Source organism: Arachis hypogaea, chromosome 11 (assembly GCF_003086295.3).
Source record: "Arachis hypogaea cultivar Tifrunner chromosome 11, arahy.Tifrunner.gnm2.J5K5, whole genome shotgun sequence".
NCBI lineage: Eukaryota > Viridiplantae > Streptophyta > Magnoliopsida > Fabales > Fabaceae > Arachis > Arachis hypogaea.
The window spans coordinates 6,693,601-6,765,689 of record NC_092046.1 but is presented as its reverse complement, the minus strand read 5'-3'; the positions used below and the strand labels follow the sequence as shown (position 1 = coordinate 6,765,689).

The window sequence follows — 72,089 nt, the reverse complement described above, 5'->3', positions numbered from 1 at the left end:
CAAGGACCGAGACAAGATATCGTTCATTCAACCGTAAATTCGTCTTACCTTTGGAAGTTTTGTCAGGTGCTCAAACTAACAAAAAATATGAGACTCTCTGTAAGGACGACTACTTCAGATCAAGATGAGACAGAGCAATTTGGTGAGTGGTTATTGAAAGTTAGTGATGGTCTAATAGGTGACAATATGGATGGTGAATCTGAGATATGTCTTCCAGGAGATATTGTTATTCCTTCTTCGGACCAGACATTTGATGAGTTGGTTCATTTTTCTTATCCAAATATTTTAGAAAATATGTCCTCAAAAGATTTTTTCAAAGCAAGAACTATACTGGCTCCCACACTAGACATCGTTAAAGAGGTCAACAACCATCTGATGGCTATCATTCCTGGAGAGAAAAAATTATATCTTAGTTCGGATTCCATTTGTATGGATAAAGGGAATATGGAGAGTCAGCTAGATCTCTATGGTCCTGAATTACTGAATAGCATAAATTACTCTGATTTGCCTCCACATAAATTAATACTCAAGATTGGTATTCCGGTGATGTTACTGAGGAATATTGACTAATCCAGTGGTCTTTGTAATGGTACAAGGCTACAAGTTAGGAAGTTTGGAAATCATGTTATAGAATGTGAAGTCTTAACGGGTAACAATGTTGGTCATATTGCTTTGATTCCAAGAATGAATATGGTACCAACAAATGAAACCGTCCCAGTTAGATTCTAACGAAGACAGTTTCTTATAATAGTATCGTTTGTCATGACAATTAACAAGTTTTAGGGACAAACTTTATCTCATGTTGGATTGTGCTTGCCCAAACCAGTTTTTACACATGACCAACTATATGTGGCACTTTCAAGAGTTAAGAGTAAGAGAGATTTAAAAGTTTTACTTATGAATCATGTAGGAATATCTGCAAATTCAACCATCAATATTGTTTATAGAGAAGTCTTTGAAAAAATAGTATTCTAATATAAATATTTTAATTTTATTTTAAATTCTGTATCAGTGTATAATTATTTTACCTTAAAAAATATAAAATAATTATTACTTACTTTTTTTAAGTTAAACTTTGATTTTAATAATAATTTTATAAATTTCTTAAAATAATAATTATTTTGTACTTTTGTTTTAAATATCGAAGCATATATTTTTTTTTTACTTTTATAAATTTTTCGTGTTGAGCACGGGGTCATACACTAGTTTTTATAATGTTCTTTGTCATTTTCATTTTGACACTCAAATTTAGCATCTACAATTTAAAGTTAGTTAGTAGAAAATTAAATAAATACAATATGCAAGTCATTCATTATTTATTGCCAATAGAAGTTAACAAAATAAATTTAAAAAGTGAATTACCATAATCTTCAAATGCATGTATCCAATTACGAGCACAAATAAGAGCTTGCACATTCTTATCCAAAATAGAATTTCTATACTTATTTAGGACATGTGCACCAATAGAAAAGGCCGATTTTGAAGCTACCGTAGTTATTGGAATACTAAGCACATCACAAGCCATGGAAGCTAAATTAGAAAAGTGATGGACTTGAGACCTCCAATATTGCAAGACATCTATTTTAGAGTTCATATCAAGAGTTGACTCTTCCAAATAGATATCTAAAGAAGACTTTCTTTGTGAAGCATTAGTTAAAAAATTTATATTTCTCAACTCCTACAATATTCAAAAAAAAAATAATAAAACAATTAAGAAAGTAACATATTGACAGAAATATATAAAAGAAAATTATATTAACATAATGCACAATAGAAATAAAACTTACATCAGACACATCAAATGAAAGTGAATCATCTTCTCTAGAAGTTGGAATTCTTATTTGACCACCAGAAGTATTAGAAGAGGCATTATGTGACAAAGTTTTTGAATATGCTTCAAACAACAAATACAACTTTTTCTTGATGGTGGTCAATTTTTCATTAGTAGTACATGGATCCACTTTATTCAAACAATATTCCAAAATATGAAATTTCATTCGAGGATCGAGAATAGCTCCTAGAGAGAGAATTATAGAATAATCGCTCCAATACTTATCAAATTTGGCTTCCATTTGTTGCACCATTTTTCTTATGACCTCATCCTCACTAATGGAGTATTCTGTCAGCAAACACTCAATCCTCCAAATTTGCATAAAATATAAATTTGAAGTAGGATAAGATTGACCAGACATCAAAATAGTAATTTTATAAAATGGATTCAAAAATTTACAGATTTCTCTTCCTCTTTTCCACTCTTCTTCCAACGGACAATATTTGAAATTGTTATCCTTCAAAGAGAGTTTAACAAAATCACGCTCACATCTCAAAGAACTCTCCAACATCAAGAAAGTAGAATTCTATCTAGTAGGCACATCTAAGTTTACTCTAATGTCAGAAATTTTAAGTGACTTAAGAACATCTCTAAATTAGATAGCTCATGCCTCCGATGCTCTCACATACTTGATACTCTCTATGATATTATGAAAAGTAGAACTAGCAACCTTCAACTCATCTTGAACTATCAAGTTTAAGATATGAGCACAACACCTCACATGGAAAAAGTCCCCATTACACAATAACTCATCACTTAAAAGGAAGTTTCGCTTGAGTAAAGTTTGCATGCTATCATTAGATGAAGCATTGTCTAAGGTTATTGAAAATATTTTCTTCTCTATTCCCCATTCAGATAACAACTCAAGCACTTTATTTGCTAATTGATGTCCCGTATGTGGAGGGGGCATGTGAGAAAATGAGAGTATCTTAGAATTTATTTTCATCGTGAATCAACATAATGGGCAGTCAAAGTCATATAACCCTCTGTTGTGCATGAAGTTCAAAGATCAGTAGTTAAACATATTCTACTCCGAAGTTTCCTTAACTGGCATTTTAACTTTTCTTTTTCAGCAATATAAAATTTGAAAATATCAGCTACAGCAGTGTTTCGAGAAAACATCTTAGCATCAGGATTCAAGTACTTAAAAACATCCCTAATTCTTCTATACTCAATAAATGAGAAAGAAAAATCATGTTCTATGATTGCTATTGCAATTAATTGACAAAAAAAATCATAGGATCAACTTGTCTAGTCCTTAACCTCCCAACTTCATCAAGCATCATTTTTTCCAAATCATGAAATTTGGGGAGTTCACGACACACAGGGATATGTCGTCTCAATGTAGAGGTACCATGAGTACAATTTTCACCTTTGTATTCTTTTCCACACCCTTTACATTTGCACCTTGTTTTTCCATCTTCTTCAACTATTTTTATAAAGCTATCCCAGACATTAGATGTAGTTAACCATTTTCTCTTTTTAAAATTTGACCCATCAATAGCAGTAGGTGGAATACTTACAAGAGGTGTCGCTTGAGTTCTTTCCGGCGAGACTTTGTCGTCAACAAGATCATCAAAGTCATCATCAGAGTCTGAGTCCAAAAAAATTTGTTCTACCTCAGCATTTGGATCAACAATATCTCTTGCATAGTCATTCATAACTCCAAATTAAATCACTAACAAAAAATAAAAATATAGAATCAGATTAATCCTTACTATAACTCAAAATAACCCAGAACAAAACAGAATAAATAAATAATTGATATTAGTATTATAATATTCATCTAAATGTTGAGAACCTAAGATTTATCAGAAAAGAAATAACATGCATATTTTATTATTAAGATAAGAAAGTAATCTTACAATAGTTGACTGAAAATTGATGAGTGTGATGACTAAAGGCTACAAAAACTGAAGAAGAGTAGAAGTTGAGTGAAAACTGCAGAATGGATGAAGTAACGAAAATTAAAGGGCTAACGGTGATGAGAGTCTCGCAAGGCTCTAATGATGGGGATACTCAATGATGACACCGACAAAGAAGTTACTGTCGCCGGAAGAAGGATGGACACACACATAAATAATAAATTTGTGAGACTGTGGTGTTATGCAGAAGAATTAGGGATTTATGCTACTTCATAGTGCTTTCTCTTTTTTCTTTGAACGTTTATTGTGTAGAAGAAATGAAGATTGAAGAATTAGGAATTTAGCATTTAGGGTATATGGGCTAATGGGCATATGGGTTATGACTACTCTAAAGTACTTTTTCTTTTTCCTTTGTACGTTTGAATTTTTAGTGAGTGTTAGAGAGAATTTTTTTTAAATTTTGTACTCTTATATTATATATGGGTTGGATTATCTTTTGGGCTGGATTTTTTTATCTTGCATAATATTGACTATTGGTATTTGGTTAATTGGGCTTATAGTCCATGATTTATTGGCTTAATAATTCTATAAATCTATTATTTTTATATAGGTCGGGTCAGTTTTTTTCGAATGATGCTTGGCCAAAATTTGAAATTTCGATTTAAAAAAAAAATTTATGCAGGCCCCCGTTTAACCCGCAATTTTTTTCGGGTTAATTGGGCTCAGCCCGTTTAGTCCGAAATTTAAATGGGGCTTAATTGGAGGCAAAAGTCCACCCATTTAAACGGACAAACGGGCCATCCCGGTGGATTTGGCCCATTTTGACGGCCCTACTAATTTCTCCATCATTAACACAGTTTAGATCAACTGCGAAGGACGGATATGCCACTAACACTGTTTTGAGTGCAACTGTAGTCATAGATGTAAAAGCAACAATAGGCTTTGAGTTAGAGGCTCCTGGCATTGCTACAGATTGAGCATTTTGATTTTATCCTCCAGAACTAACGGCCACATCTCCACACTTGGCCGATAATTCGTGGGTTCTCACATCGAAAAACTGACAATGACAGTGAAACAAAACTTGCAAATCTTTATCATTCTCTATTACAAAATCGTTCTTCGCAAAATCCGCATAGAAATTGAAATCCTATAAAATAAATTTTCCACACATTTGATGCCTTAAACTTTCAATTTCAGTATTGTAGTACTTTGTAGCTCAATAAAATTCGTGAACTGTTTGATAAAGAAACTTATTGGATCCTTATCACTAAATTTTATTCCCTCTCCCATTTTTCTTAATCGTCCTTCTGTAGTGCACAAGAACTAAAAACAATCATTACTAGCCATTATGAGTGCCACTCTGATCAGAAGCATACATTCTAGTTGTATTTATAGGACATACCTATTACTAAATCAAATTAACTAATTTTGATTTACTATGTGTTATATTTATAACTAATTCTAATCAAGGTAATTCGATTTACCCTGGAGATATGTATCATCTTATAATTCAAACTCACATGATTCAATTTACTTGGGACCAAGCTTTCTCTTGCTCCTCCTATACTAAATTGAATTACCATATTTTGATTTACTTTGTTACATGATAATTCGAATTGGCATGATTCAATTTATGTGTAAATGGCTACATCAAGTTATACTGATTCGATTTATATAAATATGTTTAGGACAGACATGTAACCAGCTTTTTGTTACGTACATTTGTATAATTTTGATCTCCATTCATTTTATTAAGGTAAATTACCCAAAAATAAATATTCATTTTAGTCGAACACGATACGATATCTGGCTCTACCCTTCTAGCGGGTCAAGCTCCTCTATACTAAACACCTGTGATCATCTATCACAATGTGTGACACGCATCTTCGATAGATTTTTCCTATTCTTCTCCACTGTTACAAGGAAATATTGTGAAAATTGTTGGCCAACTGCAAGTTGCGCTTGTGCCTCACAACCCTTTTTGTATCCACAACTACTGTAACCTCTCGTAAGTGGATCGGACAATCACACCAACTGGTAAGTTTTAATTACCCATCAAAACAATGTTAATGCACTTAGAAAGATTGGTGATCATATGACCATATCTACGCCCATCTCGTAATTGACACGCGTATGCTCCACGGACACCCAACTGATCTTTGCTTGCATCGATAATGGTATTTCATATAATCATATTCAATCAATTTGTACTCCGCAGTCCGTTGAATACTATAATTTTTCACCCCTATATGAGCAGCTTCTCTACTCCTGAACCAGTAGCTCACCCGAAACTCAACACTCTCGTCAAGGTTGTAATTGTCACCTAACGCACCAACGAAGTGTATCTTCCTCCATTGCATCAAGATGCAGTGTGTGAAAATGGCTAGGCACACTAGATAGACCAGGCACAACAATTAGTGCAGGTAAGAGAAAATCTCGTCCCAACAGAATATCCGCTACATATTCATCCTCCTCAAAGCTACCGGAAGAACCCTCAGTCTCAGCGATATACTCCTCATCTGACTTAGAGTCCCCCTGCATGTGATCTTTTGGTATTTGTAATGCAACGAATATGCAGTAATCGGTGGCCCTAAGGATGCGGATGTATACGGGCTAGTTCCACCTCCAACAATATCAAAGACCTCTGTGTATAACTCCATGATTTTGTGTGCTATGATTCTCCCATGGGCCTCAAATATCGCACGCATGTGTTCATCACCTACGATCCAGAAAAGCTTGAACTCGAAGCCTTCGTTTGCTAAAGGAGCGAGGAACCTGTACCCAATTCTGGTAACCTCCCTTGAACCTGAACCTCCATGGCTCCATCTTCATTAATATTAAATTCTTCAAATCCTGCAAAGTGTCAAGCCAAAGGGTTCAAAACAAGACTGAATCTAGACGATCAAATATAATTCCTTCGTCATTGTTTCTAATACAACTATTTACATAAACACACACAACGTACTCACTATTAGACATTTGAATATGTCAAGAGAATTGAAGAAAGGATATTGGAGTTACAATGAAATGAACGAGCTCCTTATATAGCTGAAAATTATTATCCTATATATATCATGTCTGCACATATAACAATTTCTTTAAATATGTATCTTGTCTTCAGCAAGGACGGGATTGTTATGAACGTATCTCGTCCCTGTCATAGACGAGATACGTTTAAAAGGATCATATCGTCTTATTTCGTTTGCAGACTAGAAATACTACTAATAATTTTTTATACATTTTGTTTATGACAAGGGGATGAGATACATTCATAACAATTTTATCCTTACTGAGGATGAAATATGTAATAAAGTGTATAATCACATCGTCTTATTTCATCTATAAACTAAAAATACTGTTAATAATTTCTTATATATTTTGTAGGGGTGAGTACGGTCGGTTTGGTTCGGGTTTATAGTAAAATTAGAACCGAACCGATCAAAATGTAATTGGTTCGATTTGGTTCGAATTTGTATTTTTTTGTATATGTATCCGAACCAAATCAAACCGATTAAGAATGGATTGGTTCGATTAGGATAATTGGGTACCCGATGACTTTGAAATTCATAAAAAAAACCAAATTTTTATCTTAAAAATTTAACCAGTACAATAAACATGTAACATCAATAGAAATAATCCAAACATGTTAAACACCAAATACATTAAAAACTAAACTCATTAAAATCCAAACATATTAATAATGAATAATAGAAAAGTCATATATATTTTTTTATTTAATTAATATATGATCGAATTTGCGGGTTAGTTCGGGTTTCGCACCCCCAAAACCGATACCTGAACCAATCACCAACAAAAGCTATCGGTTTGGTTCGAATTGAACCCAATTACTCATTGATTTTAGAACTAATTTAATTAGTTCGATTCGGATTTAGACGGGTAATCGAGTACTCGCTACCCGTGCTCACCCCCTAATATTTTGTTTATGACAGGGGATGAGATACGTTCGTAACAATTTTATCCTTATTGAGGATAAAATATATAATAAAGTGTATAAACATAAATTTATGTGTATTTATAACTGTAAATTAAAATAAAAAAAATAAAAAATAAAAAAAAAGAAAACAACCTAAGAGGGAAGAGTGGAGAGTGGAGAGGGAATAAGGGAAAGGGGGGTCACGCGTGGGGGGAAGGTGTGGCCATTAAAAGCAGGGAGGCAGTGACTACCTACTTTTCGTGTAAGGATTGAACCATTAGGCCCATAGTGTTCCTCTCTCTTCATATTTTTCTTTCTTTTCTTTAATCCATTATGTCACATTGCATTTGCCAATACAAGTTGGAAGAAATGATTAAGTTTTGGACTTGATTCTTTGGTCAGAAAGGGGGAAAAAAGTTTCGGACTTAATTTGTGATTTTTTCTTGAGATATTTTAAATATTGAGATTAATTTTATTAAACTCACAATATAAAAATTTTTATATAATTATTCAATTAAATTTATATATTTAAATAATTTTTAAATAATAATTTAAAATTTTTTTATGATATCGTAATATATAATTAGATATATGTATAAATTTTTTATACTATGATTACATAAAAATTAATTTCTTAAATATTTAGGTAATTATTAAATTTTTAATTAATGAATAATCTTATTTAATTTTTTTTTGGCATTTAGAGATAATTAGTGAATTTTAAGATAACCCTAAATTAGTCTAATTTGGGAAAATAATAATTTATCGGAGATAAGATCTAATAAATACTCCCAAAATCGACTTTTTTTTAAATAAATAAAAAAATTATATTTTTTAATTTGAACAAACGTATTAATGATAATATTGATGTTTTTTCGTAGTACGTTACGATTTTGCATTCACAATAAATTTTTGCAGACTCAAATTGTGAAAATGCTTTCTCTCTATATTTTGCGGTTTGAGCCTATGAAATTGCAGTGAATACAAAATTGTAACAAATTATGCGAAATCGTCAATACCAATATGTTTGTTCAAATCGGAAAAATATGGAATTTTTATTTATTTAAAAAAAAAAACCCAAAGCCTATTTGCTTATAAATCATATACTAGGGGTAACTTTTTCAACGGGAAAAAAGTCACATTATATTAAACTATTGATATACCTTTTTCTATATTGATTCCTTGGACTGTTGTTTGATGTGTGTTATATGACATATGATACTTTTATGATGCATGAGATGTTACTTCCTGTCCACAAAAAGTGGAAAGAGGCTAATATTAAGATTAAGATACATACATATGCGCATCTGAATCTTGTACACTAAAGATTGGGATATCAACTTCTTCTCAATATTCTCAGCATATCCACAACACTTTAAAATGATAAAAAAATTATATGTTTCCACCTTGTTTGATGAATGAGAATAATTTTTAGTCAAAATGTACTTTACATCCTGAAATATAGATCATCATGGGCATTTCACTCTTAAAATTAAAAAATAATAACACAAATTGACTCAAGTAAAATTTTGAAAGTAGTGTAAATTGACCAGATTGTTGTCATCTCTTTCCACTTTTAAATTACTTAAATAACATAAATTTCCTTTAATATTATTTATTTATATTTAAAAAAAATATATTTTAGTTCTGTTTTAATTTATATAATTCTTTCGAGATTCTGTCATAATTTATAAGCAAACTGAAACACTGAATAAACCATTGTGAAAATATCATGAAGAAAGCATCATGATGAAAGGTAAATTCGTGACAAGCAGTAGTAAATTATGAACAAAGGTAAATCCATTACAAGTGGAACAGAATATGAATGAATATTTGTATATAAGTACAGGTTGAAAGTGAGTATAATTAGAGTGGCCAAATACAATATTTAATGATAAAAGTTTTTTAACTCTTGTATATCATAGAGAGAAGATTAAGAAAAACAAAAAGGAGGGTATAAAGTATACCAACAAGGATCTTGTGAATTGTGAGTGTTATTATTCGTGAATCAAGTAGTTTCGTTAATTTTTATTAAATTAGATTATTACATAAATCTGGACTAAATATATATAGAATTAAATGGCTAGAAAAATTATTTTACAAAATCTTAATTTTCGTGGTATCAGCTTCTTTGAAGTATGATTCATTTGTGAATTTTTCAAAAATTGTAATTAGATAATATTAAAAAAATTATTTTATTTAAATAATTTGTCTTAAAAATAATTAAGTGATCATCATTTCAAGATTGATTTGCAATGCTCTATCTAAAACTGGAAGAGTTTATTTTGAGAAAATTTTCTTAAATAAATTAAAAAAATTGATATTTTAAATTAATTTCAAACAACGTTAAATATAAAAATAATTATTTAATTTAAACTCAATATAAATATTTAAACTAAATATGATATCAAAATGTCAATTAAAATTTTAAATGTTATTATTTGAATTTTTAAATTTATATTATTTTGAAAAACAAATAATTAATTAAACTTAAAAAATGAATAATTAAACAAAAATCATCTTTTATGAAAAATATAAATCTATTTTTAAATTGAGAAGTTATGTTTAAATTAAATACAATTTTAAAATTCTAATTTTTTAAATAAAATTTAATTGATTTAAAAAAAAAAGTTAATCAAGGTATTTCCATGAAAATCACACCACAAGTCTAAATTGATTACAAACACCACATTGTGATGACGAGGCTACTGTTGTACGGCTTTTTTATATAAATAAATATATGAAAAATTTTATTTTCAGGAATACGCATGGATTGAAATTTTGTCTGAAATACGCATGGCCAACTCAACGGCGTCGCCCACGAAATAGAGTTGCCCATCAACTCACCTCCGGTGCCCGCGAAATGGTGGGGACAGCTGCAGGGTCCAATTCACCTGCGGCGACATGAAATGGGGGAACAGCCATTTAGTGGCTGCCATCCACGAAATGGGGAAATCAGGGGCGGCGGACACGAATTGGTGCACTTCATGTGTACCGCCCACGAATTGGGACCATAATTTGCCTATATAAACGCTCCTGGATCATCCCCGAAAGAAGCCATTATCTACACTCTCCTCCTACTCTCCAAAATTGCTCTCAACCTCATCACTTTCTTTCTTTCTTAAAAATTTTCGGGTATTAAGATTGGTATGCTATTTGTATGGCTTCGGGGAACGTTTACGTGATTATATACCCTAATGGAAAAATTTCTCATACAGCAGAAGGTATTACATTCGTTTGCGACGATCCACTGTAGATAATGATTCCGCCACAGACATCGTTGCAAGATTTGAAGAATCTGATTCTGATGCATACCGGAATGGTTGGAAAAAAGGAAATCACGAAGCTGACTTACAGGATGCCAATTGCAGTGGCCAACTCGTTTGCGTATCAAAAAATGCAGATAAAATCTGATCAGCATGTGTCGATGATGTTTTCTTATCATCGCAGCATAGGAAGCATCTATTAGTTGGAGCTTTGTCTGAATCTTCAAGATATTGGTGGAAGCTCGTCCAGTTCGAATAATGTGGAGGGTGTCAGAAATCTTGGAGCGGCTGATTTTGTTCCGGCTTGAGATACCAGTAGGGCCCCAAGTCCAAGCTTCAACGCGTTCGTTCCGCGGGAACAAAATGTAGCTATTCGTGAAGCACGCCTCGCCCCTTCTACACATGTTGGGTTCGATAGAGTTCCTGATGCTGCTATTGCAGGTACTTCTGACGAGGATGACATTGAAGATTTTAGTGGTGATGAGGCAGAAGCCGTGCCGGAGACGCAGCCTCTGCATGTTGATGTTGTTCCTCCAACACGGGTCAAACCGGAAGGTGGTGGTGTATCTTCCTCCACACCAGCACACTACCTGTCTTTAAATCTTGGAGCAATGCATTCGAGTAACGCAGAGGACAAACCGAGCAGCTACCCTTTGTCAGGCGAGATGGAGTTCGAGATTGGGTTGAAATTTCTTAACCGGGAAACAGCGATGCTAGTAGTAAAAAACTACAATATCCGTAGGAGTGCAGAATATAAGGTGGTAGAGTCAGACCAAAGTAGGTATGTATGTCGATGCAAGCAGTTCGGGGATCAATGTCGTTGGATGGTATGGGTTGCAAAGACAAGGTCCTCTAGATTTTGGAAAATTCGAAAGTACGAAGGGCCTCACAGTTGCTTGGCAAATTCAATGTCTCAAGACCACGCTCAACTCGATAGCAATGTCATATGTCAGCACATATTCCCCATGGTGCATGCTGATGCGACAATTTGTGTAAAGGTGTTGCAGGGATCGGTAGAGTCAGCGTACGGTTACAAGGTGTCTTACAAGAAGGTTTGGCACGCAAAGCAAAAGGCAATGATCTATGGTGATTGGGACGAATCGTATCACCAGCTGCGTAGATACCTCAATGCTCTGCAAGCGTTCGTCCCAGGTATTACTTGCATTTTATTATCGAACGGTCTTTGCTTTTAATTGTCCGTTTAGTCCTTTAGATGTTTCAATAAGTAAGCATTTTCGCTCCAGGGACAATTGTTGACCTCCAAACGCCACCGTACTATGTCGGGAACACACTAGAGTGTGATAGTGTCATGTTTCACCAGGTTTTCTGGTCATTTTTTTCATGTGTTGAAGCTTTCAGGCACTGTAAACCGATGGTGTCAGTAGACGGAACACACCTGTATGGTAAGTACGCAGGCACCCTTCTGATGGACATAGCACAGGACGGCAATAACAACATTCTACCCGTCGCTTTCGCAATTGTCGAAAGAGAGAACACAGATTCATGGTACTTCTTCCTCACCAATTTGAGGAGGCATGTCGCAACTCGGCCAGGAGTTGTGCTTATATCCGACAGGCATGCGGCCATAAAGGCCGCATTGGAACGTGAGGGGTGTGGTAGGGAACACAATGTGTATTGTGTTCGACATATTGCCTCCAACTTCGCAACCAGTTTCAAGAGTAAGGAAGCCAAAAGATACCTGGTTAATGCTGCATATTCGAAGACACAAGAGCAGTCGCAGTACTACTTGGAGCTAATCAGTAGCGAGGATCCGGTAACATCTCTGCAGATGATGGAGTGGATCCGAGGGTTAGAGCCACCTAAATGGCTGCAGCACCTTGATGAGGGCCGACGATATGGTCACATGACGACGAATCTTTCTGAGTGTATCAACTCCGTCCTCAAGGGCACTAGAAATCTACCAGTCTGTGCAATTGTCAAGTCTATGTACCATCGCCTGAATGAGTTATTCGTCCTCAAGGGTCGGCAAGCACAAGCACAGATTGCAAGCGGTCAGGTGTTCTCACAGTTCTTGCAAAAAGCGATACTAGCGAACCGTGAGGGAATTTCCCAGATGTTAATGACGTCATACGATAGAGCTACTACTATATTCACAGTCGACGAGATAGCTGCTGTAGGGGTGCAGTCACGGTTCCGGGTTAACCTTCAGTACCGTAGATGTGATTGTGGTTACTTCCAGGCGTTACACTACCCTTGTGCACATGCTCTGGCCGCCTGCGCATATGCGAGATTGGACTGGAAACAGTACGTTGATTTAGTCTACCGTGTTGAGAGCGTGTTTCGGGTCTATGAAATGGAATTCCAGCCATTGCCGGATGAGGAGATGTGGCCCCCTTCAGAAGGACAACGTATCCGTCCCAACCCCCTCCTACGACGTATAATGGAAGGACGTCCGGTGTCTACTAGGATACGGAATGAAATGGACGAGGTTGAGCCAAGACCAGGTAAGAGGTGCGGCCTTTGCAGGCAACCAGGACATACCAGGCGACATTGTCCGCATGCTTTTGCAACCTAAGTTGCAGCCAATTTGCTATAATGTATTTTTATTCCGAGTGTTTCTTTTTCCCTGTACTGGAAAAATCCCAAATGTTTCGTCTTTTTTTTATTTAATGATGCTTGATGATGTTGTGTCTGTTACATTTGCGTTCTCGTTTTGGTATAATGATAATAAAATGTGGGGCTAACATTACTAAAATTATAATCGTGAGTAAAAAGATGACAACAAAGTAAATCCATACTTAAAACAAGTACCGATACAGCACATCAACTTCAAACAAGTAACGAAACAGCACATAAACTTTAAACAACTAACCAAACAGCGAATGTAAACAAGTAAGAATAACTCACAACAATACTAAACGATGAAACCAACAACAGAAGGAAACTAACATAAGACTAATGGTGGTGGTGACCCAATCTGCCGCCTGTGCCACACAAAGGGGCTTGAGTGTCCCTGCGGGGACGACCGGCCGGTCCCTCAACCTCATCCGCTGTAGCATCAGCCTCTGTGTAAGAAAGACGTCGGCCAGGCATCTGCATGGCGTCATATGGTCGAAGTGCAGAACTGGCTGTGTCACCAATGGAAGCGGATCTCCTCCCCGCAACAGCAGGCTGCGTGTATGTGTCGGAGCGAGGCAGGGTGAGTGCAAGATCTATGGGTGTGTGTGGGGATGATTGCTGAGGAATGAAATGATCCAACCCGTCGAATAACGAAGAAAAATTTGTCCACCTAACTCTGTCCATAGAATCAATCAAGTCTTGCGTACCTCCCTGGGATGAACCGCCCACCTCGTAGCTATTCTGATATGGCATAAACTGCTGGATGGAAGAAGGATGGGGGGTCCGCTGGTACAAAAGGTTGCGGGTAGTAGTAGTCCCCGGAGATTGGAGGAGCATGCGGTGGAATATGGTGTCCCATGTCTGGCTCAAAACTGGGTTGGTCTTGTTCTGGCAAATCTTGCTCATCCTCCCAAACGTCAGCATGACCTTCAACTCTGCCTTTGCGGGGACGGCAACGCCGATGGTCTCGGGGAACCGTAGGCAAATTAACCACGGAGACTCTTCCATACTATACCGACGCGTCTGGGGAGACAACGTCACCCCGCGGGTCATGCAATGCATCAGGGGCAGACAAAAACCTCCTTGTTCTCTGAGAGTACCACCTATAGTAATCCTGGCTGGGACGCAATGTATCTGCACGATCAATCTGCAGCCGAAATGCATCCGTGTGTGATGAATGGATTTTTGATGGTATAGAATTTCACAAATGAATTCTCGTTGTAAAGTATAGTTTCTAAACCAAGCAATAATCCTTTCATACAAAAAGTTGTTTGTCACTAGTACAAACCCCTAAAATTTATAAACCGAAGTATTGGACCTCGGGTCGTTCTCCCTAGGAATTACAATAAAGTGTCTTGTTATTGGTTATGAGTTATTTTGGGGTTTTGGATAAGAAGCATGAAAAGTAAATGGCAATGAAAATAAACTATAAAAGGCTCTTGGCAAGGTGTGAAAATTAGAAGTTCTATCCTAGTTATCCTTCTCAATTGTGATGAGAATTGTTCATTGCTACCACTTAGTTAACCTCTAATAATGGAGGAAAGTCAAGTGGATGAATCAACTTGATTCCACTAGTCCTAGCCAACTTCCAAGGAAAGACTAGCTTTAGTGCACTCCAAACCAATTAGCAATCTCTCCAATTATCAATCAACAAAGGAATTAGATAACTCAAGTGTCACTAATTACTCTACCTAGGCCAAGAGGAACAAAATCTACACTAAAACTAAAAGAGACATTTCAACAAACACATAAAGTGCAAGAGGAGTAAACATTATTAAATGCAAGAATTAAAGGAATCTACAACTACAAAAACAAGAGATCACAATAGAAAAGCAAAGAAGACACATTTATTATGAATTACCTCTTATTGAATTGGAAGAATGTAGAAGGAACAATACTAGATCTACAACAAAGTATAAGAACAACATAAAGGAAATTACAACAAAGGAATAGAAGAAGATTGAATGTAGCAACAAAGAATTGAGAGATAGAAGTGGAAGAAAGCAAAGATTAAAACCTAGATCTAAAAACTAAACCTAATTCTAATCCTAATTCTAGAGAGAAGAGAGAGCTTCTCTCTCTAGAAACTAACTCTCAAAACTAAACTAAGCTAAAACTAAACTAATGGTAACTAACTTCTAAAGTATGAAAAGTATGAAAAAGTATGAAAAGTATGAAAAGTATGAAAAGTATCTTCATTCCTCCTTCAATCCTTGGCTTAAATAGCATCAGAAATGAGTTGGATTGGGCCCACAAGGCTTCTAAAATCGCTGGCCACGTGTTGCATTAAGTGAGTCATGTGCCACCAACGGCGCGTCCGCGTACCGTGCGCGTGCGCGCCCCTATGCGCGATGCAACTATGGCAAATCTTATATCGTTTCCAAGCTCCGGATGTTAGCTTTCCAACCCAACTGGAACCGCATCATTTGGACCTCTGTAGCTCAAGTTATGGTCGTTTAAGTGCGAAGAGGTCGGCTTGACAGCTTTCCGGTTCTTCCATTTCTTCATGAGTTCTCCAACTTTTCATGCTTTCTTTCTTCATTCCCTTGATCCAATCTTTGCCTCCTAAGCCTTAAATCACTTAACAAACATATCAAGGCATCTAATAGAATCAAGGTGAATTAAATTTAGCTATTTTGAGTCCTAAAAAGCATGTTTTCACATTCAAGCACAATTAAAGGAGAATATACAAAACCATGCTATTTCTTGAATAAATATGGGTAAAAGGTGATAAAATCCCCAAAAATCAATACAAAACAAACCGTTAAATTGGGGTTTGTCAACCTCCCCACACTTAAACCAAGCATGTCCTCATGCTTAAACCAAGAATGAAGTAAGGGTATGGCATTTATTCAATGGAAACTAACTAAATGCAATCTACCTATATGCAACTATCTAAATGAATGCAAGTGCTTGGTCAAAATAAATCAATTCCCAAGAAACATATATGCACAAGGGCTAAGGACTAGCAAGTCTAATCCACAATTGAATTGAGTTATTAAATATTTTTACAAGCTTGCATGAAGAATGATGATCATAGGTGAAAACATGTAATTGAGCATCAAACCCTCACCGGATGTGTTTGCACTCTATTCGCTCAAGTGTTTAGGGTTGATTCACTCAATTCTCCTCTATTTCATGCTTTCCAAGATTTGTTTTTCTTCTAACAATCAACATTTATTTCATGCATGCATACAAGTATCATGAGGTCTTTTCATTGGTTGTAATGGGGCCAGGGTCAAGGTAGGATGCATATTTGGTCAAGTGAGCTTGAAATTTGAATCTTTGATAAGCTTAAACTTCCCACCTAACCTATGACATCCTATACAATTAAGTTCTAACCTAACTACCCATTTTCTCACTTTTTCACATACTCATGCATTTTCTTTTCATTTCACAGCACTTATGCATTGATCTTATTGAGCTTCACTTTGGGGCATTTTGCCCCCTTTTTATTTCTTTTTTTTTCGTTTTCTTTCTTTTTCCATTTTTTTCTATACTTTTCATATATTTTTTTTTTTCTCATTTTTTCTTTCTTTCAAACTATATACAAGAGTACCAATGCATAAGGTCTATACATTTAATCAATACATGAGCATGACGAATGGATTATTGACGGTTTAGAATTTCGCAAATGAATTCTCGTTGCAAGTATAGTTTCTAAACCAATCACTAATCCTTTCATACAAAAAGTTGTTTGTCACTAGTACAAACCCCTAAAATTTATAAACCGAAGTATTCAAACCTCGGGTCGTTCTCCCTAGGAATTACAATAAAGTGTCTTGTTATTGGTTATGAGTTATTTTGGGGTTTTGGATAAGAAGCATGAAAAGTAAATGGCAATGAAAATGAACTAACAACTATAAAAGGCTCTTGGCGAGGTGTGAGAACTAGAAATCCTATCCTAGTTATCCTTCTCAATTGTGATGAGAATTGTTCATTGCTACCACTTAGTTAACCCTTACTAATTAAAGGAAAGTCAAGTGGATGAATTGACTTGAGCCACAAGTCCTAGCCAACTCCCAAGGAAAGACTAGCTTTAGTGCACTCCAAACCAATTAGCAATCTCTCCAATCACCAATCAACAACGGAATTAGATAACTCAAGTGTCACTAATTACTCTACCTAGGCCAAGAGGAACAAAATCTACACTAAAACTAAAAGAGACATTTCAACAAACACATAAAGTGCAAGAGGAGTAAACATTATTAAATGCAAGAATTAAAGGAATCTACAACTACAAAGGCAAGAGATCAACAATAGAAAAGCAAAGAAGAACAATTATTATGAATTACCTCTTATTGAATTGAAAGAAAATGGAAGGAACAATAGTAGATCTACAACAAAATATAAGAACAACATAAAGGAAATTACAACAAAAGAATAGAAGAAGAATGAATGTAACAACAAAGAATTGAGAGGTAGAAGGAGATGAAAGCATGAATTAAAATCTAGATCTAAGATTATTGAAACCTAATCCTAATTCTAGAGAGAAGTGAGAGCTTCTCTCTCTAAAAACTAACTTTAAAAACTAAACTAAGCTAAAACTAAACTAATGGTAACTAACACATGTTTCCCTCTTCACTCCTTGGGTTAAATAGCATCAGAAATGAGTTGGATTGGGCCCACAAGGCTTTAGAATTCGTTGGCCACGTTTTGCTTTAAGTGAACTAGGTGGCAGCAACGGCGCGTGCGCGTACTTTGCGCGTGCGCGCCACCATACGTGTAGCAACTATGGCAAATCTTATATCGTTTCGAAGCCCCGAATGTTAGCTTTCCAACCCAACTAGAACCGCATCATTTGGACCTCTGTAGCTCAAGTTATGGTCGATTAAGTGCGAAGAGGTCGGCTTGACAGCTTTCCGGTTCTTCCATTTCTTCATGAGTTCTCCAACTTTTCATGCTTTCTTTCTTCATTCCCTTGATCCAATCTTTGCCTCCTAAACCTTAAATCACTTAACAAACATATCAAGGCATCTAATAGAATCAAGGTGAATTAAATTTAGCTATTTTGAGTCCTAAAAAGCATGTTTTCACATTCAAGCACAATTAAAGGAGAATATACAAAACCATGCTATTTCTTGAATAAATATGGGTAAAAGGTGATAAAATCCCCAAAAATCAATACAAAACAAACCGTCAAATTGGGGTTTGTCAACCTCCCCACACTTAAACCAAGCATGTCCTCATGCTTAAACCAAGAATGAAGTAAGGGTATGGCATTTATTCAATGGAAACTAACTAAATGCAATCTACCTATATGCAACTATCTAAATGAATGCAAGTGCTTGGTCAAAATAAATCAATTCCCAAGAAACATATATGCACAAGGGCTAAGGACTAGCAAGTCTAATCCACAATTGAATTGAGTTATTAAATATTTTTACAAGCTTGCATGAAAAATGATGATCATAGGTGAAAACATGTAATTGAGCATCAAACCCTCACCGGATGTGTTTGCACTCTATTCGCTCAAGTGTTTAGGGTTGATTCACTCAATTCTCCTCTATTTCATGCTTTCCAAGATTTGTTTTTCTTCTAACAATCAACATTTATTTCATGCATGCATACAAGTATCATGATGTCTTTTCATTGGTTGTAATGGGGCCAGGGTCAAGGTAGGATGCATATTTGGTCAAGTGAGCTTGAAATTTGAATCTTTGATAAGCTTAAACTTCCCACCTAACCTATGACATCCTATACAATTAAGTTCTAACCTAACTACCCATTTTCTCACTTTTTCACATACTCATGCATTTTCTTTTCATTTCACAGCACTTATGCATTGATCTTATTGAGCTTCACTTTGGGGCATTTTGTCCCCTTTTTATTATTTTTATTATTTTTTTCTTTCTTTTTCTATTTTTTTTTCTTTTCCATATTGTTTTTCTTTTTCACTTTTATTTCTTTTTCTTTTGTTTTTCTTATTTTTTTTCTTTTTATATACAAGAACCTCAATGCATAAGGTTTTACATTTGATTAATGCATGAGTATGTACCCAATTCCCAATATTTCCAATAACATTACAAAACTACCCTTTTATTCACCCAATGTCCCAAGATTTCCACACTTGAATGATACTCACACACACTAGCCTAAGCTAATCAAAGATCCAAATTAAGGACATTTATTGTTTTTCGCTTTAAGGCTAGTAATGTGCTAAATTAAAGAATAAGTGGGTTAAGCGTAGGCTCAAATTTGGCTAACAAAGGAAGATAAAAGGTAAGGCTATTTGGGTAAGTGAGCTAAATGAAATGATGGCCTCAATCATATAAATGCATGAATACACAAAATAATGGACATAAAGAATCAAACAAATCAAAGATTACAATCATAGAAAGAGAATAATGCACACAAGAAGGAAGAAATAAGTGGTTATAAGATGTAACCACATCATTAGGCTCAAGTCTCACAAGCTTGTGTTCTTAGCTCAAAACATGTTCCACAATATATATAATTCAAGCAAGTTCTATGAAAAGTTTTCACTCAAATCAATTGACATGCCCTATAGATAGAAATCTTGAAAAATTCTCATTATCTTGACTAAGCTTATTGTGTATACATATGCAAAAATAAGAAAATGCAAGTAAAAATCCTAAAATCCTAAAATGAAATGCAAAAGTGTTGGGATTAGAAATTTGTCACCCAAAATCGCCGACCGGTCGGACGACCTCCCCACACTTAAAAGTTTGCACCGTCCTCGGTGCACTCAAAGATGAGCAAGGGGGTACGGCGAATCTCCAGATTGCTGCGTGTTCTTAGTCTTGCTTCCATGTTTGCTTGTGGTGTATTTATCATGAAAAAACAAAAATACAACACCATAAGATGAGAAGATATAAAAGTAAGGAAGCATACATTGTTGGAATGAGGTAAATCACTAGAATGAGGTGAGTGAATTAGTGTGACATTAAGAAATATTAGGTGTGTGAATTCTAAATTGCGCAGTTTAGAACACACATTAGTATAAAGAGCTATGTCACAAAAGAAGCATGCACTTCACTTATCCTAGTGTGCTTGAGATGCTTTAAGTAAGCTTGTAAGGTAAGACAAGCATTAGAGGAGCATGAAAGCATTCAAGTCAAACATATGGATGGATATAATCATGAAATACAATGCATTAAGGTAAATGCACAACATCATCCATCAAGAGGTTGCCTAATCGAGGGAAAAGGATCCAAATCACATGGTGGCTAGCTACAACATGCAATTCAAAAGAGTTATAAGCTCGAAGACAATTCTCATCACTTGGTATTTTTCAAAAGGTCAGCATGAAGAACTCAAAACCAAGTAGCAAAATATAACCTCAATCATAGAATCCAACAAAGATTATCTAAAAATATTCATGCTAAAATAGCATTTAGGCAATAACGGATATAGCAATGTATAGTAAACAAAGTCAATACTCCAACACTTATGATGAAAAGAGAGAAAATAAAATGAAAACTAAACTAAAACTAACTAATCAACTAACTAACTAACTAATTTGTTAACTAAAATAAATGGTTGTCAATGGTGTTTGGAAGTGTTGGATGAGGGGTAGGAGGAGGGAAGAAGAAAGGAAAAAGGGAGAAATGGAAGGAGGAGAAGAAAAGAAATGGATGGAAGAAAGGGCATCCACGCGCACGCACGCATGGCGCGCGCGCGTCGTTGGCTTATTTCGAGAGTAGCGCGTACGCGTCATGTGCGCGTACGCGCGAGTTGGTTTGTGCGAAAGGCACAACGTTGGCGCGGCGCAGGCACAACTCTCTGGAAAATGTATGGAGGTTGGAACTTCTCAATCCACGCGTACGCACGCATGGCGCGCGCGCGTGGAGGGTCGGAAATGCTGTAAGTGCGCGTACGCGCCATGTACGCGTACGCGTGGATGGTGCTCTGTTTTTCAAAATTTTTTTCTATGTTTTTTTTTTGCACCAATCCAAGCATTCCAAACCTCCAAACAGCTACCAAAACACCATAAAACCTTATTTAACATACTTAAACTACCGAACATACTCAACTAACTAAACAAAACATGAAATTAAGCTAATTCTACCAATATATACAAAAGAGAAAATGAAAGGATTTTACCATGGTGGGTTGTCTCCCACCTAACACTTTTGTTTATTGTCCTTAAGTTGGACTTATGGGGAGCTCCTCATCAAGGTGGCTTGTGCTTGTATTCATCTTGGAACTCCCACCAATGCTTAGTTCTCCATTGTGCCCCAAGATTCTTCATGGATTGAGCCAAGTCTTGATGGAGTTCTTCACAAGCTTGGGGCTCCCAAAGTTGATCCTCTTCTTGTAATCCGGGATCCCATATTTTGTCTTCACACCCATCTCCAAGTTGATTACCATTAATCCATGTGGGTGGTGAGCAAAGTGAATTCTCAACAAAGTGACTAAACATCCTTCTAGACCCATGTACTCTAGTTATACACCAACCTTTGCTATCAAGCTTTGGACATGTGACCATAATGAACCTAGAATGATGCTTCCAACCACTAACCATCTCCTTTTTACTCTTAAAGCCACTAATTTTTCTAAGTTGACCATCCGTCTCAAGCAAACCATATTCAAGGGGAATAACAAAGCTTAAGTATAAGGAATTTACCCACTTGAATGAGAGAATGGATGGTGGTGGCTTGGGGAGAGGTATCTCCAATGTGCTTGCAAGCTCTACTCCCTTGTTTGCTTCCTTGTCAATCTCCACCTCTTCATAAACTTCTTCATTCTCAATCCTTTGTTCATCAACTTCCTCTAACTCTTCAACATCACTCAAGTCATAAATGGGAGGTTGAGAGAAATCTACCTCCACATCACTTTTAAATTCATTGGGAGAAGGTTCTTCAAATTCAAAGGATTCTTCACCAAGAAGATTGGGTGCATGATCTTCATCACCAAGGGAACTCAATTCTTGCTTCATTCTCTCCAAGTCTTCATATAGAATATGCCTCGGAGGTTGTGCACATTCCTCCTCAACATCAAATTTACTCTTCTTGGAGGGATTTTCTTTAATTTTAGCTTCCCATGGAGGTTCCGCATCTCCTAAGTCTTCAACCACTTCTTCCTTTTCTTTAATAATCATAGGCTCCTCCAATTGTTCTAACACAAAGTAGCATTCCTCCTTTTCCACCGGAGTTTCCAATCTTTCCTTCATGCTATGCTCTTTAATTGGTTCTCCACATGTGACCATGGGAGTGCTTTGAGTGCTCAAGCATTGGGAGGCTAAAATGCTTACTACCTTGGTCAAGGTAGCCATAAATTCTAGTGTCTCCCTTTGCATTTCTCCTTGCCCTTGAAGTATAAGGCTAAGGGTTTCATCCATTGAGAATTGGGGTGGATAAGAGGGTTCATTGTCTTGGAGAAAGAGTTCATTATAGGAAGGTGGTTCTTCTTGGTAAGGTGGTGGTGTGTATTGAGGTGGTTCTTGGGAGTAGTAATCTTGGAATTGTGGTTCCATGTATGGCTCATATGGTTCAAAAGGAGGCTGGTATGGTAGGTAAGGATCATGGTCATATGGAGGTGTTTGTTGAAAATAGGCTTGTGAGTGTGGTTGAGGTTCATGTTGAGGATATGACTCATAGGCATATGGTGGTGGTTCTTGAAAGTCACAAGGAGATTCACCATAGCCATTGGATTGGTATGCATCATAGAATGGCTCTTCTTCATAGTGCATTGGTGGAGGTTGTTGCCATGGGGATTGATCATATGCATATGACTCCTCCCACCTTTGATTGTCCCATCCTTGATACACATCTCCATTGAAGTTCCCATTTTCTACAACATAGTTGTAATCACGCTCATAGCCAAAGTGAGAATTCATAGTGAAAAGTAAAAATAGGAAACAAAAGCTAACAAGAAATAATGAAACAAAGTCCTAGAACTAGCAAAAACTAACAAGCAATCCAAAAATCAAGCTATTCACAATATTCACATATATACAATAACCAATAACATAACACCATTGCAACTCCCTGGCAACGGCGCAATTTTGATGAATGGATTTTTGATGGTATAGAATTTCACAAATGAATTCTCGTTGTAAAGTATAGTTTCTAAACCAAGCAATAATCCTTTCATACAAAAAGTTGTTTGTCACTAGTACAAACCCCTAAAATTTATAAACCGAAGTATTGGACCTCGGGTCGTTCTCCCTAGGAATTACAATAAAGTGTCTTGTTATTGGTTATGAGTTATTTTGGGGTTTTGGATAAGAAGCATGAAAAGTAAATGGCAATGAAAATAAACTATAAAAGGCTCTTGGCAAGGTGTGAAAATTAGAAGTTCTATCCTAGTTATCCTTCTCAATTGTGATGAGAATTGTTCATTGCTACCACTTAGTTAACCTCTAATAATGGAGGAAAGTCAAGTGGATGAATCAACTTGATTCCACTAGTCCTAGCCAACTTCCAAGGAAAGATTAGCTTTAGTGCACTCCAAACCAATTAGCAATCTCTCCAATTATCAATCAACAAAGGAATTAGATAACTCAAGTGTCACTAATTACTCTACCTAGGCCAAGAGGAACAAAATCTACACTAAAACTAAAAGAGACATTTCAACAAACACATAAAGTGCAAGAGGAGTAAACATTATTAAATGCAAGAATTAAAGGAATCTACAACTACAAAAACAAGAGATCACAATAGAAAAGCAAAGAAGACACATTTATTATGAATTACCTCTTATTGAATTGGAAGAATGTAGAAGGAACAATACTAGATCTACAACAAAGTATAAGAACAACATAAAGGAAATTACAACAAAGGAATAGAAGAAGATTGAATGTAGCAACAAAGAATTGAGAGATAGAAGTGGAAGAAAGCAAAGATTAAAACCTAGATCTAAAAACTAAACCTAATTCTAATCCTAATTCTAGAGAGAAGAGAGAGCTTCTCTCTCTAGAAACTAACTCTCAAAACTAAACTAAGCTAAAACTAAACTAATGGTAACTAACTTCTAAAGTATGAAAAGTATGAAAAAGTATGAAAAGTATGAAAAGTATGAAAAGTATCTTCATTCCTCCTTCAATCCTTGGCTTAAATAGCATCAGAAATGAGTTGGATTGGGCCCACAAGGCTTCTAAAATCGCTGGCCACGTGTTGCATTAAGTGAGTCATGTGCCACCAACGGCGCGTCTGCGTACCGTGCGCGTGCGCGCCCCTATGCGCGATGCAACTATGGCAAATCTTATATCTTTCGAAGCCCCGGATGTTAGCTTTCCAACCCAACTGGAACCGCATCATTTGGACCTCTGTAGCTCAAGTTATGGTCGTTTAAGTGCGAAGAGGTCGGCTTGACAGCTTTCCGGTTCTTCCATTTCTTCATGAGTTCTCCAACTTTTCATGCTTTCTTTCTTCATTCCCTTGATCCAATCTTTGCCTCCTAAGCCTTAAATCACTTAACAAACATATCAAGGCATCTAATAGAATCAAGGTGAATTAAATTTAGCTATTTTGAGTCCTAAAAAGCATGTTTTCACATTCAAGCACAATTAAAAGAGAATATACAAAACCATGCTATTTCTTGAATAAATATGGGTAAAAGGTGATAAAATCCCCAAAAATCAATACAAAACAAACCGTCAAATTGGGGTTTGTCAGTGCGCCGATTGGACCATACCTCAAACCACTCGGATAGTCGAACCGGCCACCATCCGTCATCATTACGGGCCGATTGTCGGTGGAAGGTATCAATATTAAGGGGAGGGTTTGGAGGTCCTTGCTTTCCCCCAAACTGTCGCAACACTCGGTGAACATTTAGGATCTCAATCCATCTGAAAAATATTAGAGGTACAATGGCGGTATAGAAATCTCCATGTGGGTGGCCGAGGAATTCAACAGGAACTCTAGACAGAATTCGGGGCTCCATGTATGGTTGCCAAACAAACTACAAAGAAAAGGAACCCCGTCACTACAGCCATATAGGCAGTTATTAGAAACATATTAATAACAAGGGTCACCAACCTCGTCCACCTGCAGATTATCCAACCGCAGACGGTGCCTAAGTAGGCGCTGCTCAGCATAGTCATTTTGTCCTTTTTTTCCCTGTCTACCTGTTGGACAACGACAAACATAATAAAAAAAATCTATTTCCAACATGAAAGGAAAAATGATAAAAGTCAGAAAGTGTGGAGACCGATAACATACCTCGTGGCTAAAGAAAAACTGTACGGTGTCGTGACATTCGGGGCCCAGAACGGTAATCTGTAGTATATCCACGACATGAGCAATGTATGACACCCGGCCATACCCTCAACACTGTAATCTGTTGCTAGACACATAGCACGATATAACCAACAGAGGACGGTACTACCCCAACTGTAGGTACCGATGGCATCATAGTCAGCCAATAAAGGCAGATATCGAACATGGACTGTGTTGTTGGCCTTGTCAGAAAGAAGCACGCCTCCCAACAAGTAAAGTATGTAACAACGTGCATACTGCATGAGGCCATTATCATCTAAGTCAAGCGGCATCTGCTGAAGACGAGTTCTGATCCACTTCAACTTGATGTTGTACTTAGTTGTCCCTACGTGGCCGGCGGGAACCTCACCTAGAAGTTCATGACACCATTCCCAAATATCTCTTCGGTGAAACTTACTCCATGACCTCAACGTACCACTAACAGGCTGACCATTAACAGGTAGACCTAACTGCATGGCTACATCCTCCAGGGTTACAGTACACTCACCCCAAGGGAGATGAAAGGTATGAGTCTCTGGTCGCCATCGTTCGACAAAAGCACTAATAAGTGGATTGTCGTATTCGAAGCGCTTGATCAAAGAGGCATGATAAAATCCGGTGCGTCTCAAATAAGGCTCAAGCCTTTCCCGCCTAATTTCCATGGTTGGATCATTGGGCTTTAACATGAAAACTTCAACGAGCGTGCCATGAGGAGTAAGAACACGTGTGGGCTACAACATAAGAAGCCAAGAAAGACAATAGTTAAAAATACTATATAAAAATTTTAAATATCAAAAAAATTAGTTCTAACAATCCCTAACAATAGCAATCGGATTAATGATGTAAACTAACCTTATGGAATAAATGTGCCGCTATATGAAGTTCGTCCAACCGGTTCAAATTCTCCTCCACATTAACCCCACCCTCACTCATATTAAGTTAATTTTTTTTAAAACTCACCACCACAAACTCACCTCTCAGCTTTCATTTACCACTCCAACAACTTTTTTTTACCCCTATTCCAATTGAACCGTGCATGAGGTCCCTCCCTACATCCCTTTTATAACACTCTTGTCTCCCTTTCCAACTGCCCCCTGCCACCCAACACAGCCAATGCATGTGAGCTTGCTGCTGCTGCCGCTTTGACCAGCCAATTCGTGGACGCCAAAAACGAAGCTCCCCAATTCGTGGGCCCGCCAGCTAATTGGCCCATTTCGCGGCCGGTGGGCTAGACATGCCCCAATTCGTGTGCGCCGGCCATGAGATGCTTCATCTCCTTGGTGGCAGCCACGAAATTACAAAGCCTGCAGCTGTCTCCTTCATTTCGCGGGTGCCAGGGATGAGTTGATGGGCAACTCCATTTCGTGGACGATGCCCTTGAGTTGGTCATGCGTATTTCAGACAAAATTTCAATCTATGCGTATTCCTGGAAATAAAGTTTTTCATATATTTATTTATATAAAAAAATCACTGTTGTACTCCTTGAATCACCCTTCAGGCATTAATAGACATCAAAGACCATTAGTGATATAATACATTTTATGCAAACTTCTATTCTATTCCCATTGCACAAATGTATCAAAATTTTAGTTCCAAAAGCGACCGAATAATAAAATAATAAGAGCAATACTAGTATACCACATGAGATATTTTTATACTAATATAAATTTTAAAATTTAAATTTTAATAATATAAAAAAATTTCAAGTTAATATTAATAATAAAATATTAGTTCTTTAACATTTTTCAAGTACATATGAGAGTTGCCACTTTTTCCTACATTTGTGCAAGACAGAAAAAAGTGTTAGCCTTCCCACCATAATCCATGGCATATCCCACCATTTGTATTATTTAACCGAAAATTTCTAACAAAAATTTGTATGTGAAAAATAAAGTAAAAATTTGTATGTAGTTGACAAATTTAATTAAATTATTATTTAATAATTTTTAATTATAAATTTTATATAAAAGTAATCACACGTGAGTATTCACAAAAAAATAATATTTGGCCTCCTTAAGTAATCCTTTCTTCAACACACTCCACATAAGAGGCTTTACTTTTGGTGATTTCACATTCCTCCACAACTATTAGACAATATATTCTTATTTTATGATGTATAAATATTGATACGAATATAGAATAGATATGATATGGACACACAGATATGTGAATTTAAAATTTTTATAAGATATGAAGACACAATATATATATAAAATATAAAGTATTTTTTAGATAAATTAAAATAATATTTTAGTATTTTATTAATATTAAAATATAAATTAATTTTTTAATTATTTTTAATATATTTTTAATTATATAAAGTATTTAAAATATATTTTGTTTTAATAATTAATAATATATATTATTTCTAAACTCATTTTAAGAATACATGTGGAGAATAAGACTGGACACACTGATACATGATGATATTTAGATGTGTCCAAACGTGTCCAGAGAAGAATTATTTATTTTTTATTAAGACACGATTAGACATAAAAAACACGCGTGTCGGATGAGTGATAATGTGTGTCGTGTTCAAAATATGTCCGACACAGGTATACGACAAATCAAACAAGTGTCCATGTTTCATAAATTTCTATATATACATCCATCTTTGCTACTAATGACTTGTGAAGAATCTTTGATAACTTGACAATATCTATAAAACCAATCCATTTAACCAATTTTGATAAATCAAATAGTTAACTCACTCGTTCACTTAAATAAGTATCGAATATTTAAATTTCCCTTTGTTCATGTAGTAATTCATTAACTAGTAGACAATGACAAACCCTTAATAAAACTAGTCAGAAATTAATTTATTTATGGAACGTAAAAAGGTGTTGTGCAAGTATATTGTATCATGGTGAGTAATCTATAAATGTGAAACTGCTACAGTCAGTAACCTGCAAAACGCAGGTTACATTTTGACTTAGCTAATATAAAAAAAGCTGCATGCACTGCAAAACGCAGCTTGCGTTTGGCATGGGAGGAGAATGAAACTGCGAAACGTGTCCCTGCCCCCTGCATGCCAACACCTCGAAACTCCAAAACGCAACATGCGTTTGACAGGCAAAACGCAACCTGCATTTGGCAGCCTCCCCACCTACATGTGTGACACGTGTAAAGGGGAGTGGTGGAGCCGGCCTTTAAAATCAAAACGCAAGCCATGAGAGTTTCAGTTTTCCTTTCATTTTTACTTGCTGTGAGTGAGAGTTTTGAGAGTGAAAGGGTTGGGGTTAAGGGTGAAAGGGAATAAGTTTGTGAGGAGGAAGAATTAGTGAAGGTTTGGGGCTTTATTTAGTGAAGAAGAAAAAATGGTTTGTAATTTTACTTTATCTGAAAAACACATTATTGAATATTTGAATCATTCTCGATGGGTAAGTAATTTTTTTTAATTTTATAATAAATAAATATATTTATTTTTATGTTCTTTATTTATATGTTTTAACTAATAAATTATTATTATTATTATTATTATTATTATTATTATTATTAATCTTATTATAATAATTATTACTGTTATTATTCTTACTATTATTGCTATTCTTAGTGTTATTACTATTGTTAGTAATAGTAATTTTTTTAATTATTTTTTAATAAGTTTTTAATTATTTTTTAAAATAATAATAGTAATAATACTGTTTAGTTACCATTTTATTATTATTATTATTGTTGTTGTTGTTGTTATAAAATACTGTATAATAATTTTTATTATTTTCTAATAATAAATAATAAATAAATATTTATTATTTTTTAATAATTTATTATCGTTTTTTGATAATTTATTATTATTTTTTAAGATAATAATAATACTGTTTAATTATTGTTGCTAATTTTTTTTTGAATAAATTATTAACTGATATTATTTAGAATTTAATTATTATCATTTTTCTTTTTGCAGGCTATCAGGAATTTGTTATCCAGAAAACTCGATCCGCCAGATACCTTTAATGAGGTAGCGGTAGCGGCACTGACATTGACTGAGTTTCAACACGTTTCGCAAGTATGCGAAATGAGAGTCATTCTGCACTACTGAGTGCCTTGGTGGAACGCTGGAGGCCAGAGACTCACACATTTCATCTTCCGATCGGTGAAGTGACGGTGACGCTGGAGGATGTGAACTATATTCTTGGTCTCCTGATTAATGGGGAGGCCGTTACGGGTAGATCAGACAGCAGTCACCAGTTTTTGGTGGAGAACTGTGTTGCATGTTTTGGTCTGGAGCCCGGTCAACTAGTGAAAAGCTTAACCACTAGTGACCTCTAGCGGAGCTTGGACCTGCACGTTGCGGACATCGGCTGCGGCTATGTCCCTCGCGTCTATATATAGTGCATCGGCGAGGACCACGTATATCCCGCGAATCCATCTCATTCAAGTAGCGGGTTGACTTCGGTCTTCTTTTTGTCGCGCGCCTCAATGCCCAGTTGGCGATCACCTTCGCTCCTTCATATCTATCCCACGTAGATGGGTCACCCATCGGAACAAACTCGCCTCTGTACACCTTGCAAATTTCAGACATCTTGTACACGTCGTGCACATATACTTGCCAATCAAGACGCTGATTGGCGCAACATGCAAGTGCGTGGCGACATGGGAGTCGCTCGACCTGGAAATGGCCACAGTCGCAGTGTCATTGCGCAAGGTTAACAGTATAAATGGTACCATCTTGCATTTCGCAAACCTCAAACATCTCGTTGTGCCTGTCGAACTGGTTGACCACAATATTTCCTGCACGTCGAAAGCTTTCTTCAACTCTCTTCGTTGCAAAATCTGAATACGTGAATCCGTTGCGGAGACGCTCATGAGCCTCGGTACTCTTTCGAGTGAACAATTCATTCAGCCGATAGAAAGTTGACCGGACAATGGCAGTCACAGGAAGGTTGCGTGCACCCTTCAGGACAGTATTTATGCACTCTACCAAGTTTGTCATCATATGTCCCCAACGATGACCACCATCGAATGCCAACACCCATCTCTCAACACCGATGTCATCGAACCATTGAGTATATGCCTCACCTTGCTCTTTAAGCCTTTGGTAGTTTTTGTTGTACTTCTGTTCCGTCCTAGAAGAGCCTGTTGAACAAACCATTTAATCATAAGCAGATGCCACAAATTTACTATGAATAGAACCATAACAACGAGTTGAAATACTTGTGTTCACCATGAGTTTATGCAAATATGGAGTCTTGAACCTCCTTAAGAAGTTGGACCCGATGTGCCTGATGTAGTACATGTGCCACGCTCTTGGTGGTGACCATGCACCATTACTACGAGCTATTGCAACGTCGATGGAGGTATGACGGTCAGAAATAATACCCACACCATCAATGGTAACAACATATCTCCGCAAATTGGTTAGGAAAAACTCTCATGCGTCTGCCGTCTCGCCCTCGACTACAAATGCAATAGGCACAATGTTTTGGTTCCCATCTTGTGCAACTGCTACCAGAAGTGCACCTTTATATTTTCCATACAAGTGCGTGCCATCAACCTGCACCAGTGGCTTGCAGTGTCTGAATACTATAATACACGGATAAAAGCTCAAAAAAATGAGGTGCAGAACTCTTACACCTTGAACCTCCTCACTCTCACGGTAAACAGGGAGCATTTTAATTTGAACACGAGACTTTGGCATCTTCACAGTCATTGCTTTCAACCATACTGGCAGAGTCTGGTAAGAAACTTTCCAATCACAGAAAACTTTTGCGACAAATTTCTGCTTTGCCAACCAAGCCTTGCGGTAACTTACAGTGTAATTGAACCTGGATTGAACTTCTGCAATAATAGACTTCACCTTTATCGACGGGTCTGCTTCGACCAACGGCCTAATAGCTTCTGCAATTGTGTCTGAGTCCAACTTGACATGATCTTGTGAAATCGTGCCCATGGTGCACGTGTGTTTGCCATTATATCTTCTGATCTCCCAACAAGATTTCTTTCGAATCAAGCTAACTCGAATAAGCCAATCACAACCTGCACCATAACCCTTACATTTCGCATAGAATGTCTGTGGCTCAAACTCATACACAGTGTAATCAACTCCTCTAGAGATGGTGTAGCTTTTGATTGCAGATATCACCAACTCTCTCGAACCAAATTCTATTCCAACTCTAAACTCACCATCTTCCGCCGCAGCGTTGCCTTCACCTACGACATGCGCACCACCATCAGTTAGACAAGGCAAATAAAATAAACACCATAGGTAACTTGAATTAATAATCATAACATACCCATGTTCGCATACTCAGGAAATTCCGGGACATGCATGGCTTCAAGATCTAGAGTCCGCATAAAATACGGAGCACCAAACGGGTGCTGGCCTACAATTCCATCCGCCTCATTCTGTTCCGCCGGATTGCCCGCCAGATCTCCGTCATCGTTTTCGTCATCGACTTCATAGTTGGCTTCGAACTCCTCTTCACTATCGTTGTTAGCTTCTTCCCAATCTATATCCCCGAGCTCGTCAACGTTGACCTCCTCGTCAAACGCGTCCAGCCCCGTATGTTGTTCGAACTCAATATACAGCTCTATCACCGGCACGTGAAATCGGGTTTGTCGATAAATATAGAACATCTGCTGCATGCTTGCTTCGTCAGTGATGGACATTATTTGAAACTGTATCAGCCCACCAAATACTTGTACAGGATTCCTGTACAAAATGTTGTTCACCCTTTTCGAAATGTGACTTTGTATATTCACACAAAGACTATTTTGCAACTCTACAAAACTCGTGCTATATGGAATAGCAAATGAAAACGGACATTCACAAACAAAAGCCACTCCTTCGTGTGTGTTCAGTATAATCTCACCATTATAATACACTCGTATATTTACATTATCCTCCATATTCTCACTAATAACCAAAAATCTCACAAGCATGAGATACATTGAAAGAAAGGGGAATGGGAGTACAAGTGAGAGAGCAGAAGTGAGGTGCGAATTGAAATTAGCTGTGTTAGCAATTTATATGCAAAGCTCTTTATTAAAATATTATTTCGCATACAAAACATAAGCTGCGTTTTGTAGATTTCAAAAAAAAAAATTTTCAGTCCAAATAAAACGCAACCTGCATTTTCTCTTTGTCCAACAAAATTTGAATAAGCCCATCTAACAAACGCAACTTGCGTTCTTACTTTTCTCAGAAACCAAAAAAATTTCAAATGCTGCAGCCTGAAAAATGAAAGTTGCGTCTTGTTTAATTTCAAAAAAAAAAAATGCTGGAAAATGAAAAACGTAAGTTGCGTTTTTTTGCTGAGACCCATAACAGTGAATACTTTTGCCATGCTTCCATTTCATGGTGTTACACCATGCTCTTTTCCATTTGCAAAAAAATAGCCGAAACTGGTTCGCGAGCTATCTTCCTCAATATGTACATACTCCAACGGCCACAGTCTGCGATGCTTCTATGTTGTTTTAGTATAAGCATGGAATCAACTCCATCATGCATGCAATGTCCAACCATAATTCCACCTACAACAATTACTCACTTTTTTTTTTCTCTTTATACATTCCATTACATTCATCTATAACGTGCGTGACATGCCACTCTCTCGCCTATGATGAAAGAAGAACATATAGGATCAAAAAATAAAATAATTTTTTTAAAATACAATTTTAGAGAACAAATTGTTAATTTTAAAATTTTAAAAACTAAAATGAAGCGCATAATTTATTGTTAGATTATTTAGGCACTTCAATGTTGCACATAACAGCATTTAATGATTTAATTGATTTAGAACAAGGTGAAAAAGGTCAGCACGGGACTTTTTAAGAATCGTGTACAGTTATTTGTTTTTCTAAAAAAAAAATAAAACTTAAAGCATAAAAAAAAATATCTTAGAAATAAAGTTAGAAGTGAGCCGAATTGAACTGAATTAAACCAAGATCAAGCTCGATTCATAAAAATTGAATTTGCCTCCTAACTTGACTCATTAACAATCAAGTCTATTTTTTAAATTTAAGCTTGTTTCATCGAAAGCTCACGAATTGACTCGAGTTCACCAACTGGCTCAAATAATAGAAACATAATCTATAATTTTATATCAATAATTATAATTTATATATTTTTAAAAATATTTAAAAAGATTAATTTTATATATTATTTATCTATCAATAAATTATAAATTTTTTATTTATGTCTTACATCAAAATTATATATATAAAAATAAATATAAAATTTTAAATAATTAATATCATTGATATATATATAATTGAATCAATTCACGAGCTAATGAGTTGAGTTTATTCAAAATTAAGCTCAGTTCATTTAATTTATGAGCTCAATTTTAAGTTCAAACTTGGCTTACCAACTCACAAATTTATCTTATCGAACTATTAACGAATCGAATTCGAATTAACTCATAAACTAAGTTGACTCCCTACTTAAAAAAACATAAAAGTGGATAGTCGTCAAACGGTTTCAACAGCATCAAATTAAAAAGCATATATAGAATTATAGAAAACTAGTATTTTGAGTCTTTATAATAGGCTCTCGAATCTGAACTTTAAAAAGTTGTGAATTGATACATCGCTTGACGTAGCAAAGTTCCTGGACCGTTTGAATATACACAAAAAAGGCTTATTCTTATTTTAATGGTTAATTTTATAAATTTATTTTTCTTGCCATGTAAAAGAATCTTTTATTATGATTTATAACTGATTCTCAAATTTATTATTTAAAATTATATATTCATATGTAACGTTTACAAGAGTTTTGATCATTTTTAAAATTTGTTATTTTTACATATTTACGTTTCTATTATTATTCTAAAGAAAATATATTTTTTGTTTTTAAAATTTGTCAAAAATTTTAAAAATATTCTTAAGTTTTATAATATTTTAATTTATCATTAAAGTTTTTGATTTGCATCAAATATATTTTTGATAGCTAAATTTTTAAAAAATTTAGGATTAATTCAGTAATAATGTATGACAACTATATCTGATTTGCTTGTATTGAATGTTGTTCTTGTAAAATTGTTGCTGAATTGGTACTAAATTTTTAGAAAAATTAGCCGTAAAAAATATATTTAATGCAATTCGAAAACTTTTAGGACAAAACTAAAACGAAATAAAATTTAAGAATATTTTTAAAACTTTTAACAAATTTTAAAGACAAAAATATACTTTATCGTATTATTTTATTTGACTCATAAATAGTCTTGTTAACCACTTCTCTTTATCTGACATAATTTTTTTTTTAAAAATTCATATATTTTAAGAATATTGGTGAGTTAATACTTAAAATAACTCCTGAAATTTGATTTTGGCCTCAAATTGGGCTTCAAGTTTCAATTGACTCAAATTAAACTACCAACTTTTAAAAGTGTACTCATGTTAGCCCTTCTGCTTATCTCCATTAAAGACGTACTTAGTTAGAACATTATGTGACATGTTGTACTTAATGTGGTACTAAAGGACATGCTAAAAAAAACTACTCTTACAAGTAGAAAGTTGACGATATTGCATGTGCTCTTGTTGGCTTGTTGCTGCTTCTGCTGTAGCTGTTGTAGCTAAATTCAAATTCCAAGATCGAGCTAATTCAAACGTACCCAATGATGCTGCAGCAGCTGTTGATATACAAATTGTTGATGCTTAACAGGTTTCAGAGATTGACTTTACCCATCTCACTTATTCACAGAAATTATAGAATAGGTAGCATTATCAAATAATTTAATTAATTATTTTTTTTAAAAGTTCACACGCTCATCTCTAGTGAATCAAATACTTCTAATTACATGTAAGAGCCTCAATCAAATTCATCTCTAAACCCACCTCCACCTTCAGTCTCAAGGCCCGATAAGCTGCCGCCTAAAAGAAGAGTAAATCCTGGTGTGGACCCAATACAAAGAGCTAGTTTCGAGACAACATCAAGATTGACAAGGTTTATAAAATGTGTCCCTACTCTAGACTTCAAACCACAAAAAAAAAAAAAAGGATCACTCTTATATTGTCTTGTCTAGATGAAGTTGATAAATGTATTTTGAAGTTGTATTTTGAGATTGTATTGTTGCTATTTATGAATGTGTTAGTAGTTGGTTATTTCTATTATAATATCTTGTATTGGACTATATTTTGAAACTTTTTAAATAGTTCTTTTATTTTGTATCTGTAATGATAATATTTTAGACATCACTCTTGATTTATTCTATATGTTAAGATGCTCATTGTTTAACTATGGTTACTTAAAAATTCAAATTGAAGGTTGTTTATTTTTTTTTGAAGGTTGTTTATTATTATAATTTATTTTTGCAGTTTGGAAATTTAGTATATATGATAGATTAGTTCATTAATCTTATTTGCAGATTTGTAATATTCTTAGTTAATTTTATGTTTATCCTTGTATTTACTATTTTATTTTACAATATCTCTTATACCGTCATAAATATTACAATAAAAAAATATATTTATAATATATTCAGTCAATTTGTAGGTTTATTCACAATTTTTCACTTTTAATTTATAAATTACATGATTAAAAAAATATATTTGTAACATATTTAATTAAATTTTATTACCACTTTTTTAACACCCAAGACATAGCCAACAACTATAAACACAAATAAAATAAGAGAAAAATTCAAAATACTATTCCATATTTTTAAAATTCTAATTTCAGTTTTTATTGTCCTAATCTTTCAACCCATATTCGCCTTTTAATACTCACTATTTTTATCTTCATTTCTTTCATATTATATCTTTTCTTCTCCACTTTCTGCCAACACCGTCTCTTTTCAAGGTCTATCACAATAAAAATCACAAAAATAAATTAAGCATGCATTACAAAAAAAAGAGGTAAATTCAAAAAGAAAGCAGTAAAAAAAATTTACATTATAGTTTGGACATCCAGAAAAGGATATCTCTAAATTTGCTTCTATTCCAAACCAACAAAGAACGAAATGTATCCCACGATCACACCAGTGTGAAACCTTTTCAATTCTAGTTCTATTTGGATTCTTTGTCAAACTTTCATGTGAATGAGACCAGCTGCAGCTCCCAAAACCTTGGGTGGTACTCTCTAACATCTAAACGATAATCTCAATTTAAAAATTTGACTTTTATGTTAGGATTTTAAGTTCATTAAAAATGGTTAAATTGATCCTATATCAATTTTTATTATCTCAAATAGATATTATCAGATTATATATCATCCAACGTGTCACTTAACATTCCAGCTAAGTACACGCTATTAATAGAGATAAGCAGAAAAATTAACGTGAATAAACTTTTAAAATTTGAAGTTCAATTTGAATCAATTAAAAATTTAGAGACCAATTTAAGTCTGAAATTAAATTTTAGAAACTATTTTAAATATTAACTCGAATATTAATATTACAATGAATTCCGTCATTGATCTTAATTAATATATATAACTAGAATTACTAAACTAGTATTCTTAGAACATTTAAAAATTTTGGTACGGTCAATTCAATACATGTGTGAGTTATATAGATATATATATAGACTTGGCTCAATCGGAAATTCGGTTCATCCAAATCATATTTTGTCTGATCCAAAAAGTCATATTGTACCACTAAAATATAATATTATATAGTGTCTTTTTTCTTTGACATGATTATTTTTATATAAATGGTATATAATATTTATTAAATTTATTTTTTTTGAACAAAAGAGCTCAACACAATAAAGTGGAGCAGTAAGGTCATCGACAGAGTCTCAAAACAAAAATACAGAGACCAAAAAGAACAAATAAAAATGAAACAGTAACGCCTGCTAGCAATCCTTTATGTTATCTCCGGCATTGTCATCAATAACAAAAGGGATCCAAGTTACACCAATCTCTATAACTGAGCAAAGATATATGGAACACCTCTTCAGCTCCCGACTCCTTGTTATTAAAAATCCGCCCGTTTCTCTCTAACCACACATTCCAAATAACTGCAAAAAAACATATGAGCCACTTCTTCCTCTCCTCTTTTCTGTTGACAACTCCCGTCCAACTCTCAAAATGTTCTTTCAATGAGCCCGGAATAGCCCACTTCCTCCCAAAGTCAGATAGCCAAGCACTCCACACCTGCCAGGTAAATTCGCAACCAAGAAACAAGTGATAGATATGTTCAATATCTTTATTACACAATACACACATGTGATCACCGTGGCTAATAATTCCTAGCCTAAGCAACCTCTCTTTGGTATTCACTCTGCCTATCAGAATAAACCAGGCAAATAACTCCACTCGTGGTGGAACCAAGCATTTCCAAACTGCTTTGGTGAAGCTATAGCTGGAGATGTCCTTCGGAAGTGTTTCTGCCTGCATCACATGCACAAAGAAGTTAGTTGAAAATATCCATTCCTTGTCGAACTTCCAAAACACTCTATCCTGGGTACCACATGCCAACTTTATGGGCAGTAAGGTCTCATGCAACTGATCCACTAGTTCCAATTCCCAATGGAATAATTCCTTCCTCCACTGAAAATTTCAAATCTACTCTAACCCGTCCCAAAACCCACAGTCCCATATGACAGATCCTCTTTGGTTTGAAGCAGAGAAGAGTCTCGGAAAACTCGACTTTAACGCCCCACTTTGTAGCCAAGTGTCTTCCCAGATCCATCACCCACCTCCATAGACAGCCCAACAATCATCTTATCTCTCACATTGCGGTCTTTGATCTGCAACTGACAGATATCTTTCCAGGGACCCCCTTGACTAGGCAGTGTCTGAGCTTGCAACATCACATTGGGGTTTAAATTGTGACAGGAGCACACAACCTTCTTCCATAAAGGACACTCCTCTTTGGAGAACCGCCACCACAACTTGAAAAGAAGGGCTCTGTTCCTAACCACAGCATCGCCCACTCCCAGTCCACCCAATTTTTTAGGAGCCTGGACTACTTCCCACTTAACCAACGCCATACCATGCCTATCTTCCTCCTTGCACCATAGGAATTTTCTCTGTAGCGAAATCAGCTTGTTTGCCACTGCCTTCGGCATTTTATACAGGCTCAAATAGTAGGCCAGTAGGCTATTCAAAACAGCTTTAATCAGAACTAGCTTACCTGCTTTATTGAGTACTTTCGCCTTCCACAAACTAAACTTCTCCTCCACTTTATCAATTATCGGTTTCCACGTGCTTACCCGCCTTGGGTTCGATCCTAGAGGAATTCCAAGATATCTGACTGGAAGGTTAGCCTCCTTACATCACAATAAACTACACATGTCGTGAGTCCATGTGGGTTCGCAGTTGATTGAAATTAAGCTTGACTTATCAAAGTTAATGCTTAACCCTGACATCAGCTCAAAACACCTTAGTAACCTGACATAGTTTCTAATAGTCTCCTCCTTCGGTGGACAGAATAGTATAGTATCATCAGCAAACTGGAGATGTGATAGTACTATATTATCCTTACCAACTAGCAAGGGCGAGATACGTCCATTCCTGACAGCCTCCCCTACTATCCTATTCAGGACATCAACCACAAGAACAAAAAGGAATGGAGACAGTGGATCACCTTGTCTTAGATCTCTTTTCATCTTAAATGGCTTTGTTGGTGAGCCATTTATCAAGATCGACATTGAAGCTGTACCAACACACTCTTTCACCCATTCCTACCACCTCCAACCAAACCCCATCTTCTGGAGTACAATTTTATTAATTTACTATATAAATTTTATAAAATTTTACACACTAATTATATATCGGGTTTATTTAATTTATATCGGATCAATTTAAGATAAAATTTGAATCTTTAAAATAGAATTAATAAAATATTAAAGTTAAATCTAAATCTAACTAAACTCGGTTGCCCTTATTCATGTACCCTTATTATGTGTATAAAAATAGTAAATAAATAAACAAAACATTAAGAAAGTGGCCATCATCAATTTGACTAATCATATTATAAGAGAGCGGAATATTTATTTACCCACCTGTATGTCCACAAAATTTCTTAGTAGAGGAGAACCCTTTCTTTCTCATACATAAATATATGGGGTAGGGTTTGTTTGGGATACCATGGCAATAGAAAACTTGCATCTATTTGGAGTGGTAATGATATTGATAGGGTCACCGTGTCCTCCGAACTTCAATTTTTATGTAAATTAATTTGTGATAGAAATGCAAAAGATGAAGATCCTCCTAATGGCACCCAAAATTGTAATTTGAGAAAAAGAGCCCAAATAAACATAAAGTTTGGGTTTGTGTTTGTCTTTTGCAAACAAAAATTGGATCACCTTGATTTTACATAATTTAGTTTAAGAAAACTTGTTTCCCAAAGTACTAAAACAAATTGAACTAAATGTCTGACCAAAAATAGTTGAACTAAATTTGAAAAAAAATATAAACTATAAACAACTTGCTTTGGGTTCAAGTCCAATGGGTTTAGAGCAACTCCAAAGTAAGGCCATAGAGTCCAAAAAAAAGTAAGGCCATATTTGTGATGCTTTTTAGTTTTTATTACGACGCTTTAGGATATGTGTGTACAAAGTACAATTGTACATAGTAGCAGTTGCATGTGGGTTCGAAATATGGGTTTAACCCATGTAATACAATATAAAAAACTCTAATTATGTGTAGGTGGACCTGTGAATTTATTGTGTTGTAATATCCAAAATTGAGAATAATCTAATCCATCTATATATAAAAAAAGGATATGTGTTCATAGTCCGACATTCATCAATGACATCAGCCACATGTAGAGGCGGAACTAGAATTTTTTTGGAGGAACCAATATACAAAATATAATTTTAGAAGAGAAAAAAGAAAATAAAATGGGAGGGAGGAGAGAGGCCAATATAAAAATTAAGAAATTTTTGCAAAAAAAGAATTTTAATTGGGAGACGGGATATGACAATATTTATTCTTTATTATTTCAGATGTAATTTACAGTTATTTTACGATTTTTTCAAAAAAATGAATTGGTTCTTAGTTTGGAAGAGGAATTGCCCCGTTTAATATAAAAGAAGCTTTGTCTCTGAGCATTAGCATCAACACTTTGTTAAAAATACATATTAACATTTGATTTAATTATGTAAAAAAAAGATATGTCTTATTCAAAATCTTCGCCCAAATAATTCATTAAAATACACTGATTTTTATACAAGTAATCATGAAAGACGATCATGTTCTTTTTAGTTTTTTTCTATTCACCTTTGAAGAATAACAAAAGAGATTTGCCCATAATTTTCAGTGGCAGATCAAGTTCTTTCTCTTTTGAATCATCAAATAAATATTCCTCAATTCAATTATCCATAATTATGTTATTTGGTCGAACTTTTCTTTCACAATATCATTAAACAAGTCATAATTGATGAAGATAATTCTAAAGTGTTGGAGGTGCTGCCATCTGTTGACAAAATTAAAGATGCAGTATGAGAGTATAGATCAACAAAAGCTTCAGGTATCGATGATGAGTATAATATGAATTTTATAAAAAAGTGTTAAGAAGAGAATGGTTAGGAGTTCATTGTAGTTGTGATGGATTTTTTTCACTAGGATACTAACAGATTCAAATGTAACATGGGTGGCATTTATTCTAAAATTTGTGGGGTTCAAAGAGATCAAAGACTTTTAGCTGATTAACTAGTTGGATGCGTGTATAAAATGATATCAAAGGTGCTGATGAGAAGAATGAGATTAATAATGTCAGGATTAGTAGGAGAAATACAGAGTGTGTTTGTACAGGAGAGAAAAATACATGATAGAATTCTTATTGCGTGAGATGATCAGTGGTTGAAGCAGAAAAAGATGAAAGTGGCGATTATCAAGTTAGATTTCCAGAAAGCTTAGGATAGAATTTTCAGAAAACTCATACACATTGTCAATACTATCCCAAACCTTCTCTAATATGTCGTCCACACTCAATCCAGAAATGTCTTCCAACCCCCCAGATACATCATCGGCCACGTCACCGCTAAAATTTCTAATGGCTCGACTCCTCATAATCATCACTCTCGCTCCCCCCGCAATCACTAGCCCCTCGCTTAGAGTCACTTCCATATGTAATTCAAGATCATATCCAATGCATCGAGACTTGGTTTTCTAAAGCAATTACTATACTTGTATTTGTTATTCTTTTACTAAAATTTTTTATCTACCTGTTGGAATAACAAATCTCAACTAAATTTAATTACAAGGCACAATAAACCAAGCTATCGGGTTTCCGCCAGTCAAACAGGAAAAGGGATCCGACAAGCTATTGTTGTTCATGCTCTGCTCGCATTGGATTCTACATTTTACATTAATAATTACGATAATCATTACATTTTAATCAACACAAGTAGTATCTTACCAACATTAATACGATCTACTCGTTAAAAATGATCACAAACAACTTTTCAGCTAAACAAGGGCATTAATCATCACGAATCAGAACATCACCAACTTAAAATAAACAAACATCAATAAAATCAGTATTATTAACTTAGCAACTCAAATTAAACCCAATATTTCATACTTAAACCCATCTCAGCAACTCAGAGTTAAACAGCGAAAAATATCTTAAAGATAAGGACGTTATCGACGGCCACGAAGGAAGGATACCGACAGTGACAGGGGAATGGAAACCACGGCGAGAGAGACAACGAAGTAAGTTTGGACGGGGACAGACATAGACCTCGAAGAGACGATGCCAACCAAGCCTTCGCGGCGGCGACGCTACAACCAGGACCTTCGTGCGACTGGGACAACAGGAGGGACAATGACAAGAATCCGACACAATCTATGCCGACGACGACAACAGTTAGGCTGGTTGGATCTCTGGTGTGCGATGAGCAATGATGAATGCTTTCTGGGTTGCGCAGGGTTTAGGGTTTTTTCTGAATTCAATTCAGTGAAAGTGAGAGACCCACATAGGATTGAATTGAAAATATTAAAACAAGGAAAAGTATATGAAACTAAGAATACTAAACAAAATCATATTAATTTATATTAATAATTAATTTTAAATTTTTTAAATTTAAAATTTAAAAAATTTAAAATTAATTAAGTAAACCTAATTAAAATCTATAAAAACTTCTCTCTCATATTAATCTACCCATCTCCAACAATCACACACAGACCTCTTTCTTCCACTAATACTGCTGGAAGCGACTTCCATGCTCTCCGCGACGCCCTCACAACCTTCTCCTCTTCCCTCCTCAACTACCTCCTTCAAACCCTATCCATCCTCAACCGCGACGTCACTCGCAAGAACGCGTTCGATTCTCTCATCACGTGCCTTTGCAAGCTCCAGCACAGATGGTCATCTTCGAGAATTACAATCATCCGTCGAGCAACACCTCTAACCGATGTGATGAAGGAGGTATTTAATTAAATACAGTAGTATTTGCACGTGTGAAAGGCATGCACTAAACTAATAATAGTAATAAACAGGATGGAAATCAAGGTGATGCGGATGCTACCGTTCCTACTCCCATTGTCATAATAGATCAAGATTCCGATCTCCATTGAGAAGGATAGTGGATGATGGAGTTTCTATTTTTGGAATATTAGGTATCGTTTTGATGATTAAAGAGACTGCAAACTACACAATTACAGAATTATAAAAAAACATTCATTTAATATGAAAAAAAAAAACATCTTAATACTTAACAAAAGAAACATCTAATTATATTTTAGCACAAATAATTAAATATCTATAAAATTTTAAAAAAAATAAAATTCTTAAAAAAATAGAGACATTCACATTTGTAATACAAAAAAATTCGAAAAATATACAAAAGAACATTCATTTAGTATGAAAAAGAAACATTCTAATACTTAGTAGAAGAAACATTCATATATATTAACTCTTAGAGATTTTGGATTCACCCAAAGATATTTGACTAATTTTTGGCTAATATCCTTTTGATTCTCTAGCATTGTTCTTAAAACAATGTTTTCATGGTGGACTCCAACACTACCTTCACTCACACTTAAAAGAAAGATCCCCTTCCTTGGCTGTCGTGAGCAAATAACAAAAATTGGACTTCATTTTTATCATTTTTGGTCATTAAAACAAATTCTTTTTTATGTTTCTTAAGGCAAAAAAAAGTCCCACTCTCTTTAACTTGCCCATGATAATCCACAGTCCATACAATGTTTTCACATCCATCGAGTCCAAATATCGAAACAAAAAAATTTCGTTATTATTGAATTTTATTTATTTTCCTAAACCAAACTCTATTATTTCTTAATCTGTATGTTAATAAAGGAGTCTCACACAATTCTTCTGAACCGTGAGACCGTCGACTGAACTACTTGCCTCCAACTGCAGTACCTGCAAACATAATTAACACTTCAACAAGACACGTGTTACTTCCACCAAGTGAAATGCACTCTCTGCAGCTGCTGAAGGATCTTTCTTTCAGCACCATAGCAGCTCCCTTTATTTTTATGTTGTGTATGCATGAGAGTATAGATAGGTAAAAAACCGACCTCCTCATCAAAACTTCAATTTAATTTTAGACTAAAAGACAAATAAGTCCCTGACCATTTAAAACGGGGACATTTTCGTCCCTCAAGATTGGAAAATACATTTCGATCCCCCACGTTTCAAAACGGGAGACAATTATACCCTTCCGTCCGTTTTGGGCCAAAAACGGCAACGGACCCAGCTGACATGGAGGGGCACTGAATGACGTGGCCGTTACGCTCGCTGAGGTGGATTGGGACGAAATTTAAGTGGACAAATTAGTCCCTGAAGTGCCAAACGACGCCGTTGCCACCAGTGAGCCCTATTTCATCCAAACGCAAGGTGGAAGCCATGGCCGCTGCTTGTGCGATCGTCCATGATGAGCGGGGGGTTCTTCATGCACAAGACCTGGACGGGGATCTTCATCCGCTGTTGCTAGAGCTTGTGATCGAGATGGGGTTGCGCCGAAGTGCTTCTGCGGCGTTTATGCCATTCTTTACAAGTCAAGAACAGCATCTAATCCCAATAGAATATTTTTCGGGTGTCCATTCTTCAAGGTGAGCAATTATTTTTATAGTAGTTGGATGAGAGTGTTCTGTGTCTAATTATGGTGTTATCTGAAAAATTGCTCCAGGTTAAAGAACGGTGTTGCCGGTATTTTGTGTGGCTTGATGAACACTTGAAAAAAATTAGGGCCATGGAGTCTGAAGCATTGGGTGCTGTGGATGATGTTGGAGGTGTAGACATTGAAGATCATGTGGTGCGAAGTCAGGAATTGGAAGGAAAAATTCAACTGGTGCGAAGCCAGGAACTGGAGAAAAAAATGAAAGAGTTGGAGAGGAAACTGTTATATATGGAGAAGGAGAAAAAAATGAGTATGTGGCATATTGCTTTGATTAGTGTAGTTTTTGTTGTTGCTGTATGTATCTTAAAGTGGTGAGGATGATGAGTTGATGTACAATGTTGATGATGTAATGAAAATTGCCATTGTTGGCTATTCAATGAAAATTGCCTTTGTTGAACAAAAAATAAGATAGTAATTCTGTGAATCAGCTATTATATAAGGTAGTAATTCTGCATATATTATGAGCAAAATATGAACAACAGTGTATCTGTCTTAATCCAAAACATAAACAAGTTTGCCACAAAATAACAAAACATCTGGTTGGCATATAAACAAGTTTGCCAAACTACAATAAGTAGACAGTGTTGTTTAATTTATACTGAAGACTATGACAAAAAACATAAATTCATTCAATATTGTTCAGTTCTTCTGATTCTTAGATACAGGAGTTGGGATGAAATTCATTCCTATGGCCTCACTGCCAGCGACTTTGAAGGTCTCCTCTGATGTAGCGACACTGGCACTGGTGCTTTGAGTCTGGGTTGTATCTGGGGGTGGAGTTGCAGGTGGATTTGAAGGTGAATTTGTACTTGCTCGGGGCCTTCTGATTGTCTGCTTGGGTCTGAATTTGGAGGAAGTAGCTGGGGTTTTGGGTTGCCCCATTCTTGGCTGCTGGGATGGAGGCTTGAATGGAATTTGGACTGGAGCGGATGGTGTTGTTGCTGCAGCATTCTGGCTGATGACATGATTCTGCAAAAGTAACCGACTTATTCAGTTGTTCAAATCCATTGACATGAATAAAGTGATTGTGATTATGAGTGTATTATTTAGGGTGGGGGATGCTTACTGTAGACTTCTCTTGCACAGCACTATTCTCAGCCAAACTTTCAGTCTGTGTCTGGCTTTGATCCTATGCAACATAGATCAAACAAGGAAAGGACATGGACAAATTAGTCCTTAAAAAAAAGTTAATAGGACATCGTAACCACTGACAAAATTTAAAATGTACAGATCGATCCTAAACAATAGCAGGGATACCTCTGGTTGAGGGGCTGATTGTGATAGGGGAAGCTGCTCCAAGGGTTCTGTGTTTGCATCAGTCTTCTTAGCTTTTTTCTTTTTTGGTTTCCAGTTTGGGTTGCTTGGTGCTCCCTTACATGTCTTGTAGTTGTGGCCTTTCTCATTGCACTTGCTGCATGTCACTTGAAAGCTTCTCTTAAGCTTGTCACCCTGAATATGAGCCTCAGCAGGATCCTTGTTGCGATTGTGTACTTTAGGCCTCCCAATAGGTCGCTTGATGGGTGGTGGAGCAGGCCTCAGCTGGTCAGTGGTTACCCAAAATTCCTCACTTGGAACTGGTTTTATGCAATGTGCATATGTTTTGTGAATAGATTCCATACATAACCAGGGATGCACATAATCATCTACCTGGTCATGCCTCTTTCTAATTGCAGCAATACTGTGAATGCATGGCATGCCTGAATCAAAACCACATACCATATTACCTATCATTATATTAGATCAGCCCTAAAATCGTTCAGAACATATTATATAGCAATATATTACATCATCACTAAAAGCATTCAAAACATATATATTACCTAGCACTATATTAGATCAGCCCTGAAATCATTCAAAACATATTACCTAGCATTATAGTAGATCAGCCTTAAAGAAAATCACTCAAAATTAAAGATATACCGGTCAGTTGCCAAACATTGCATGAACAAGTGTGTTTGATCAAATCCACATCTACTTTGGTTTGCTTTCTGCTAACTTGAAATCTCTTTCGTTCGTTATCTCCCACCCATTCGGCAATCCACCTGCTGCTGGGTTTTATCAGCCTCTGCAACCTTTTCTCCTGAACGGGTGCAAGCTTTCCACTATGGTGCTCTAATAGCCTAATATGCTTGGTCATTCTCCGCATTAGGTAGCACCTAATTTCCTCACACATAGTCAAAACTGGCTTCATTCTGTACTTAACGACTTTTGAATTAAATACCTCGCACATGTTGTTAGTTAGGTTATCCACCTTGGGGCCATGACTGAAAAAAGCCTTAACCCAAGTGGCTGGTTCAAACCTCATCAGATACTCCCATGCTGCCTTATTCACCCCCTTCAGCTTCTCCATGGTCTCTTTGAACTCTGGTTCAGTGGTGCACCTAGCACAGTCCCATACGATGTCTCTAATGTGCATATCTTTGAACCTATTTATGAAGTTTTTCCACATGTGCATCACACAGTTCCGATGATGTGCTCTCGGCATTACCTCCTTTAAGGCTGGTAGCAGACCCTGCCAACACATAATATTGCATACACATATATGCAGCAGTTTAAATTGCATTCAGTAATTTACAGTAACTTCAATTACAAACACATATTTGCAGTATTCAAAATATCATTCACACCTATGCACTAATATCCATTGCAAACACATATATGCACTAAATTCCATTTCAAACACATACATGCAGTGATTTAATATCCTACACCAATGTGCAGAAATTTAATGTCTACCACATACATGCATTATATTAATATCCTACACTAATATACAGTAATTTAACATGATACACTAATATGTAGTGATGTAGAAGTCTGACCTTTTGTTGGTCGGACATAAAGTTCCAACCAAATTGATGTGCATCACCCAGATCTTCCTGAAGCAGTGTGAGGAACCATTTCCAGGATTCCTTTGTCTCCGATCTTGCAACTCCATATGCTACTACGTAGAATTGGTTATTGGCATCCTGTGCCACCGCTGACAGTAGTTGGCCTCCATGATATGTCTTCAAAAATGCTCCATCTAGATGGATGAAAGGCCTACACCCAGACTTAAAGCCTTGCTTACAACCCTCAAAGGAGATATATATTTTGTCAAAGACAGGTAGGGATTGAGGGATTGGGATCACATCAACTCTTGCAGTCGATCCCGGATTACTCTTAATGATTTCCATGGCATAGTCCCTAAGCTTCCCATACTGTTCCTTTTCATTTCCCATAATCCTCTCTTTGGCCTCTTTCACTGCCCTGTAGACCATCTTCGGATGCAACACTAGATTAAAGTCTTCTCTAAGAAACTCAATTGCCTCATTAGTAGTCATATGAGGTTGACTAGCCATTCTCTTCTCCACTTTCTTGCTGACCCAGTGTTGATCAGCTGCATTGCTGCCCAGGTCTCTAGCACATGTATGCTCTGCCTTGTAAGTCTTTACCTGATAACATAACAATGTTTTGTTGTAGGATAGATGTGCTAGCCATGGACATTCTTCACCTCTGCAGCCAACCCTCACCCTTTCTTTATCATTTTTGATCCACAGCAGTTCCCTCCCTTCAGAAATGAACATGTCTTTTACCACTTCTTTGAACCCATCAATTGTTGCAAACTTTGTTCCTATCTCGAACCTACCCTCCTCGAACCCATACTCTTCATTGAAAACTGGAAACTCATGCTTTTCTCCCTCATCCTCTGAAGACACTGGTGTGTGGAGTTCCTCTGATGCATACTCATAAATCGGATCATCATCATCTGAAACCTCTTCACTCACATAGAGTCCAATTGGAGGCAGATCCCTGGGTTGCACATTAGGAACAGGTTCTTCAGCATTTACAGCAGGCCTACTTCTTTGTTGATTTGCATTAGGCCCATTCCTTCTGGGCTTCGGAGCAGGCCTGGTCTTTTTGGGCTTTTCTCTTGGCTCAGTTTCTTTGGGCTTGGCTGTTCCTCTGGTCTTCACAGTAGGCCCATCACCTTTGGCAGCACTACCCCTTGCACTCCTTACTCTCCCTCTGTTTTTAACTCCACTTGACTCTGCCCCTGTCCCTTCTTTCACACTGCTATTTGTCTTTGGCAGAACCTTCTCCTTTCCTTTCACACTTCTTTTTTTCCTCATCCTATCATCGTCTTCATCAACACTGGAACAGTCCTCATCCGAAACAGTCTCTGAGTCACTCGGAGGAGGTTTATACATTTCATCCTCCTCACTTTCTTGCCCATCAGCTTCTGTGGATGGTGATGGTTGGAGCTTTCTCATGATGCTGTCCACATCAATTGGGTCATCAAACTCTTCCACCCCTGCTTCTGCCGCAGTAGCTTCATCCACTATCTCTGGCTCATCAACTGGATGGTCGAAGTAAATGTAGAATTCATCCGTCGTTGAATTCTTCATCTTATTCTCTCGGAGTTCATTGATGCCTGCATCTCCTCTCAGAATGTGCAGTCCACCCTCAAGATCACTGCTAGTTGGGTCAAACCAATATACTGTCCTATATGATGCATACCCCAAACCCTTGAACAATGTCACCAAATCCCCAAAATTCACAAAGTCTAAGTCCATTTTCGGAAATTTTTCAACTTTCCCACCAATATACTCAAGAGTTCCACTGGGATTTCTAGCAAAACGGCCTCCGTGGTGAAAAACAGGTACCACATACATATCATCCATCTGCATTGTCCACAGGTAGATAAACCAGAGATTAAACTCTACCTAATCAAAATTTCTAAATCAGTTAACTTCACATACATTTTCCTCATTCTTTTACCCCAAAACAAAAAAAAAAATCTGCAGTCCCCCCATAACCCAACCCCATGCATTCTCAGTTAAACAACACACAAACTTTTCATTATCACCCTTACCTCTGTAGATGATGGCAGCTTCCTCTCCACGCAAAGCTTGCCGTAACCTTCAACACCAACCACCTCGACTGACCACACCACCGCTTTCAACTATAGGAAGTCGTTCTTTTTTTGGAGGGAGAAGGGCGTTTCTATTCTGGTAGGGTTTTCTGTAATATATGGAGTAAGGGTTGGGTGTTATGGGGAATGCGAAGTTCAAATATGGGGGATGGTGGCAACGGCGTCGTTTGGCACTTCAGGGACTAATTTGTCCACTTAAATTTCGTCCCAATCCACCTCAGCGAGCGTAACGGCCACGTCATTCAGTGCCCCTCCATGTCAGCTGGGTCCGTTGCCGTTTTTGGCCCAAAACGGACGGAAGGGTATAATTGTCTCCCGTTTTGAAACGTGGGGGATCGAAATGTATTTTCCAATCTTGAGGGACGAAAATGTCCCCGTTTTAAAAGGTCAGGGACTTATTTGTCTTTTAGTCTTAATTTTATGAGTAGTCCTTCTTCAGTATCAAGTTACACAGGCTAAAGCCAAACAACTATATTCGAAGTTGTGTTAGGACCACCCTCTTGTGAAGTTTCTTGTCTTCATTCACACAATTTATAAAAAGTGAATAAGAAACACATGCGACTATTAATACACTGGTGAAATATGAAGCCAATAATATTCTTATAATCTATATATATACAAGTGCTGTCTACATCACTGCCTGAAGAAATTTGTCAATGATTTACCGTCCAACTCTTTCTTGAAGAACCTTGTAATAAATTCATTGAATGTGAAGTTCCTATAAAGAGGTGGTTTCTCTGCTGATGTTAGCTCCGGCAAAGGTCCAAAGGTTTTCTCCCTCTCACCCGGATTGAAGAAAATAGCAATTGACACTCGAGGATCATTTGAGCAATTTGCTAATACCCGATGATCAGCACTCTTATATTCCTCGTTAGAAATTATCTGAGAGCCAAAGTAATGGATATTATATTAGAAATCCAGGTAACAAGGAAAGCAAGAATTGAAGAGCATTGAGATATTTCAAAATTAACGCAAAAATATGTGATCAAATTTTACAACATCAATCAGTCCATTGGCTAATCCGATAGTCCATTTAACTTTGTTATCAGAGAATCTAAATATTGTGCAAGTGGTTCTGATGAGAAGATTTCAAAAAGTATTATTTTTGGCTATTTTTTGAAGTAATATTGCTTAACTAATAAAAACATTAAGGCTGTGTCTGCACTTTGTGGGGGTATTGACTGAAATTTTGTGTTTCGAAAAGTCTCAGTCCCACCATCTCAATTCTAGTCCCAGGAAACAAACATAATCTTAGAGACAGAGACAGAAATTTTTATAACAATTTTTTTAAAAAATATTCTCATTTAACTTTTCAAATTCTAAATCTATTCTTCAATCTCTATATTTATCTTAAACCAAACATAATATTAAGACATAACTCAGTCCAGTACATTTTACATCAAAACAATACAAAAACTTAATCTGTCTCTCAGAGTCTCAGTCTCACCTCCAAATTCAGCATAATATAACACAACTATCACATTTTTGTCCGCATCAAAGTTCTAGGTCCTTATACGAAAACCAGAACTTCCGTGGACTATAAGGCATTTGCAATTTTTTATGTTTAGCCCTGCCTTTAACAAATTTTCAACCAATATGTATCCAAGCCTCGTGTATTTGCTATGATTAAATCTTAAATACTTAACAAAATCTTAAATCAGTCACAAAAAAAAAAAAAAAAAAAAATCTTAAATCATAAACGCTAAGCTCTAAACTTAAAAAATAAAATAAAAGTCAGCTAATATTGAAGCCCTAAAAGTTAGTTTCCGGTATTTTCCAACGCAAATATACTCAATTCAATCTGGTTTTCAGAAAAGAACCAAAATAAATTTCTTTAGAAGGATGGCATCATTTGTTTGAAAAAGAGAAAGAGAGGGTATTGGAGTTCTAACCTGAAGCAAATCTCCAATATTGAAAACCAAAGCTCCCGGAACAGGCTTCACATCAACCCAGCCATCTTTGCTTCTAACCTGCAACCCACCAACGTGGTCCTGCAAGACCACAGTAAGAGCCCCTGGGTCTGCATGAGAAGTGAGTCCCACCGTCAGATCAGGCTCAGGACAAGGAGGGTAATAATGACCAACCATCACTCTCCCTTGAACCAAACCCATCTCCGGTAACTTCTCCGCACCCAATCCCAACCCCTCACTCAACAAACCAATAACTAACTCCCCAACTCTAACCGCCTCCTTATCCCACGCCCTCACCTCTTCCCTACACACCTCAGGAATCTCCTCTGGATCCGCTGCGATTGGCCCCATCCTAATCTGCAGTGTGTCACGCCAGCTGGCAGCCTTCGAGTTATACAGGTCCACGTTCGATATGTACGATACACCCGTCCCCATTTCCCTACGGTACACCCGCGCCCTCTCCTCCGCTGGTTGCTCGTGGAACTTTTTCATGGCGGCGACGGTTCGCTCGAGAAGCTCCGGCGGGATGCCGTGATTGATCACCTGGAAGAACCCGATTGTGCTCGCGGCGCGCCGGATTTGGTCCACTACGGCGGCGCGGGATGTTTCCACGGCGGAGAAGTCCACCGTGGGGACCTCTGATTCGGAACCGGGTCGGGGTTTGAGGTCCGATAGGGTTTCGGGCGGGTGAACGAAGAACGGTGGGAGTTTTTGGACGCCGGAGTCGACGAGGCCCTTGACTCCGTGCTTGGTTTCGTCGAATTGTTTGACGGCTTTGGCACGGTCGTAATCCGGAGTGGTGGAGGCGAAGACGGTGATCGGAGGCGGAGAAGGATTGGATGACGTCATGATGATGGTGGATTTGGAGGTCAATGGGAACAAGAGTGGTTGAGACTTGAGAGGTGATGTGAGATTGAACATTTTTGCACTATATGTAGAGGGAAGAAGGGAAGAGAAGTTACATGTGATGGGTTTGCGTGGAGTGAAGTCAGTCAGAGTGAGCAACGCTGACACGCAAGTGATGGGTAAGTTGAAATACAGATGGATGTGGGTTCGAACTTGTCCCTACAGAATATTGGACCATATGGTTCCATTCATAGTAAACAAACTTAGTTTGATAGATTTAGGAGTTTTCTTTTTCCCTCTTCTCTGTCTCCCACCGTGTCAGGCAGCCATTCTGAATGTTCGCGGCGCATCTTGCGTGCGTAATCAGACAAGCTTGTTTGCGGGGAAATCTGAACCAGTTGGGTTTGAGACTTGAGTAATTTGATTTGTGTTCCTGGCTAGAACTGCTCTTCGAGGAATAGTTCAACTTCAACCACACTGGGCGTAACCTTCAGCCCCCGGAGCTCGAGTGACTATCTGTTTGCTCGTCAGAGTTTTGACCTAGAAGTTTCACATTCCGACGCTCGAATCACATTTTTTTTAGTCATATTACATATTCATATAATTTTTTATCCAAGTCTATTTAAGTTGGCCTAATACAAAAAAAAAATACAGAGCGTGTATACACACGTTCAGAGCACCGAAACGTTAAGTCTTGAATATGAAACAACGTTTCTTTTTCAACATTGAAACCACTACTGGAGAACTTCGAATCTCTCTCAAAATCTCTCAAACTTCACTCGTGTCCTTTGTGAAAACCGCTACTGGAAAAGAATCATAAGAAGATTTTGAAAGGAAGAAGAAAAAATGAACGAAAACAAGAACAGAGATTGCGAAAGGTATGATAAAAACTACTGTTAATTTAAAATCTTGTAATCTCGCATTTCTCTTAATTGCATTTTAGGTTTACTGAATTGAGTTACTTCGTTTAGTACACTTAATCTGATTCTATTTTTTTGGCGTAACTAGGGCATAGAAATGGAAATATGTTCTTATTTTATTTCTGTTCAGTGGAGTTGTTTATTTTCATTCATTTGATTGTTAGTGTGTTTAGTTGAGTCCTTTTGCATGCAGAAATGATTTACTTGATGATTGAATGTTTATCACGTTTTATTCAGCACATAATTGGTGTTCGGTTCACTAGTGTTTGTCATTTGATTCACTTGGTTGTTAGTGCGTTCAGTTGAGTTCTCTTGCATGCATAAATGATTTACTTGATGATTGAATGTTTATCATGTTATATTCAGCACATGATTGGTGTTCGGTTTGTAGGTGTTTGTCATTTGATTCACCTGATTGTTAGTGCATTTAGTTGAGTTCTTTTGCATGCAGAAATGTTTTTTTGCTGATTGAATATTTATCAAGTTTTATTCAGAACATCAATGAAATTCAGTTCAGTGGAGCTGGTTATTTTAATTCATTTGATTATTAGTGTGTTTAGTTGAGTCCTTTTGCATGCAGAAATGATTTACTTGATGACTGAATGTTTATCACGTTTTATTCAGCATATGATTGGTGTTCGGTTCACTGGTGTTTGTCATTTGATTCACCTGATTGTTATGTGTTTAGTTGAGTTTTTTTTTGCATGCAGAAAAATTTTTCTTGATGATTTAATGTTTATCACCTTTTATTCAGCACATGAATGGTGTTCGGTTCAGTTGGGTTGGCCATTTTGATTCACTTGATCAAAATATGCATGATTGTTCTTGTCGGTGTATTGAGTGAAGTATTGACAAAATTTTTTTGGTTTCATGCTCGAATATGGTCCAAATATTCTGTTGCACAAACTAAACAAAATTAGAGACCAAGTGATTTGGGCATATGAAGAAATAAGACTCCCAAAAATATCTGTTGCCCTCTTCAGCTCTTATTGTAAATTCACATCTGGAGATATAGATAGTAAATAGGATATACTTTGTTTGGCTGGTTCTAATTAACACTATTTTATTTAACTTGTTTGAAAAACCAAACAATATATATATATATATATATATATATATATATATATATATATATGTGTGTGTGTGTGTGTGTGTGAATAGTAATGTAAATGTTATTGGAAATTTAATGTTAAATGTATATATCTGATTCAAGATGGATTAGTCCTTGTCCTGTTGGTCTGAGATGTTAATATATATATCTGTTGGAACTGTTTGACTACTGTTTTGTTCCAGGTTGACCGTGAATAGAATCAGGATATTTATCAAACATTAAGATCCCCAAAAAAATAAATGAACCGAAATTAATACACAGGGTGAACTGAAAAAGTGCATATATCAATATAGCAGAAAGATAATTTTAAAAAAATATTGCTATCAGTATTTAGTTTCAGAAACTCCTGAATTCTTTGGAATAATTTTTGTAGAACTGTCCGGCTTCTTAGTGTCTTGAAAATCATCCGGATATTTGGGATAAATTGTTTATCCACAACACATCTAGTTTGCAGAATGAACCGAACATGTTATTATGGTGAAACAATTGTATAGTACTAAATGAATGGAACATTATCCATTATATAAATTCAAATTCAAACAGCTTTCTGCATAATGAACCGAACACGTCATTATGATAAAACAATTGCGTAGTACTAAATGAATGGAACATTATCTATTATATAAAATCAAATTCAAACAATTTTCAGCATAATGAACCGAACACGTTATTATGGTAAAACAATTATATAGTACTAAATGAATGGAACATTATCCATTATATAAAATCAAATTTAAACAGCTTTCTACATAATGATCCAAACACGTTATTAAGGTGAAACAATTGTATAGTACTAAATGACGGAACATTATCCATTATATAAAATCAAATTTAAATAGCTTTCTGCAGAATAAACTGAACACGTTATTATGATGAAACAATTGTATAGTACTAAATGAACGAAACATTATCCATTATATAAATTCAAAACACCTGTGTCTACAATTGAGAGATTATCAATTCAATTCAATTCAGAACATATGCGTACATCAATTCAATTCAATTTAACAATTGCATTCCATTCAATTCGATTTAAAAAAAATCCAAACCTCGTTTGCTTGATTCGTTTCAGAAGAATAATCCAAAACACTCTCATTCAACTGATTTGAAGTTGAATCATTCATTGTTTTGATAGAATATTTAAATCTGAAAACGAAGAAGATAAATCCACAAAATCAAAGAAGAAAACATAGAAGAATAGGATGAAGAAGGACGAGCAGCAAAAAAAAAGAGCAGAAGGGAAGAAAAAAGAAGAAGAACGACGAACAACAGAGATTGCAGATCCAAAAATTATAATGCAAATCGTTAACGTTGAAGAAGAGAAGAATAAGAATGTTTACGTTGAAGAAGAGGTTTACGTAAATCTGTTACGTTGATACGAGGGAGAGGGGGGCACGCGTGTATTTCACGTAACTTGGGGGGAGGGGGGAGGCGCGTTAACAAAAAAGTGCTTGGATAACTTGGATAGGTTTTTTATATGGATGTGGAGCATTTTGTTATTTTTTGTTAGCTTTTGTATCCGATGCTCTCTATAGCTATGATGGCCCTATTTATTATAGCTCGACGAGAACTGAATTATATTGGATCTTTCCGATTTGGTCGTGGTCCACTTGGTAGTTATCCGAACTGACTGTTTGTATGGCCGAGATATACACGGATGCTATACAAGTGCTTTGTAACGATTTCTTCTTTAGGAAGTTTTTAATATTTAAATTTTGATTCCGAGATATAGTGTCATTGACCGAAGTATTCGAGTATAAACTAATTTGAATTGAGTTTTTTAAGTAAGAGTAAACTACTATTTATGTCTGAAAATTGAAAATGTCGATAACTTTATGAAAAAAAATTGAAATTATATCTATTAATGATGGATTCAGTGTGTCAAAATTACTCAATAATTAGACTGACATTAATTCCATTAATAATCCTTTTTACGTGACACATTAAGACATTATGTGACAAATGTAATCATTATGTGTATGGCATGCTCAGCAGTGTGACCATTATAAGCCACTCTAAAACTCAATTTTTAAATTTTAAAACATTCCCCAAAAATTCATTCTAATTAGAAATCTTAACTTTAAAAATTCTACGCACACAATCAAATGCCAAGACGAAGACTGTTTATCCCAATTCCAAATAGGAGTTACAGTAAATCTGAGAGTTCAATTTTAAAGAAAAAGCAAGATAAGATATTTGATGAGAGATGCTTTTGTGGATTGGATCTTAGATGTGGTGCTGCTGCAATTTAGAATGTCGAATGAATTTTAAGAGGTGATTTATATAATGTCCTCAATTGTAGATAAATTCTTGTACACTTTATTCTATTGCAAGTGAATATGTCTCTGAAGTTTCTTTTTTTTTTTTTTGTCTTTGGTAGCGTTAAACTGCAACTATTTGTTGTGGGTAGCCAAAATTGAAAGACAATAGAAAGCTTTTAAAACAAATTTATCTAAAAGAAAGACGCGTTAAGATGCTTATGAGGCTAATCCCAAGGTCAAGATGCTCACGTAGATAAGAAAGATTGAAGTTGAAGTTGCGAGACTTAAGGTGTGGATTTTGACTGTTTCTTTGCTTGTGATGCTTAGTTTTGTTTATAATGTGTATCTAGTAATGATATGAGTTGTATATTGTTCTATGTATGATATAAAAATTCAATGCAATGACATTATCCCTTTTTGTGTTTAGAATGTTTGTATGATATGATTGTGGTTGATGTTGTATGGATTTTGTGTAATAACACATGCAAGATGTAAAAATTGCCGAATGAGGTCATACAAGATATAAAAGTTGGCCAATATTATCCTGAAAACAGGGCATGTTGTGAACCAATTTTAAGTCCAAAACAATAACAAACAATCTGTTTTAAAACATAACTCAGACACTCATACATGCAATATAATTAACATTAAGAGTAATGTATCTCTTTCAATGTTGTTCTGGTCCAAGTAATATGGCCGAGCTATAGAGCCTTTCTTTCGGGATGATGGTTGATCTATACGTCGGCCGGGATGAGCACTAAGGGGAGGAGTACCTGTAAAAAGCACTCCGACGCTCAAGTTAGAATGAGTACCAGATAAAAGAGATGGTATTCAGAGTGAATAGCGTACCTTTTATGTGCTTAGAGTTTTGTATTTATAGAGTTATTATGCTATAGGTGGTTATTCCGTGGTCCTAGTATTTTGGTAACCACTTCTGTACGTGTTCATATGGTTCCGTTATAGCCGAGATTCTCTCTAACTAAAATAGGCACGTTTTATTTATTTTATTCAAATTCCGACTTATAGGTAAATTTTAGGCCGAGGTATAGGCTTCATTGGTTGAGCTATAGGTAATGGATTAAGACTTGCTCTCCGAATAACAAGTGGCAATTACCGAGTAATACGGAATGGACCAAATTGTAAAGGTCGAATTATAGCTTGTAGTTGCCGAGTTATAGTGACGAGATCATAGCCCTCAAGCTTGACCTGTTTATTTTTAAGAGAAGCAGGTTGAGCTTTTATAAAAATTAAGTTATAACTTGGCAGGATATAGAAGAGATGCGATTGTGTTATAATTAAGAGATATGAGGATCAGCCCCCCAAGATCAACTTGATAATCTTGAAAATAAAGTTGGGCAAGATTGTCATTGGGAAAGGTGTTGCTTATACCAATATATTGTTGAACAAGATTTTTTGTTAGACTGATGCCGACTTATAGGTGTCGGTATGCTTGGACTGATTTTGACTTATAATTATTGGTCTGTTTGAAGTGATTCCGACTTATAAGGGTCAAATTGTTAGAAATGACTCCAACTTATAGTTGCCGGTTTGTTGGAAATGATTATGGCTTATAGTTGTCGATGAGTGATTGAAGGATGAGTTTGCTCTCAGATTGAAAGATGAATTTGTTCTCGGATTGTTGTAATAATTGATTATATAAAATGATAAACTATGTAAAAATGGAGCAATTTGGATACGTAGAATAGATATCTTAAAGAAGTTATGATGTATTCAAATTAATGAAATCAGATACCTTCACCAGTCGATTTTCAATTCCCTATTTGTGCTGACATTATAAATGCAAATTTTAAATTTATTGGCTACAGTTAAAATTAAGCTCTGTCATTCCGAAAATAGATAATTAAAGAAAATGGAAAAAACATGAATAAGACATATGAGCATTGAGCAATTAAAATGCAGTTGAAGAACAAAACAATAATTAGTTAATTACTAACAATAACAATATAAACAATAAACAGAGAAGTTTTCAATAATAAATGAAAACAATTGAGAAAGAATAAGAAAACATGTATCTTATGAAAACAGAGAAGTGTCGTTACCATTGTAAGTTGCTTGAAATTTTTATTGACAGCAACATAAGAAGAGAAAAAGGAATCGACATAAGAATAAATGTGGTGAATACAGCAAAGCAATGTAAAATAGAGAATAAAGCAAATACTTATTTATGAGTAATACGTGAATTTAAAATGAACATAAAAAGATTCACTATTACTAAAAGGAGAGAATAGATGATAAGTTTCTGAACTAGCACATTGAAATTATGAGATTAGTCGTATTTGATTGTTTGGATCTTATATAATTTCACTCTTGATCATGTACCAAAGATAAGAAAATCAATTTTTTTTATCAAATGCTTGTAAATTGTACTAACACAATTTCTGATGAAAACATGAAAGTTGAGCATGTATTATATGCAACTAGAATTATATAACACTAGATGATATTACTAGAAGATTTGAAAAGATTTGTATTGAGCTGCGTGATCTTGCTCATGGTGCCGGCCTTAATTGGGAGAAAATCAAGTTTGAATCTTCATCTATGATTTTATTACAGTGGGTGATGTTCATGCTCTTGATTTGAAGCTTTATCAAAATTTTAACAATGGCTAATGCAGTTTTTGCTTCTATTTCTTTTAAACAAGAGTTCGAATAAAATTATTAGCTTTCAATAATTGATAATGATAAATATAAAGGTAGATCGATCATGTACAAAAACATAACAGCAAAGAATAGATAATAGCAAAAATTGATATATTTTATATCATGTTTATTTTTTCACTTATCAAATTATTTGTCAAGACATCATAATTTTTTTAATTTATTGAGATTAAAAAATTATCAAATATTGTGATGTTATACTAGATAAGGTATAAATAAAATTGAGTAGCAAACATTTCCATAATATGTAAATTGCAAAAATAATGTATATGTCATCTAAAAATTTGTTCAAAAATATTATAAAAAATTGTTAAATTTGGTTAACAAATTTGAATATAATTCCTCTTTACTTAGATAAAAATTTATGTGAACTGTTTCCGCTATATTGGTGTTGGTAACCGAGTCAGGTATGTGGATGATCGTAGATGACAATCTAATTGTGGATTTTTTTAGTTAAGTATATTTTGGCAAATAAATTGTTGGGTGTGCTTGAGATGTTAAAGATTAAATCTGATAGAGTGGTAGTGAATAAATAAATATTGAAGATACATACTGCTAAAATGTTATTAATTGAAATGTGGGTTGTTTTTGTTGCAAGTGACAAGGCGTCTAATGTAACATCAGCCGGGCTTAGGGCCTGGGTGAAGAAAAGAAAGGCTGCTGAAAAAGAAGGCTCGACCACCATTCGTGGAAAGGATAGTGGAGTGGAGGTTACGCAGCTGAGTACTAAGGCCAAAACAATTATATTAAAAAGAAAGAAAAAAAAGGTTTATGTGTTTGGACATGAAAAACTGGACTCTATGCAAATGAAAGGAAAAGTTGAAGAAGAAAATGTTGGGGAGTCATTATCAATTCAGAAGAGTCAGAAATTGCTACATGGCTACTATGGTGACGAAGATTCTGATTCATTGTGGTGCGAGCATTATCAATTTGGTAGTCTTGCCAATCAAGTGGCTCAATCTGCCGAGGATATTCAACAAGTGGAAGGCGTCGGTGATTTCAGTATCGATCACTATCTCCAGGTGTTAGTTGATATTGATGTGTTTGCTATGTTGGTTTTTAGATTTGCAGTTTGTCAATGATTTTGTATTTTGGGTTTGCGGGTATTGGGTGCAAGATTCCTAAGTATTGGTCGGACACGGGAATTAACATGTGAAGGCTAGAAATAATGATGATGAGCTAAAAAAGGTTACCAATGCAATGCTTTTGAAGGAAGAAAGAAAAGACAATATCTGGGATGGCAGAGGCGGTGAAGGAAAACTGATGTTGCATGTTCGGTTTATGCGAATAGGTTTGATTAGTGCATTTTGCTTTTGATAGTAGTTGACTATGAACTTCTACCGAGGCTTTTGGTGTTTGTTTTTTTTTTTTTGTTTTTTTATTATTAATTAGCTATAATTTGATTGGTATAACTTGACTGTTTGTTAGTTACGAATTCGAGGTTTACTGAGTTGCAAAGTTCTATGATTTCATTTGATTGTTAAATGTGCCGTTGTATTTGTAGGTAATGATATACCATGAGTAATTGCAATTATTAAGTAGATGGTATGGTTTGAGCGTAATTTCAATTTTCATTATTATAATATAAAACTTATGGTATTTGAACTATAAAGATGTAACGAAATGAAAAGAGCTAGCCATGAAACAATTAAATGCATGCTATCTATTGACCATTAGTATTTACCATTGTAGGAGGTGTGGGTAGATCTTGTGTCTTTTAGGCTGCGTTTGTTTACAGAGATAGGACACTGAGACAGTGACACAGAGATACAAAATCGTATTTTACAGAGGAGACATGGACAAAGATAATGTGTTTAGGGACATTGAATTAGTGTATTCTGTGTCCATCCTAATAGGAAGGACACAGAGACACTAACAAGGGATACAACTTATTTTTTATTTTTTCTTTCATTATTCTTGTTAATTTTTTATAATTATATTTTTCGTCTCAAATTTTTTGAATAAAAAAAATGAGAATAAATTAGATTTTCATAATTTGTTTTAGTTTATCACCAAACAAGATACAAGAACATAAAATTGTGTCTCTGTCCTTTATGTCTTGTTCTCAGTGTCTTGTCTTGTCCTATTCTCAAAAACAAACGCAGCCTTAGATTATAGGGTGATAAGCTTATCATCGGGTTGTGTTGCTGTTTTCTTTATCACCTCGACTATTCTGTTGCAGAAGCTCGGTCACCCTTTGAATTTCAGCCTTAAGGGACTCATTTATAGCTATTAGTTTTGCCTGAGAGGAAGTCGGGATGATTAGATTTTGTGGTTCTGTCATTGGTCAAATGCCTGTAAAATGAACGAAAATGAAGGAGAGAGCTAGGCAAAAAAAATAAAATAAAAAGAAATAAGAGCAGAGGTGGGGCAAAGTTAAACTCTTCGGCCCCACGGTGGGTGCCAAATATTATGGTCCAAGTAATATGGCCGAGCTATAGAGCCTTCCTTCCGGGATGATGGTTGATCTATACGTCGGCCGGGATGAGCACCAAGGTGAGGAGTACCTGCAAAAAGCACTCCGACGCTCAAGTTAGAGTGGGTACTAGATAATAGAGCTGGTATTCAGAGTGAATAACGTACTTTTTATGTGCTTAGAGTTTTGTATTTATAGAGTTATTATGCTATAGGTGGTTATTCCATGATCCTAGTATTTTGGTAACCACTTCTGTACGTGTTCATATGGTTCCGTTATAGCCGAGATTCTCTCTAACTGAAATAGGTACGTTTTATTTATTTTATTCAAATTCCGATTTATAGGTAAATTTTAGGCCGAGGTATATGTTTCATTGGCTGAGTTATAGGTAATAGATCAAGACTTGCTATCCGAATAATAGGTGTCAATTACCGAGTAATACGAAATGGACCAAATTGTAACGGCCGAATTATAGCTTGTAGTTGCCAAGTTATAGTGACCAGATCAAATGTCATCAATTCAAACAAAATACTAAAACAAGCAAAATATGGTAAAATCAAGTCAACAAACAGATCCATCAAAATAACCTAAACCACACATAAAGAGTCTATTGTCTCTTCTCAATAAAAAAAAAAACTTTAAAAAAAAAACATTGAAATCAATAACCCTATATACAAAATTGAGAAATCAATAATAGAAGGAGTAGAATCAGAAAAAAATTACATATCTACAATTGGCACAAGCACTACAAACAACTTCAGAGGTCCAACAACAACTATCTCCTCAGCAGCAAAGAAACGATACCAGTCACGATGGTGGGCTCGCAATTGTCTCCAACTAACTTCCTTTATAGAGTACAAAAATGAGGAACAAAAATAGTGGAGGTCAATAAAAAAAGATGGACAACTTAGCTCTTTTAGCTATGCTCAATTCAAAATCCTTATCTAATTTCCAGGGACAAATTATCTATGGATATAATGTTTAATAATTATATTTTTAATGCAAATTAAACAAAAAATTGCTTTGTAATGCCTTGATGTGCCACATAAAAAGGATTACTAATAGAATTAACGGCAAACTAATAGTTAGGTAGTTATACGGAGCTAATTATTGATGGGTATAAATATAATTTTTTTTCTATGGACGGAAATGTTAGCGTTTTTATTTTTTTATAGGCAAAAATAGTAATCTACTCTTTAAATAAATATTTAAATTAGTTCTTAAAATTGGAGCGATGCTGAGAATTGTTGGAGCTTTTTCTTATATTGTGTTGCTTCATAACTCATCACATATATCTTTTATTTACAATAAACCCTAGTTATAGCATGTGATGAATCTGGTGACCTTTCAATTTTTGATGATGAAACTGACGATGGTGGGTATGAAATTTTCGAAGGTAAGTTATACAAGCTCTACTACCTAAATTTGAAGACGGTGATACTGATGAGAGGAGGTCCTTGCAAGAAAGGTAAGGAAGAAGGATTTAAACGTAAAAGATATTGTTTCAAAAAAGGAGAATATGCAAATTGCAAGGAGTGATGTTATTGACAATAATAGCAAAGGTAAAAGGAGTAATGGAATCAAGAATATTAGGACTAGGCCAAAGGTATACACAACACAATAACATGACAACTCACCTCATGATGAGAAGGTTGATCATGCACAAATGGAAGTTGAGGATGACCCTTTTGTTGAAGCATTTCATGGAAAAATTTCGGTCTTACAATGAGTTTAATGAGGAGAATTTATTTGATTATGAATCTAAGTACTTTCACATTTCTATTGTGCTGCAATAAAATTTAGAAGGCATTGACCTTAAAGATGCTCAAATGAAAAATTTGAATTACGGATTGTGTACTCCTAACAGTATACATAACTATGATGCATGGACACTGACACGGACACGGGACACGTCGACACATAAATTTTAAATTTTAAATTTTATAAGACACGAGAACATGTATATATATAAAATATAAAGTATTTTTTAAATAAATCGTAATGGTATTTTGATATTTTGTTGATATTATAACATAAATTAATGTTTAATTATTTTTAATGTCTTATTTTAATTATATAAAGTATTTAAAATATTTTTTGTTTTAATAAATAATAATATATACTATTTCAAAATTTATTTTAAGAATACATGTTAAGAATAAGATTGGACACGCTGATACGTGATGGTATTTAAGTGTGTTCAAGCGTGTCCGAAGAAGAATTTTTTATTTTTTATTAAGACAGGGTTGGACACAGCAGACACGCATGTCGGATGAGTGTCGGTGAGTGTCGTGTCCGAAATGTGTCCGACATGTGGATACGACAACGAAGTATCCGTGCTTCATAGATACTGTTCCTGTGTAAATCGGAGCGCTCTGAGGTATAGGTCGTCCTACTAGAGCTCGGACCGACTTCCCTTAGAACGGAAGGATGGAACGTTGTCTACTTGCTGGGGAGGCGGCGTTGAGCACCTGCAAAGAGACTCCAACGCTCAAGTAAGTAAGAGTGTGAAGTAATTCAGAGTAAAAACTAAATGTATTGCGTACCTCTAGCTTAGTAGCTTACTAGTATATATATTAAGTTATTGTGAGGTTTGTTATTCGTATCTCCGTTGTTATTTTGACGGAGTCTATGCTAGTTATTGTTCAGGTTTGTTGGGGTAGTGATGGTTTAGTTGGAGAGATTGTTGGGGAGGATATCTCTGCCAGTTATACCCGGTTCCGAGATTATTGCGGTTGTGGGTCAGGGTTTGAGTAACGGATCATAGCCCCAAGCTTGACCTGTTTTTCAAGATCGCGCTATAATAGGTCGAGTTTCTTGTATAGTTCGGAATTGGGTATAATGGCAGCCCCCAAGGTCGATTTGTTTATTGCGGGTTTTTTTGAAAAAAGTGGGTCAAAGTTGGAGTTTTGGCGGTAAATTGATTGGGGATTTGGATGAAAGGGAAATTTTCGGAAAGTGTACTTGGCTTTTTAATGTTGTCTTGGGAATGGGAACGGTTGCAAATCGGGTGCGTTGATTTGTGAATTGGTATTCAAGATCAATGGTTGTGGTTTGTTTGAGGGTTTTAGTTTTTCACCTGAAGACGTGGTTAGTGGGCTGGTGGATTTTTTGGACCTTTGGTTATCTGCTACTGTTTACTTGTTACCTGGGGTTTCTGAAGATGAGCAAAAAAGGTTAGTGTGTTTGGTTTTCTTTGCGTTTTCTTCTCTTCTGGTTCTGTTTATTGCTTTGCTGATGGACAAGGGTAAGGGTGTGATGGTGGAGAAGAGGGTTAAGGGTAAGAAGTAGAAGGGGGTGGTTGATGGTAGTGATAAAATTGTAGAAGAGGTTTTTGTTTGGGATCCCATAAATCCTTATGGGTGGATTTCTGAATCGGTGAAGGGTTGGGTTTCTGTTTTCGATGATGATCGGAGTGTGTCCCAGTTAGGTTTGCCATCTTCTTGGGTTAGGGAGGGTGGTGATATTAATCTTAAGTTTCTGCCATGCAATGCTGTTGATCGAGTTTTACATCGTAGGGAGGGTGTTGAGTACTTCTATATGTACAGTGCTGTTTTCGTGGAGTTAGGTGTTAGGTTTTCCTTTTCAGAATTTGAATGTGGTGTGTTAATGCAGTTGAAATGTGCGCCGTCACAACTGCATCCCAATTCTTGGACTTTCATTAGATCCTTTGAAATTTTGATGGGTGTTTTAGAAATTGAGCCGTCCTTAGAGGTGTTTTTTGCACTGTTTCAGTGTAAGGGTATAAAAGGGGTTGTTGGTTGAACCTTGCTAATGCCTCGGGTCGTGCTATCTTCAGCTTGTATCGTTCTTCTTTTAAGGGTTTCAAGTCCATGTTTCTGAAAGTTAGTGTGGTTGAGCGTGAGTTTCCATGGTATGTTGATGATTGTTTGTTAGAGAAGTTTCCGTTATTATAGGTTTCGAGGCCTAGGCAAATTCTGGGTATGGATAGGATGGAGTATAGGAATGAAATGGTTGTTGAGTTCTTGGTGAATCATATATCTTCGTCCTCCCTGCTTTCTATTATAGATATTCTTGAACTTGAATTTGATAGAGATGCTTTATCTGAGTATATAGGTAAATGATTTGATTTCTTTCTGTATTTATTGATTTGTGTTTGTGTTGATTACTTACTATTTTGGTTTTTGTGGTGTTACAGTTGAGAAGGCTCCTAAAGTGACGTCTAGTAGTTTGCGGGTGTTCTTCCGTAGTAAGAATGTTGAGAAACTGGGTTCCAGTAGCCATACTGTGGCGGAGAAGGGGGGAGAGGTGAATCAGCCTTCTCCAGTGAAGAAGGTCAGTTATAAGCGCAAGAGGGGTGATAGTAAGAAGGGTATGAATGTTGACGAGGAGAAGGTTGATTTGAAAGACATTAATTTGGATCAAGTAAAATGGTTTACCGAGAACCAGAAGGCGTTGCATGGGTATAGAGGTGATGGAGACTTGACTTCATTGTGGAGTGTGTAGAACCTATGCACAATTACTCAAGAGGGGGGGGGGTGAATTGAGTATTGCAACAACAATGAATCTTTTTGCGGAAGTTAAAGACAATATACAAAAGTGTTATTGTACTAGTATTTTTCCAAGAGCTTAACTCAATTGTTAAGCATTTATAAGGAGCTTTTACTTTCCAATAGACACCAACTCAAATAAATTGATCAAGCTTTTCACCAATCGGACTTAAGCTATTCCTTAAGTACTTACGAAGCTACTTTTTGATCACAATTTATTTGCTCAAAGGTAAAAGACAATAATATTGAAGAGATGAGTTTGGAGAGATGCAAACGCTATTTAGAGTGGTTCGGCACAATCCTTGTCCTACGTCCACTTTCTTTCTCAATCGCTATTGAGAAGTTCCACTATTGCCAAGCTTCAAGGTGCTCGCGCAAAACCTTTTACAATCCGAGTCCTTAGTTTCCAACACCTCACGGTATATGATCACCACTCGTATACTAACCCACTCCACTTAGAGATTCCTTCTCTAAGATTTGCCTTGAGTACTTAGTATACTTCTTTGGTATCCTTACCGACTATAGTGTTTATAACTCTTGACTCAACCTTGGAGATCACACTCCAATTTACAAAGTGTTACAAGAAAACAATTCTCAAAGAATTGTTGAGATGAAATGAGTACTCTCTAGAAGAGTGTATGATTACAAGTTTAGCACTATTGAACCAATTGATATTGCTCTCTCAAATTGTGTATTATAACACCTTAAAAATGTGTAGAATGAAAGAATATGAACAAGATAGTTTGCAAATACTCACATGTATGAAATAAGGCTTCAATCCATCTATTTATAGACTCCCCAAACCTTAGAAACGTTGGGGAGTTAATGAGATGGAGCCTTTTTGTCAAAACTAGCCGTTTTTTATGTTTTTGAATCATTTGCATCGATGCATAACACTTTGCATCGATGCAAATGTGTCTTTGAAGCTGAAATTTGAATTTTCAGCTAGGTTGCATCGATGCAAGATGAGTGTGCATCGATGCAAACCTTAAAGAATGTCTTAAAATCACTTCAAAATACTTAGGATTGATCTCAAACTTGTTGGAGTCAATTCCTATGCTTTTGTACCTTTGAAAACAAGTTTTTAAACCATTTGGCTAGCATCGAATTGCAAGATGTGCATCAAAATATTTTATGAGTGTGTGTTGAGAGATTTAGCAATTGGTTCTTAACAAGAAGTTACCTAAGTCCTAAGACACTATACTTGTCTTCAAATGTTGTGGACTTGAGTTTCTTGTTGTTGTTGTGTTGCTTTCAACTCTTCATTCCTCAACGTTGAATGTTGGTTGATCTTTCAACATGCTTGTTCATTCAAGTTGTTTGTTGGTTTGTCTTTCATGTCGTTTGTTGGTTTGTCATTCATCAAAACCTACGAATACAAACTTCGCATACAAGCAACATGATTTACAGAGTGAACACTTTCCACTAACTATGGTGGCCGATGAGTATGGTCAGTGTCCTTCAGATGTTAAGCTCATTCATGATGTTGGAGATGTTGGTGTAGCCCAGTATTTGTAGGTATTATGTTTTTTGATATGTTTGGTTTGTTGTTGATAGTTTTAGTTTTGGTTTTTTGATTTTGTTATTTTTGGTTAGGTGATTGGTGCTCGGTTAATGTGTATTGGCCGGACCGAGGAGTTGAAACATGCGAGAGGTGCATTTGATAAAGCTACCATGGATCAGCTTATGCAAGATAATTTGGAGAAGGGTAGTAAGCTTCGTGATGCTTTGGATTTGGTAAATGTGTTGGGAGAGATACTGAACACTGTTGAGATTGCTGTGAAGAAGTCTCGGGAGGAGAAGGCGGCGCTTGAGGCGAGGTTGATAGTACTTGGAGTTGAGAAGAAAAAGCTTGAGACTGAAAAGGAGGATCATGGCCTTGAAATGTTCACGGCTGGTTTTGAGAGAGCTGTTGAGCAAGCAAAACTTCTGGCGCCTGTTGTGGATTTGTCTGCAATGGATCCGTGCAAAGTAGTTGTTGGCGACGAGTTGGTTGATGATGATGATGGTGTTGAGGGTGAGGGTGAAAACCCTAATGTTTAGCTTATAGTGGTTTGTTTGTTTTTGTATGTATACTTTTTGGAACTTCTAGACTTATAGCCGTTTGGCTTTGTTTGTTTTGAACTGCTGGCTTTAGCCAAACAAATTTGATAATGTTAGGATTTGGTTGCATGTTTTTGTTACATGTTTGATTTTGTGAAAAATATGTTTGAATACTTTGGGTTTTAGTATGATTTGCTGGTAGTACTTCGGACGAGTAGAATATGAGATAAAATGTAGATAATAGTTAATGTTTGTATTGTAATATGATAAACGAAAGAGGTGCAAGGTGGTGTGCCTCATTAAAACCTCTCCAGCAAAACCCTCCTTAGGGATACAATCTGGTAGTAGGAAAAAGAATGCATCACCATGTCCGACTTATAAACTAACTGAAATACATTTTTAAAGAAGATGTGTTCCAACTATTTAGTAGGATAGTTCCATTAAGCTTTTGTAATTTGTATGCTCCTTTGCCGATGACTCTTTGGATCCGGAATGGGCCTTCCCAATTGGCACTTAGCTTGCCGTGTCCTTGTGGTTTTCGTACATCTTCTATTCTTCTGAGAAAGAGGTATCCTTCTGAGAATGTCCTCAGTTAGATTTTCTTATTGTATTTCTGAGCTATAGCTCGTTTAACGGCTAGTTGTTGTAGTGTTGATTTGTCTCAGCTTTCTTTGACGAGGTCAAGCTCGGTTCTTCTGTTTTCAATGTTGTCGCTTTCGCTGACGTTTGTAGTTTTGGTATTTTGTAGGGAGATCTCAATGGGTAGCATGGCATCACTTCCATATACCAACCTAAAGGGGGTTTCCTTTGTTGATGATTGTTCTATTGTGTTGTAGCTCCATAGTATTTCAGGGATAAGCTTGGCCCATTCTCCTTTTGAGTCTTTGAGTTTCTTTTTAAGGCCTTGTAAAATGATCTTATTGGCAGCTTCGGCTAAACCGTTAGTTTGTGGATGTTCGACAGAGGAGAATTGTTGAACTATTTTGAAATTTAGTAAGAAGTTTGTGAACTTTTGATCTATAAATTATCTACCGTTATCAGTAATAATGGATTGGGGTATACCGAATCGGCATAGTATATTTTTCCATACAAAAAAAATCATTTTTTCGGAAGTTATTTTTGCCCGTGGTGTTGCCTCTATCTATTTTGCAAAATAATCAATGGCGACAATTAAAAATTTAACCTGGCCTGGAGCGGGTGGAAAAGATCTGAGGATATCTAGTCCCCACTTGTTGAACGGCCAGCATACCTCGGACACGTGTAACTGCTCGGATAGGTTGTGGATAATTGGTGCATGACGTTGGCAGTGATTGCAATGTTTAACTTTAGTCATGCAGTCTTGTTGTAACGTCGGCCAATAATAATCTGCTCGGAGGATTTTGGTGGCTAAACTTCGTCTCCTATGTGTGTTCCACAGACACCTTCATGAACTTCGTCCATCGCCAGTTTGGCTTCTGCCATGTTTAGACACTTTAGGAGAGGTCTTGTAAAACATCTTTTGTATAGTTTGGTTCCGAGTATTGTGTAGAAACTTGCTCTTCTTTTGAATTTTCTTTGATTTTGAATGTTGTTGGGTATGCTACCTGTTTGCAAGTAACTTATGAAAGGTGATCGCCAGTCATCTTCCTGCGAGATACTTGAAATTGTTGTTAGCATAACACTAGGTTTGTCAAGCGTTAGTTGAGATAATATAGGTGTCGTAGTTTGACTTCTTGTTGTTGTTAATTTTGAAAGGATATCTGCTCTATCATTTTGTTCCCAAGGTATGTGGGATATATTGAATTTTTGAAAACTGTTGACAAGGTTATTGACAATGGTGTTGTATTTTTCTAATAATGGATCTCTTACCTAGAAGTTACCTGTTACCTATTGTACCACAAGGAGGGAATCGCATTTGACGTTTAGTTGTGTTATCCCCATTGTGTGGGCCAATCTCAGTCCTACTATTAGAGCTTCATATTTTGCTTAGTTATTGCTTGCGTGGAAAGTAAATTGTAGGGATTGCTCTAATGTTGTTCCTTATTCGTCCTCAAGTAGTATTCCTGCTCCAGAACCCTTACTATTTGAAGCTCCGTCGACGTATAGTGTCCATGTGTTATCCGTAGGACCTTGTTCTTCTAAGGTGAGTTCTGCGATAAAGTCGGCTAGTGCTTGAGATTTGATGGCACCTCGGGATTGATATTGGATGTCGTATTCTGACAGATCGATCGACCATTTTCTTAATCTCCCTGCTAGTTCAGGTTTAGTCAGAATCTGCCTTAGGGGTTGCTCGGTTTTGACCACAATGGTGTGGCTTTGGAAGTAATGCCTCAAGCGTCTGGCCGTTGTGACAAGAGCCAGAGCCAGTTTTTCTAGCTTCGGGTATCAGAGCTCGAAATTCTGAAGGAATTTGCTGACGAAGTATACCGGGTGTTGTTGCTTTCCTGTTTTTGTTACTAAGACAGAACTGATAGCATGATTAGTAACAGATAAATAGAGATAAAGTGGTTTACCAGCCTCTGGTGTTTGAAGTATTGGTGGCTCTGATAGAATAGTTTTGAGCTCGGCGAAGGCTTCTTCGCACTCATTGGTCCATTTGAACTTTTGTTATTTTCTTAGAGTCTTGAAAAAATGATGTGATCAGTGAGCGATGCGCGGTAAAAACCTGGCCAATGCTGCAAGTCGACCAATTAATTGTTGAACTTTTTTTACCGTCTTTGGGCTTCTCATGTGTAAGATTGCCTGGAATTTTTCAGGGTTGGCTTCGATACCTCGGCATGTTAGCATGAAACCGAGGAATTTCCCGCTTTGCACCCCAAAAGCGCACTTTTTTGGATTGAGTTTCATTTTATATGTTCGAAGTTGTTGGAATATTTCTTTCAGGTCATCAACGTGATTTGTTGTATGGGTTGATTTGGCCACCATGTCATCGACATAAACCTCTATGTTCCTTCCAATTTGGTTTGCAAAAATTTTGTCCATGAGTTTTTGGTAAGTAGCACCTGCATTTTTGAGTCCAAACGGCATAATCTTATAGCAAAAATTGCCATTGTCAGTGATAAAAGTAGTTTTATCTTGGTCAGTTGAATGCATCAGTATTTGGTTATAACCAGAATAGGCATCCATGAAACTTAAACATTGAAAACCAGAAGAACTATCAACTAATTTATCAATGCATGGGAGAGGGTATGCGTCTTTCAGAAGACAAGCCTTGTTAAAGTCTGTGTAGTCTACACACATCCTCCACTTATCGTTGTTTTTCTTTACCATCACCACGTTGGCCAGCCACGTGGAATACCTCAGCTCTTTGATGAAACCAGCATTGAGGAGCTTTTGGGTTTCCTCCAGGGAGGCTGCCCTCTTGTCTGTGCCGAGGTGTCTTTTCTTCTGGGCTATAGGTCGGATTGATGGGTTGATAGCTAGCTTGTGGCAGATGACATTGGGGTCTATCCCTAGCATGTCTGCTGGGGTCCATGCGAATAAGTCGGCGTTGTGCCTTAATAGCTTGGCTAGTTGATCCCGTTCGTCATTTTTGAGTGCGTTACCGAGGTATGTATGTTTTCCTTCCTCAATAGTTAGCTGAATCTTAGTAAGGTCGTCTGTTGGCATCAGTTGTTCTTGATAGTTAGTTCTAGGGTCCAGGTTGGCCAGGGGAGGTAATTGTTCTGAATTATATACTGCCTGGACGTACTGCTGTTCGGGCTGTTTTGATTGTTTGTTCTTCAGGCTGGCGTTATAGCACTGCCTGGCTTCCTTCTGATCTCCATGGATAGTTATGACTTTGTTATCCTGCGAGAGAAACTTAACACACAAATGCACAGTAGAAACAATATCATTGAATGCATTTAAGGAAGGTCTGTCTAGAATGATATTATAAGGAC

The 72,089-nt window shown here is 36.1% G+C and overlaps 4 protein-coding genes across 5 annotated transcripts; 1 reads left to right on the top strand and 3 right to left on the bottom strand.

The window, feature by feature from the left end:
* The first annotated feature begins 10,889 nt into the window (after positions 1-10,889).
* On the top strand, positions 10,890-13,432 carry LOC112720895 (uncharacterized). The gene is made up of 3 exons (XM_025771985.1): positions 10,890-11,011; positions 11,216-12,048; positions 12,141-13,432. Exons 1-3 carry the CDS (start codon positions 10,890-10,892, stop codon positions 13,430-13,432), a joined length of 2,247 nt encoding a protein of 748 aa, XP_025627770.1.
* Positions 13,433-14,485: 1,053 nt separating this feature from the next.
* On the bottom strand, positions 14,486-26,573 carry LOC112720894 (serine/threonine-protein phosphatase 7 long form homolog). Its single transcript, XM_025771984.1, has 5 exons — positions 26,493-26,573; positions 25,708-26,371; positions 25,422-25,510; positions 25,078-25,344; positions 14,486-14,623 (listed from the first exon to the last, which is right to left on the bottom strand). Exons 1-5 carry the CDS (start codon positions 26,571-26,573, stop codon positions 14,486-14,488), a joined length of 1,239 nt encoding a protein of 412 aa, XP_025627769.1.
* An 18,476-nt stretch (positions 26,574-45,049) lies between these two features.
* On the bottom strand, positions 45,050-49,984 carry LOC112720078 (uncharacterized). 2 transcript variants are annotated; one of them, XM_025770886.3, is made up of 6 exons: positions 49,474-49,909; positions 47,441-49,282; positions 46,539-47,130; positions 45,876-46,315; positions 45,685-45,747; positions 45,050-45,587 (listed from the first exon to the last, which is right to left on the bottom strand). In XM_025770886.3, exons 2-6 carry the CDS (start codon positions 49,280-49,282, stop codon positions 45,258-45,260), a joined length of 3,267 nt encoding a protein of 1,088 aa, XP_025626671.1. In that variant the 5' UTR covers positions 49,474-49,909; the 3' UTR covers positions 45,050-45,257. The 2 variants fall into 2 exon arrangements, with proteins under 2 accessions (XP_025626671.1, XP_025626670.1); XM_025770885.3 differs by having other exon boundaries at positions 47,441-49,984.
* A 49-nt stretch (positions 49,985-50,033) lies between these two features.
* Positions 50,034-52,891, bottom strand: LOC112720079 (1-aminocyclopropane-1-carboxylate oxidase homolog 4). Its single transcript, XM_025770887.3, has 2 exons — positions 51,426-52,891; positions 50,034-50,415 (listed from the first exon to the last, which is right to left on the bottom strand). The coding sequence occupies exons 1-2, from the start codon at positions 52,362-52,364 to the stop codon at positions 50,167-50,169; spliced, it is 1,188 nt and encodes a 395-aa protein (XP_025626672.2). The 5' UTR covers positions 52,365-52,891; the 3' UTR covers positions 50,034-50,166.
* Between the last annotated feature and the right edge of the window lie 19,198 nt (positions 52,892-72,089).

What these genes read in the sequence shown, in the direction of transcription:
- LOC112720895 (XM_025771985.1), top strand. Translation starts at nt 10,890, where the DNA reads ATGATTCCGCCACAGACATCGTTGCAAGATTTGAAGAATCTGATTCTG. An exon ending in CCAATTGCAGTGGCCAACTC is followed by an intron (nt 11,012 to 11,215) that starts GTTTGCGTATCA and finishes AGATACCAGTAG; the next exon opens with GGCCCCAAGTCCAAGCTTCA. An exon ending in TCTGCAAGCGTTCGTCCCAG is followed by an intron (nt 12,049 to 12,140) that starts GTATTACTTGCA and finishes TTTTCGCTCCAG; the next exon opens with GGACAATTGTTGACCTCCAA.
- LOC112720894 (XM_025771984.1), bottom strand. Translation starts at nt 26,573, where the DNA reads ATGAGTGAGGGTGGGGTTAATGTGGAGGAGAATTTGAACCGGTTGGAC. An exon ending in ATAATCTGCAGGTGGACGAG is followed by an intron (nt 25,345 to 25,421) that starts GTTGGTGACCCT and finishes TTTTCTTTGTAG; the next exon opens with TTTGTTTGGCAACCATACAT. An exon ending in GACTATCCGAGTGGTTTGAG is followed by an intron (nt 14,624 to 25,077) that starts GTATGGTCCAAT and finishes TTTCGGCTGCAG; the next exon opens with ATTGATCGTGCAGATACATT.
- LOC112720078 (XM_025770885.3), bottom strand. Translation starts at nt 49,288, where the DNA reads ATGCAGATGGATGATATGTATGTGGTACCTGTTTTTCACCACGGAGGC. An exon ending in AATCAGCCCCTCAACCAGAG is followed by an intron (nt 45,748 to 45,875) that starts GTATCCCTGCTA and finishes TATGTTGCATAG; the next exon opens with GATCAAAGCCAGACACAGAC. An exon ending in CTGTGCAAGAGAAGTCTACA is followed by an intron (nt 45,588 to 45,684) that starts GTAAGCATCCCC and finishes TTACTTTTGCAG; the next exon opens with AATCATGTCATCAGCCAGAA.
- LOC112720079 (XM_025770887.3), bottom strand. Translation starts at nt 52,364, where the DNA reads ATGTTCAATCTCACATCACCTCTCAAGTCTCAACCACTCTTGTTCCCA. An exon ending in ATATTGGAGATTTGCTTCAG is followed by an intron (nt 50,416 to 51,425) that starts GTTAGAACTCCA and finishes TTTGGCTCTCAG; the next exon opens with ATAATTTCTAACGAGGAATA.